General features: G+C 36.0%; 2 protein-coding genes and 1 pseudogene across 2 annotated transcripts; 1 reads left to right on the plus strand and 2 right to left on the minus strand.

Moving 5' to 3' along the window:
- Nucleotides 1-346: 346 nt before the first annotated feature.
- NCAPG (non-SMC condensin I complex subunit G) lies at nt 347-47392 on the minus strand. The gene is made up of 21 exons (XM_065877638.1): nt 47166-47392; nt 46024-46227; nt 45283-45511; nt 43376-43521; nt 35878-35962; nt 34694-34886; nt 34078-34227; nt 29919-30059; nt 29194-29317; nt 27906-27995; nt 27399-27578; nt 24410-24520; nt 21588-21707; nt 15329-15556; nt 7537-7718; nt 7090-7264; nt 4459-4620; nt 4100-4238; nt 3654-3737; nt 1360-1435; nt 347-446 (listed from the first exon to the last, which is right to left on the minus strand). The coding sequence occupies exons 1-21, from the start codon at nt 47274-47276 to the stop codon at nt 347-349; spliced, it is 3030 nt and encodes a 1009-aa protein (XP_065733710.1). The 5' UTR covers nt 47277-47392.
- Nucleotides 30538-30638, minus strand: LOC136124024 (U6 spliceosomal RNA; annotated as a pseudogene).
- A 9787-nt stretch (nt 47393-57179) lies between the features above and the next one.
- DCAF16 (DDB1 and CUL4 associated factor 16) lies at nt 57180-57989 on the plus strand. The gene has a single exon (XM_065878288.1). It carries the CDS (start codon nt 57339-57341, stop codon nt 57987-57989), a length of 651 nt encoding a protein of 216 aa, XP_065734360.1. The 5' UTR covers nt 57180-57338.
- The last annotated feature ends 13245 nt before the right edge of the window (nt 57990-71234 follow it).

Below are 71234 nucleotides of genomic sequence, written 5' to 3' on the forward strand. Positions count from 1 at the left end.
TTAAAAGTTGTCTATAATGCCATGATTTTAAATGTGAGAACTCATAAGCATCACCTGGAAGGCTGTTAAAAAGCAGGTTCCTGGGCCCACCTTAGATTCTGATTAAATCCATGACTGATGGAGATGGTCTGTGGAGCACACTGATGGACGCCGTCTCACTGCTTCAATACAGGCTAAAGTAATGTGAAATCACACAGCAGAAGGTTCTACAAGAATCAGACTTCTTCTAATTTTCATACAAGGGTAACTTTATTAAAGCAAAGAAATGAATATAATTTTAAAGGACATTTTTCAAATGACTCCACCTCCATCATATCTTCTCCTAATTTTTATCTTCACTGAGAAATTATGCAAGGTTAAGTTTACTTTTTTCTAGTGCTGCTGTCTTTGCTCGTCTTGGTAGTCTCATCTTCATTTCTGATTCTGGCTCTGGAACTTCATGATCACTAAACAGATGTTGAAATACACCAATTTAAATACAAGCTTTAAAACCAGTTTATTTATAAATAAAACTTTGTCATTCTATCCGTGTGTGATTGATATCCTGATTCCATTAAGCTTAAAACTGAAATCTCAAAACCAAAAAACACCGATTGGCTATCCAGCAAAGTGAACCATGGAAAACCTAATTTTTTTTTATATCTACACGGAACCTGGTTATTATACAGAAAAAAGCAAAAAACAAAAACCCAAACTTCTACAACGAAGCTTGTAATTAAACAGGAACCATAACAACTGCCCAAGAGTTTTTTTGGAAACTCAAGTAGTGAAAAAATAAGTTCTATTTATTTAGGCAATACATTCCTAAAACACTGTAAACAGCAAGTTTCCCCAAAAGATACTTTAATTAAAACTTGATCTAAAGTTATAAACTGAAAATATATACATTTTACCTATGAATGAATGAATGCAAGACAGCTGTAAACAGCTTCCAACAATGGCTTATTGGCAGAAACCAAAAATAAACTATATAACTAATATCATCCAAATTATAGGCAGAATTATTCTATCATTATAAATGTAGAAAACCCAAATCTGAATCTAAATAGTTTGCTAATTCAAGTTCAGAGAAGTCATACATACATGATCTTATAATTAGAGGAATACATGGAAATACAATTTGAAAGAACATAAAGATAACTACCTAGTACTAAAAGCCATGTCAACGAACAGGAAAAGCACACAAGCCAGAGGAAGTCAAATGCTCTTAGATACATAATCTAAAAAGCTGTAAATTTTCACGGATTATCTTGTTAAATAATCACAGTATAAACAAACTACAATTTTTTTTTTAACTTCTAGACATTTTTTTTAAATGACGATAAACCTCTTTACATATTCTACATGTGCATGGCATACCTTTCAGAGTCAGCCTCAGCCTCAACAGTCTGACGTCTCCTGTTCGTTCTAGCTGAAGCTATCACTTTTCTCCGTCCTTAAAGACAGTATATAAATCATTATCAAAATCTATTATCAATTGCTCATTTTTAACCTGTTTTCTGGGCTACCCAAATCCTTTATTTTTCCCTCTTCAACACCCTTTCCTCCTAGTTCCCAGCCACCTTGATACAAATGATCAACACCATGGAGAAAAGGAACCCCAGCAAGATCAAAATTTTACTAATTTCTTTTGTAAGCTCTTATAATAGGCAAGGGAAAAGATGGAAATTAAGTTATAGGTGGCAAATTTTGTTAAATTTATTTGGGGGAAAAGCATGTGAAAAATGTTATATAAAGTACCTCATAGCACAAGGTATATGGAGAACCTAATGAAAATTAAGGTTAAAAAGAGAGATTAAGCCCATAAAACAGATCCTATATAAATAGAACTTTAATCAGTAAGGTATAGTTTATTATAAAATATTCGAACATATACATGGTTAATTCAAATGTGTGTTCTAAAACATTTCCGTATAAAAATTAAAGCCCTTTATATGCTGGGGGGTTACAAAAATTCTAGCTAGAAATTCACAAGGTTAAGCAGTGAAGTGGCCTGTGATGCTCATTTATGATAATAAAACAGCATATATAAATGAAGTTTGAGCTATTAAAAAAAAAGAGGTGTAGTTCTTATACATGACTAAAACCAATCTGATCAAAAGCAGATTATTCAGTATGATCATTTGGTTGAAATTTATATACCCTACTTATTCAAGTGAGACTTTTTCTTTCTGTTTTCTTCCAACTGTACATATTTGCTTGTAAACTTCTAATGCAGTTATCCCCAAGAAAACATCCAACAATATGGGACTAATGTGAAACAATTAGCAGCAATTAGCATTTAAATAACTGATTGGCTACAAAACAATATTACTTTTTTCCATTTAGGAAAAAATTAAGTCTACACAGAAGAGGGCCTCAAAAATATATTTTTCAAGGATTAAAATAATGGTTGGTTCATAGGTGGAATTATTAGCATTCTTTTGATTAGTTTGCTTGGATGTGTTTTCTGATTCTTCTGTAATAAGCATGCATTGCTTTTGTAATAAGAAAATAATAAAAGATTAAAAAGACCTTGAATTTCACATTTTTTTTCTAAGTAATCCCCTAATAGTCAACATTTACTTTATTCCAGCAAATCCCCTATTGTTGGATATTCCTTTGAAAATAAATTATGTTGGGAAAATATGAAATAAAACGGAAAACAGAAGCCTAGAAAAATACTAGGAGGATAAAAGGGACAAAAATGCTTAACCATATAAAGGACAGACCACAAACAACTGATAATATAAATATAAAATCACTGTTCATCATTTGATAATAAAAATCTTAATTTAACCCAAATAGTCCTTTGCAGTATGATCTTTTGCATCATATTTCTTTCAATCAAAAGCACTTGAAGCAACACTGATGTCTTTTAGACACAAAGCAAAACCTAATATCAGCTAAAATAAATCAAAAAGAAAGTTAAGGATACTGAAGACAATGAATGATCTTTATACCTATTTAAGGAAACAAAGTATTTCACTGGATAACAAAACTGAAAAGTTTTATTATAAGGTTAGTCAATCCAGGTGACTTCCCTGGTGGCACAGGGGTTAAGAATCTGCCCACCAATGTGGGCGACATGGGTTCAAGCCCTGGTCCAGGAATATCCCACATGCCATGGAGCAACTAAGCCCGTGTGCCACAACTACTGAGCCTGTGCTCTAGAGCCTGCAAGCCACAACTACTGAAGCTCTCGCGCCTACAGCCCATGCTCCACAATGAGAAGACACCACAATGAGAACCCCGCACACCGCAATGAAAAGTAGCCCCCGCTCGACGCAACTAGAGAAAAGCCTGCACGCAGCAATGAAGACCCAATGTAGCCAAAAATAAAAAAAAATAAAAAAAAAAAGAATCCGCCTGCCAATGCAGGGAACACGGGTTCAATCCCTGGTCCGGGAAGATCCCACATGCCGCAGAGCAACTAAGCCCGGGCGCCACAACTACTGAGCCTGCACTCTAGAGCCTGCACACTGCAACTACTGAGCCCACACACAACTGCTGAAGCCCACGTGCCCAAGCCCGTGCTCCGCAACAAGGGAAGCCCCCACTCGCTGCAACTGGAGAAAGCCCATGTGCAGCAATGAAGAATCTAATGCAACCAAAACTAAATAAATAAATAAATAAATTTATTTTTTAAAAAAGCTAGTCAATCCATATATTACCTCTGTTGGTCTTTTGCTGAGTGGATTTCATTCGGGTTGCTTTTACATCCTTGACAGGAGTTATATATACTTCTTTGTTGTTTTCTATTAAAGGAAATAATACAATTATTAATGAACTAAAAGTAGCCTCATGAAATACTTTAAATGATCAAATCAATGACAACCAGTCCCAATAGCAGCTATTGAAAATTTATCATAAGTAAGTGTTCCAAAAAAATGTGAACACTGGAAAATAAGCAAGCAAAACTCTTAGGAACATAGTATGCATGGTCATATGGTGAGTGAACACTTCTCAGTAATACACTTTCCTAAGGGGATTTAATTAGAAAAACTTTTCTTCCATTTCTGACATACAATCACATATGTGTTAGAGGAGAAAAACAATGTATCTCAGTAAAGATGAAAAGGACAGAATCTTAAAAATACTCAGGTTAGTATGTCATTACCATCTTCACTTTGAAAAACAGTTGTAGTTGTGTTGTCATCCTGTGCCGCTACAACTTGGTCACCATGTTCTTTATTTCCTTTTTCTAACTGAACCTTGATTTTCTCCAAAGCTCTCACACACATTCTATCTTTTACTTGCTGTAACAGAAAACTGTTTTTAATGCAGCATTTTCTAATCTTTCAAAAACGCTATATACTGATAATACAACATTCTAAAAATTCTATTAAATTTATGAAGGAAATATTTACTTCAAATGAGCAAAGTATGCATACTAATGTATGCATAAATTAATAGAATCATGTAAATTCTACTTTGATAAAAATTTATACACATTAAGAGTAACTAGAAACTACTTACCTCCAGAATCTCATTCAGTAGAACCAGAAGATCTTTAGCAAGACTGCTAGTGAGTTCTAAAGAACTCAAGGCTTTCGTATAGACCCGAATTTCTGGTGAATATGGACATGTTAGGATCTCATTGCAAATTTTTATAGCCAGATTGTCATGAACTGTCAAGGCCTGGAAAATCAAGAGAAAAATCCTTGTCAATTGAAATGGTATGATTACAATACAGTCTGACACATCTATCATTTCCAACTAATTATCTTGACATAATCCAAAATGTCTAAAACAAAATTATCATAGTCCTCCCCATGTGAGCTCCCCTTCTTACAGAGTGGATGCTATGGTACAGGGCTCAGATCCATCTGCTTTACTACTGACCATTCATTCTCCAGGCTACCACGAGTTATGGAGGCTAAAAGTTCCCAGGTGTAGAACTGATCCAAGCTGAAGACAATGGGCTCTGCCTAAGGTCACACCTACCCCGCAAGGGTTAGTCCACATTCAATAACTGGTAGATGTACAGGTACAACAGCCTAGCCTTGTTTCAATTCTGGACAAAGCAAAGAACTATCCCAATTCTGGAACTTCTGTGAGATCAGCTGGGACCTTAAGACTGCATGACAAGGCTTCCCTGGTGGCGCAGTGGTTGAGAGTCAGCCTGCTGATGCAGGGGACACGGGTTCGTGCCCCAGTCCAGGAAGATCCCACATGCCACGGAGCGGCTAGATTCATGAGCCATGGCTACCGAGCCTGCGCGTCTGGAGCCTGTGCTCCGCAACGGGAGAGGCCACAACAGTGAGAGGCCCGCGTACCGCAAAAAAAAAAAAAAGTGCATGACAGTTCAACTTCTTCCTCTGCCCAATCTATTTCCCTCACTCCTCCAAGATGCTGATCATGAGAGTACACCCTAATGTCAACAGCTTCTTTGAAGTCTTCTGTCACCCACACTTAGGACCTCAGAGTTATCTTGGATTCCTCCATCTCCCTTGCCTCACACAAAGTTCGTTCTTCTAGGCTTTTCTACCCGTAATTTTTTTTCTGTCAATTTCTACTACTTTTTTCTGTCTACTTTCTACTACTACTTTATATTATTCTTTTTCTGTAAGCTTTTATCTCCTAATTATATCAACTTTTAACTGCCCTCTTTATTAATATTCTCTCCCTATTCCTCTTACCAATTCACCTCACCTAATGAAACTGACCACCAAATTAATCTTCCTAATAAGTAACTGTCATCCCATTAACCCTTTCATTATACCCTTTCATTACACGCCCTGCAAACAGAGTCAGCTCCAAATTCCCTATCCTAATGTTCTTCCCTAACAGACCTATTCAGGATCCTTAGCTGACAGATTTTTTCCACAGTTCCCCAACATGACTTGTACTACCAGCTACATTTAATCACCTTTACTAAAAGTCTTTCTCTCTATCCAAACCACTCCCCAAATCCCAACAAGGTCTAAGTGAATTTTACTCAGTGAGATTTAAAACTAGTAATGCTGTACTCATCACCCATACCACATGAAGCTCGCCATCTTCTAAAGTGCTAAAGCACTTAGTAGCTATATCACTGACCCTTACTATATTTTGCCTTAATATCCATTGTAATCTTCTTTCCAATAACATGTAACATAGTAACTCAAATGAAGTATACAGTCACTAAGTAACAAAACAGAAGACCAATATTTTCAACTTAATCAGCTGGCATCTGAAATAATTAACACATTAATTTTCAATATGGTGAATGTTTGATCAAATGATATTAAAGGGTTAAAAACCAGCTTACATGTAATTTGTAGGAGAGTATGCACTTACTATATCTTCTTTGAATTAAAAACAAAACTAAGCTTGAGGTGAGTTTCAATCTTTGAATTCTCCTTCCTTGTATCAGAAACAGAGCAGGTAAGCCAACAACTGAGGACTCAATGAGTCCTACATAACAGGTCATTATTCAGAATGATTAACAGCCAGAACTAGGTGGGGAGGGGGTAGTAAGGATGATGAATTTTCAGTAACTTCTCTTCAGTAGCAAAAATGTTAGCACTGATTACTTCTATTTTTATATGATTATCTCCCCATTTCCCAAAAGATTTTTTTTTAAATTATAGTTGATCTACAATATTATATTAGTTTCAGGTGCACAAGAGAGTGATTCAATATTTTTATAGATTATTCTCCATTTCAAGTTATGATAAAATAATGGCTACATTTCCCTGTGCTGTACAGTAATCCTTGTAGTTTATTTTATACATAGTAGTTTATGTCTCTTAATCCCCTATCTCTGTCTTGTCCCTCTCCCCTCCCCTTCCCTACTAGTAACCACTAGTTTGTTCTCTATAACTGTGTGTCTGTTTTGTTATATTCATTCGTTTTACTTTTTAGGGTCTGCATATAAGTGATAACAGAGTATTTATCTTTCTCTGACTTACTTCACAAAGCATAATACCCTCTAGGTCCACCCACATAGTTGCAAAAGATCTTTTTCTTTTTCTTGCTTTGTGTTATGTGCTACCATATAAACTAGAAATCTCAAGATCTATATGTAGCTTCTCACTATTTCAAAGAATCTATGAGAGGGGTTATTTTACCAAAGCATGCTAGTTACCATCCCTAGACCATCCACAGGCTAACATACTCACCTACCTGATAATCTTGGGAATTCTTGGCCTGAGGATTTAATCCACTTGGTCTTGTCAAATCTACAAGTAACTCAGCAACATTAGTGATGTCTATTTCAGCTAAAGGAGAAGATGCAGGGGCATTGGCCAGTATTTGTAGAGTTGGAAGAAAGGCTTCTTCAAAACATTCCTGGTTAGTCCTATTGAAAAACAATTTGAGGTATGTTGGCAAAGAAAAAACATGATTCTTTAAAAAGCAGCAACAACATTATATATTAAATGCACCCCACCAAGATAGAGTACATATTCATCTAGGAAAGAGCCAAATAATACAGGTAGATAGAATCTAAGTAAGTTCTTCACTTACCACTGAAGAAAAAGAACATTAACAACAAAATACTATAGATATGACTCATAGGGAGCCTGAATTTAACTTCAAGTTAGATTTTGATTTATCGATATGACTAAATACCTGCTTGCATAAGCAAACATTGGGAAGAACACGCCTAGGCAATGTCGAAGTCGAACATCCTCTTCAGTCACAGGATTGTACCATAATAAGACAAGACGAGAAAGAATCCTGCTGCTGACCAAAAGCCCAGAGAACATCAGCTTGGCTAGTCCTTCTGCAGCTCCTGTCCTGAGTTCAGACACCTATTAAAAATGACTTTCATTTAAAAGAAATTTTTATTTGTATTTCCTTTTTAAGCCTTACATTGTAGCCTAAAATAAGTATTTGTATATAAACTATCCAAAATCATTCCTGTTATTATGAATTATTTTAAAGGCACATAAAAAGATTTTGTTTTTTCCTTTTAGGTTAAGGCTATGTGACAAATTATTAGTCTAGCTATGAAAACTTCAATTCCTTTTAAACTCTTTAGAAAAACCAAAAGATCTTATAATATTGTGAAACCAGAAATCAAAACTATATGTATTAAACACTTATCATGGTGCTAAGATACAGAAAACCTTCAGTAATGGTCTCTGCCATCAGAGGTGCCTATAAATGGAAGCTCCAAAGGTGGGTGTGGCAATGTGTGTGAATAATAGGTAAAATGTGAATAGAAAGTGTACAAGTAGAAAAAGGCATTCCTAGAAAGAGAAACCAAAACAAACCTAGAGAAGAAAATGGAAAAGATGTAGTGGTATTCAAATGCAGGTACAGATATAAAAGAGTAGTAATTAAAAATATTGGTTATTGAACCTGAATTAAATTCAAGCCTCTGACACTTCCTAGCTGCATGATCTGATCCTGTGCATATTACTTAATTTCTTTGTGCCTCACTTTTTCCATATACAAAAAAGGGATAATAAAACTACTTATCAAAAAGCACAAAGAAATAATACATGTAAAGCTCTAAGGAGTGCTATCTACACAGTAAATCCTCAACAAATGTCAGTGATTATTATTATTGATGGAAAGTAAGTTTGCTCAGTGATCAGATTAGGGAGACCTCGAAAATTAGGTAAAGAAATATGGTTGAAGATTTTTGAAAGGGTAGGGAGATAAGATTTGAATGAGATTTCAGGAAAATTATCTAGACAGGCCATAATCTGGGAATGAAAGACAAGTCTAAACTAGAGGGGACAGGAGGAAAAACAGAGGAATGAGCAGATACAAGAACTATTTCAGAAATTTTTCAAAACTCAAAAATAAGAAGAAAAATGTAGAGGTTGATAAGATTAATAAGTGCCAGGGTACTGGCATGTGCTTTCCACATACAGACTCATTTAGGGCTCACAACAACCATGAGAGCAGAGACTTTGTTCCACTCAGCATTGTACTCTCTAGAGCATATAATGACTGGCACATAAATAGCTCTCAAATATTTGTTGACTAAATTAAAGAATTATCCCACTGAATAGGCATCATTATTCCCATTTTAAAGATAAGGAAACAGGACAGAGATAGTAAATACCTTATTGAAGATTCACAGACATTACCAGAACACAAATCTTTAAGTCTCCAACTCCAAAGGCTGCATGCCCTCTGTCTTTTTAAAAATTTCTAATATGGGAATTTTAATTGGGACAGGACTGCAAGTCTTTAAAGCATGTGAAAAACTATTATTTATGGCCCAGAGGACAGTCAAGGAAGTCAAGATGTTTTAGTGTTTATGACAAAAATAAAATCAAAGCCACAGAATCTAGTTTAGCCAAAAGAAGATTAATGTACCTGCACTATTTAAAAAAACAAAAACCATTCATCTACTGTCAAACAGTTTTCATGTGCAACAGTTTTCCATCTATGCAATGTCAGCAAGCCCACAGCACTAGACAACTGCCAATGAGAAGTTAGTCTATCACTTGGCTAATAACTCAAAATTTAAGAAAATACTGATACAATTATACTCCAATAAAGATAAAAGAAAAAAAAGAAAATACTGATAAGGAAGGACTTATTTCCACCATTCTGCAGTCCAAGTGTGAAGTAAAAAACTGTTACAATATACAAAAGACATTAAATATTGATTTAAAAAAGGTCAATTCATCAAAAAGATAATTATAAACATATACACAACAAACAACAGAGCCCCAAAATATATGAACATACACTGACAGAATTGCAGGGAGAAATAGACAGCTCTATAATAATAACTGAAGACTTCGATACTCCACTTTCTGTAATAGATAGAACAACTAGACAGACCAATAAGGAAATAGAGGACTTGAACACTACCATAAACGAACTAGAACTACCAAACATATAGAACACTCCACCCCAAAATAGCAGACTACATTCTTCAGGTGCACATGGAACATTCTCAAGAACAGAGGCTATACTAGGCCCAAAACAAGTCTTAATAAATTCATAAAGAATGACATTATACAAAATATCTTCTCCAACTACAATGGAATACACCTGAAAAGCAACAAGAGACGAAAACTGTAAAATTCACAAGTCTGTAAATTAAACAATACACTCTTCTTACACACCAAAGGTCAAAGAAGTCATCAAAATGGAAATTAGAAAATAATTAGATGGGGGCTTCCCTGGTGGTGCAATAGTTTAAGAATCCGCCTGTCAATGCTGGGGACATGGGTTCGAACCCTGGTCTGCGAAGATCCCACATGCCACAGAGCAACTAAGCCTGTGCGCCATAACTACTGAGCCTGCGCTCTAGAGCCCACAAGCCACAACTACTGAGCCTGCAAGCTACAACTACTGAAGCATGCGTGCCTAGAGCCCGAGCTTGCAACAAGAGAAGCCACCACAATGAGAAGCCCGTGTACCACAACGAAGAGTAGCCCCCGCTCGCTGCAGCTAGAGAAAACCTGAGCACAATAACAAAGACCCAAAGCAGCCAAAAAAAAAAAAAAAGAAAAGAAAAGAATTAGATGAATAAAAATGAAAATGCAACAAACAAAAACTTATGGTGTGCATCAAAAACAGTGTTCAGAGGGAAATTTATAGCAGTAGATGCCTACATTAAAAAAAAAAATCTCAAATCAATAACTTTACACTTTAAAGAACTAAAAAAGAGATAGAAAATTGGGGATGGGGCGGGGAGAATCAATGAAACCATAAGTTGGTTCTTTGAAAAGATGAACACAATTAAAAACCTTGAGTCAGACTAACAAAGAAAAAAAGAAGACGCAAATAACTAAAATCAGAAATAAAAGCAGGGACATTACAACTGACCTTACAGAAATAAAAAGGATTATAAACGAATAATAAGAACTGAATACCAACAAATTAAACAACCTAGATGAAATGAACCAGTTCCTAGAAACACACAAATTACAAAAATAGACTCAAGAAGAAATAGAAAATCTGAACAGACCTATAACAATAAACAGATTGAATAAGGAAATCAGAAACCTCTCCAAAAGAAAAGTCCAAGACCAGATGTGTTCACTAGTAAATTCTGCCAAATATTTAAAGAAGACTTGACACCAATCTTTCTCAAAGTCTTCCAAAGTAATAGAAGAGGAGAAAACAACTCCCATCTCAGTTTATGAGGTCAGTATTACACTGATGCCAAAGGCAGACAAAGACCAATACAAGGAAACTAGAGACCAATTTCCCTTATGAATACAGATATAAAAATCTTTAATAAATTACTAGCAAATGGAATCCAACAACATATTAAAAAGATTATACACCATAACCAAGTGGGATTTATCCAAGGAATGCAAGGGTGGTTCAACATAAGAAAATCAAGCAATGTAATGTACCATAGCAATTAAAAAAAAAAATCATGGGCTTCCCCTGGTGGCAGGGTGGTTGAGAGTCCGCCTGCCAATGCAGGGGACACGGGTTCGTGCCCCGGTCCAGGAAGATCCCACATGCCACGGAGCGGCTAGGCCCGTGAGCTATGGCCGCTGAGCCTGCACATCCGGAGCCTGTGCTCCGCAACGGGAGAGGCCACAACAGGGAGAGGCCACAACAGGGAGAGGCCCGCGTACCGCAAAAAAAAAAAAAAAAAAAAAATCACATAATCATTTCAATTGATGTAGAAAAACCATTTGACAAAATTAAACATGCTTTTATGACTGGGAAAAAAAAACAGAAGATAACTTCTTCAAAATAAAAAAGGGCATTTATGAAGAATCTACATCATACTCAATGGTAAAAGACTGAAAACTTTCTCCCTAAGATCAGAAACAAGACAAGGATGCCTGCTTTAACCACTGCTATTCAAGATTGTACAGCAAGTTCTAGCCAGAGAAATTAGGCAAGAAAAACAAATAAAAGACATTCAAATTGCAAAGGAAGAATTAAAACTGTCTCTTCACAGATGACTTGGTCTTATAGAAAAAATCCCAAAGAATACACACACACACAACACACACACACACACACACACACACACACACACGGAAACTATTGTACAAGAGCTAACAAATGAACGCAGCCAAGTTGCAGGATACGAAATCAAATCCACACACAAAACAGTTGAGTTTCTATACAACAAAAATGAACAATCCAAAAAAGGAAATTAAGAAAACAATTCAATTTACAATAGCAATCAAAATAAAATATATAGGAATAAATTTAATCAAGGAAGTAAAAAACATGTACCCTGAAAACTATATACCATTTCTGAAAGAAATTAAAAATGACCTAAATAAATGTAAAGATATTCGAGTTCATGGATTGGAAAATATAACATTAAGATGGCAATACTGCCCAATGCAATCTACGTATTCAATGCAATCCCTATCAAAATTCCAATACACATTTTTCCAGAAATGGAAAAGCCAATCCTCAAATTCATAAGGAACTGCAAGATACCCCAAATAGCCAAGACAATACTGAAAATAAAGAACCAAAGTTGGAAAACTCAACTTCCTGATTTCAAAACTTACTATGAAGTTACATGAATCAAAACAGTCAGGTAATGGCACAAGGGTGGACACAAACAATGGAAAAGAATTGAGAGTCTAGAAATAAACCCATATTCCTATGATCAATTGATTCTCTCCCCTTCCACAATGGTGCTAAAACAATTCAATAGGAAAAGAATAGTCTCTTCAACTAACGGTGCTCAAACAACTGGATGTCCACACGCAAACCAAGAAGCTGGACCTCTACCTCACACCATGTACAAATATTAGCTGAAAATGCACCAATCCACCTAAATTAAAAGCTAAAGGAGTAAAACTTTTAGAAGAAAACAGAGATAAATTTTCATGACTTTTGATTTGGCAATGTATTCTTAGATACAACACCAAAAGCACAAGCAGCAAAAGGAAAGATAAATTAGTCTTCATCAAAATTTAAAACTTTTTAAAAATCTAAGGATATTATTAACAAACTGAAAAGACAACCTATAGGAGAAAATATTTGCATATCAGTTATCTGATAAGGATCTACTACCCAGAATATATAAAGAATTCCGAAGGACACCCCAATTTTAAAATGAGCAAAGGATTTGAACACATATTTCTCCAAACAAGGTATACAAATAGCCAAAAAGCACATGTAGATACTCATCATTAGTTATTAGGTAAAGGCAATTCAAAACAAGATGGCTAAAAATTTTACTAACAATTTTTTCTTATTAATAAAACAAAATTATTTTAAAATAACAAGTGTTGATAAGGATGGAACCCTGTTCTTTGTTGGTGGGAATGTAAAATGGTTCAGCTGCTATGGAAAACAGTTTGGCAAGTCCTCAAAAAGTTAAAGAAATTACCACATGAAATCATGAAACGCCTACAAAAAACAGGATAGTAAGCTCCTTAACATAGGTAACAAAAGCAAAAATAAATACATGGGACTATATCAAACTGAAAACCTTCTGCACAGCAAAGGAAACTATCAACAAAATGAAAAAGCAACCTATGGAATGGGAGAAAATATTTGCAAATTACATATCTGATAAGGGATTAATATCCAAAATTATATATAAAGAATTCATATATACAATAGCAAAAAGCAAATAATTTGATTAAAAAATAGAGGAATTGATAAACATTTTTCCAAAGAAGACATACAAATGGCTGACAGATACATGAAAAGCTGCTCAACATCACTAATCATCAGGGAAACGCAAATCAATACTACAATGAGATATCACCTCACACTGTTAGAATGGCTTTATCAAAAAGACACGAGAAGTGTTGGTAAGGATGTGGAGAAAAGGGAATCTTAGTGCAGTGTTGGTGGGAATGTAAACTGGTACAGTCATTTTGGAAGGCAGAATGAAGTTCCTCAAAAAATTAAAAACACAATCCAATTTTGGGGTATATATCCAAAGGAAATGAAAATAGAATCTCAAAGAGATATCTGCATGCCCATGTTCATTGTAGCATTATTTACAAGAGCTAAGATATGGAAACAACCCACGTGTCCATCAATGAAAGAATAAAGAAGATGTGGGATACATAGTGCAATATTATTCAGCCATAAAAAGAAGGAAATCCTGCCATTTGCAACAACAGGGGTAGACCCTGAGAACATTATGCTAAGTGAAACAGCCTGACAAAGACAGACAAATACTGCATGATGTGACATATGCAGAATCTTTTTAAAAGTCAAACTCATAGAAACAGAGTAGAAAAAATGGTTGCCACAGACTGGTGGGTGGGTGAAATATGGAAAAGGGTATACTATCAGTTCTATTATATCTAAAAAAAAAAAAAAAGAAAGAAAAGAAAAAAATAAGTTCTAGACACCAAATGTAAAACATGGTGACTAGCTGATAACACTACTGTATTACTGAAATTTGCTGAGGGAACTTAAATGTTCTCACTCAAAAAAATATACATATATAAATATGTGAGGATGTATTAATTAACTAGTTGGGATAGGGATCAGGGGTAAAATCCTAAAAACAACAAAAAAGGATTAATATATGACCTAGTAACCCCACTTCTAGAAATATACCCCAAAGAATTGAAAATAGCTACTCAGACAAATACATCTTCATAGCAGCACTATTCACAATAGCCAAAAGGTGGAAACAGCCCAAATATCTTTCAATGGATGAATGGCTAAACAAATTCTGGTATATACATAAAATGGAATATTATTCTGCCATAAGAAGGCTTGTGATATAAGCCACAACAGTCTTGAAAACAAGCTAAGTGAAAGAAAGCAGACACAAAGCCACATATTTTCTGATTCCATTTATAGAAAATATCCAGAAGAGTTACATCCATAGAGACAAAATGCAAATTGGTAGTTGTTAGGGGCTGGTGGTAGGGGAAATAGGGAGTAACTGCTTAATGGGTAGTTTCCTTTTGGGATAATGAAAATGTTTTAAAAATCAGAGGCAGTGGTTACACTATATTTTTAATGTACTAAATGTCAATGAATTGTTCACTCTAAAATTGTTAATGTAATGTCAATTTCACCTCAACAAAAAAATATAAAAATTTTATAATTTAAATGTTTACATATGCTATAAAAATGTAGTTCATGAGTACCCTAAGGAAAGAGATCTAATCCCATATCATATCTTAGAACTTCCACCCACCCAATGTAAGATTATTTTAAATTATTTCTTAAGACCCTTGGGGGGGAAACTTGTAAGTCACAGATCACAAAGACAGAGAAAAAAGATGAAAAAATAACCCCCCAATAGTCATTTCATTTTTGTTTACACTTCAATTCTCTACACAATGTAATTTGATAGTGAGAAATTAGATATATTAGAAGTGAAAGTAGAATTTAATTATAATATTCAAAAGGCAAATTTTAAAAAAAATGTTAGCCAGGTTTAAACTTCAGCCTAAAAAATACAAAGAGGATAAACATATATATGCTGACAATTACATTTCACAATAGTAGGGCTATGATTATTCCTTACCTCGCTATCTAAAAAATCAGAAAGTAGTTTTAGAACATTCTTGGCTGTATCAGCCTCTTCTTCAGATTCTTTTGACTCTTGCTCTTCATTAGTGTTTACTTCTGCACCTTCATTTTGAATAGCTTTGATTTTTTTCGTTTTAAATGGATGAAATCCAAATGCCATCAGTTGGTCAAAGATTGCCTTTAAAGCACTTATTTTTATTGTCACATCATCAATTTGCAAAACCTAAATCGAAACATCCCCCACCAAAAGCAAATTAGGTATATTTTTATTGTTTATGCTACATAAAATTAACATAGATCTTATTACTAATCTAATTGCAACAACAGTGTCAAGTCTATATAAATATTTTTTAAAACTTAAAGTTTATTTTAGTTATTTTTTTTATTTATACCATGACACTTTTATATTTCCTTCAGAAAAATTCTGTCTTCAGTCAAAAAAAATCCCTGAACTAAAGTCAAGCTGAATTATATTATTTGTTCCTTTTATATACAAAAAAGTATATGTTTAACTATGATTTTATTATTTTTTTAAGATCTAGAAAAACTGTTCAATATATTGCAATTGTTTGGGGCCATCTATCAAGATAAAAACATTACATTCTAACCAATGAAAAGCATTCATTGGAACATCAGTACTCTTCTAGGTTATCAAGTTTCATTAAAGAAATTTTTCTCTTATTAGCTCAATAAATTCAGATTTCATTAATAGTGAATTCAGTTTTCATTGAACTAGACTTCTTTATAAAAGGAAGTGAACCATAAAACCCAGCAGTTTCTATGAGTCTATCCTGAATCCATAAAACCCAGCAGTTTCTATGAGTCTATCCTGAATCCATAAAACCCAGCGGCTTGTATGAATCTATCCTGACTTAAGAAAACCAAATTCTTACATACCAAATTTCAAAGCCATGAAAAAAATAGAGCTGAATATTTCTACTATGAAAAGATTTACTATATTTTTTAATACACTTAAATTTTGGTCACTAATAAGCTACTTGGCTATACAGCTTAGCCCACAGAATGAAGAAAAATCACCCACAAGTTGGTCAAATGAATGAATTGAGAAAAATGGCTCAAAATTACAAAACTTCGAAGGAAATTTCAAGACACATCTATTACATATTTTCTTATGGCAAGACTTGCAAATCTGCCAAAGCCAAATGCTTATTTATAAGAACGTACTGTCATGACTATTCTCTACAAATTCTAAACATGCTACTCTCAACAGCATCTTGGTTTTCCTTGTCCTTCTCAGTCCCTCACTGGCTAGCAATAGCTCTCAATATGGGATATTTATTTAAGAAAGATTTCTAAATGAAATAATTTCCCTCTCCTGCCTTTCTAACAAGTGTGGATATATTTATTAAGTCAATTTCTATTACTAAAACTTGATTAAAAAAAAAACTGATTTCTTACTCCCCCAAAATACTGCTCTTTTCCCTTTATCTAAAATCTTCCAATGATAGCTCTGAAAATACCTTTATAAAGATAAATAATTGAATCTACTCAGTGGTTAAATTCTTTTGATTGCGAACCCCTTTGAGGACCTAATAAGAGCCCACCTCAGAATAACATTCAAAATATAGGCAAAATTCCACACACAATTTATTTTACTGCATTTGTATCTGGTATCATTCACATTTTTTTTTTTTTTTGCGGTGTCCGGGCCTCTCACTGTTGTGGCCTCTCCTGTTGTGGAGCACAGACTCCAGACGCACAGGCTCAGCGGCCATGGCTCACGGGCCTAACCGCTTCGCAGCATGTGGGATCTTCCCGGACCGGGGCACGAACCCGTGTCCCCTGCATTGGCAGGCGGACTCTCAACCACTGCGCCACCAGGAAAGCCCCTAAACTTTCATTTTTAAAAATTTTAATTCTATGACAAGGCTGCTATTAACTGTTTTGATTTGAAATTAAGGTAAAATTATGGAATGGTCTTGATAAGAAACATTCATTTATTTTTCACATGAACTTGATTTTGACAATTCTTTTTCACTACAGAAAATTATACAGGAGTAAACAGTATCAAGGCTCCTATAGCTCCATCAAATGGGGTATGAGTTAGTATTAAATAACTTCCTAATGCTCCAGGACACTTGTAAGCATTAAATTCGTATTAATTTCTTTTGTCTGAAATGACCAAAACACTTATTATTGATGTTATGTCAGCAAAAATTAAAAGGATCAAAATCCACATTTCATCTTTAAAAGTCAAGTGAATTTATGTGTCTTTGGAAAGAGTTCTATGGTATTTCTTTTGCTGCAGTACTAGAAAATTTACATAGCTGTCTAACTCTAATCTCCTCTACTTGAAAACAACTTCTCAATACAATTTTTCATAAGTACTCATAATGGTATATAGGGCATCTTAATGAACATTTTACCTCATTTGTAGAGTAAAAAGTGCTATACTTAATAAGCTAGACATAAATGAACCCTTCACTATCAAATTTTCTAGTAAGATTTTTCTTCCACTTAAATAAAAAGTAATGACCAGGGGTCAATCTAGCATTTAATGACGCATCCTCTAGAAAACCAGGAAATTGAAATAGAGAACTTACTGGTTTAATTTCTTAGCAAAACCTCTTTGAAAATGTAGTATTTTATTTCCTGGGCACCTATAAAGCCAATAGATTTCACAATAGTAAACAAGACTCCCTTTAGAATTACTACCAGAATCACTCATGCCAGTACCTGCTGATATAAATAGTAATGACTTTGTATAACACAGGGAGATTCATTCATTCATCTTGGAGCAAAACCAGATGTATGGCCAAGCACTATAAATGATTCATCTGGACAAAGTACCAAGATTTTTCTTCCAGTTTCTTTGAAAAGAAACTGTACACCATTTTAAAGATAATACTTGACATTCTAACTTTCCAAAAGGATCTCACAATAATAGAAAATTTTCTCTGATAACAAGCATGGGATGATAAATATAAACAAAGCACTGTCAGGAACTTAATCCTTGCACATTAAATGAACTGATTAGATGTCAAGTACTCCAAAAAAGGAAATTACAACAAAATGAAATTTCTGAGGACTGCCTTTTGACAAAAGTATGGTTTTAATTTTCTTCCTTTGATACAAGTCACAAACAGTTTGACCATTTCCAGAACACATGACTTCCCCAATTTCTCCCTAATTGTATGTTTTCTTTTTCTTGGCAATGTCATATGCAACATTAAAGGATGCTTCAAGATAAGGATTTTATGTTGGGGGAAAATTCAACTACTGGTTGAGTTTTTTAATATAATCTTCATAAAAATGATAATCCGTGTTGTCATGTGTTATTTTCAAGTTGAACATGCAAAGCACTCCCATTCACCTGTTGCCAAACAATTTGCATTAAAATTCCTTGCAGCTTTTTTATCCCATTACGTTTGACAACACCAAGAGGCTACATGAATCACACTGTCTTTTTACATGGGGAGGTGGAGGGAAGTATATTTTCCAAATAAAGCTAGGCCCAAAAATGTTAAAACAGATGTCCAAAGGAGTTAAAAAGTCAAATGCATTCTACTGATACACTAGACTTAATCCCCTCTTGTCTACTCAGTACCACTCTAGCAACTGCCCTCTCTTCCCTATATTCAGTTTTTTTCCTTTCAAATGGGTCATTCTCATTAGGATTCAAACAGGCTGTAATTTTCTCCATCCTAAAATAATTCAAACCAAACCAAAAACTCTTTTTACCCCATATCCTCTCTTGCTACCACTCCATTTCTCCATTACTCCTAACAAAATAAAATCTTGAAAGAGTAGTATACACTGGCTGTCTCCAATTCCTCTCCCATAATTCTCTTTGGACCACTCCAATAGGCTTTGCCCTGTGCATAAACTAGGGCACATGAAAGTCACCAAACACTTCCTTACTTGCCAAAAGTGGTCAACAATGAATCCTTATCAACCTGTCACCAGCATTAGACAGGTCACCCTGGCCTCTCTAAAATACCATCTTCACTTGCCTTCTAGGACATCACACTCTCCCCTATCTACTTCACCTTGGTCTTTACTGGTTCCTCTTCATCTCTCTTACCTTAAATGTTACCTGAGGCCTAGGGAACTATAAAGTTGAGATCTCCTCTCCAACTATACTCATTTGTCAGGTAACATCCAGTTTCTAGGCATTGGATACTATTACAGAATAAAGACTTCCAGATTCCTCTCCCCAGCCTGGGCCTCTCTCCTATCTCCAAACCCACTTAAAAATGCCTATTCAATATATCCACTTGTACCTCAAACTTCAAACTTACCATGTCCAAAACTGAACTCCTTACCTCACCTATCTGCTGTAAAACCTGTTATTCTGTTTTCCCCATCACAGGAAAGGGCAATTCCATCTTTCCAGTTATTCTGGCCAAAATCCTGTTTTCTTCCACTTCTTTCTCTCACACACCACATCAAATTTATCAGCAAATTCTATAGACATTGTCTTCAAACTTAAATTACCATCACTTCTCATGACCCCAATAATCACAACACTGGTCCAGGTCATCATCACCTCTTTCCTGGATTATTGCAATAGCTTCCTTATGAGTATCCTTCCTTCCATACTGTATCCCTATAGTTACTATAAGGGATCTGCAAACTATGACTCATGGGCCAGTTTGTTGCCTGTTTTTATACAGCCTCCAAGTTAGGAATAATTGTACATTTTTCAATGGTTAAAAAATAATATCTCATTATTATATGCTAAAATTATAAGAAATTTAAGCATCAGTGTCCATAAATACAAGTTTAACTGATCTACAACTACGCTTATTCAATTATGTATCATCTTTGGATGTTTTCATACTACCACAGCAAAGCAGTAGTTGAGAGAGACCATATGGCCTGCAAAGTCTACAATATTTACTCTCTAGACCTTTAGAAAAAAGGTTTGCCAACCAACCCATGGTTTAACCAACACTATATCCAGTCACAGCATAAAAATCCCCTACTCAAAATCTTCCAATTCTGGGACTTCCCTGGTGGTCTAGTGGTTAAGAATCCACCTTCCAATGCAGGGGATGCAGGTTTGATCCCTGGTTGGGGAACTAAGATCCCACATGCCGCGGGGCAACTAAGCCCTTGTGTTCTAGAGCCCCCAGGCCACAATTAGAGAGCCCGTGTGCTCCAACGCCCTCACACCACAACTAGAGAGAAGGCTGCATGCTGCAATGAAGAGCCCACGCCACAACAAAAGATCCCACATGCCGCTACTAAGACCCGACACAACCAAATAAATAAATAGATAAATTTTTAAAAAACAAAGAAAATAAAAACTACCAATTCTTTCCCATCTCATTCACTGTGAAGGCTACATCTTTACAGACTAGAAATCCCTAGAAGACATGGATGACCAGCTGCCTGCAAATCATTTCTCCTACTATTCTCCTCTTTGCTCAATCTGGCCTAGCCATATGAGCTCCCGCTCCTTTAATATGTGAAGCAAAGTCCTACTGATGGACCCCTTCCCCTGCTCTTCCCTCTCTTTGGAAACCTCTTACCCAGATCTACAAGGTTCATTCTCACTTCCCTCTGGTAACAGCCCAAATTCTGACTTATTAGTGAGGTCTTTCTAAACCAAACTGCTCCCTTTCCCTATTTCCAGTCCTCATTCCCCTTCTCTGCTTTATTTTTTTCCGTCTGACATACTACATATTGTTTATTTTTCATTGTGTATTTCCTCTTCTAAAATGTAAGCTCCATTAGGACAGCAACTTTTATGTTTTTCATTACCTATCTTATTGTTTTCTAAAGTCTATAATAATGCTGGGCATATAATATACACTCAATAAATGTTTGCTATATGATTAATTTTTTAAATACCTTAAATAATTGACATTTCATCTTTCTTCTACAAAAAAGTTTTAATAGGGGCTTCCCTGGTGGCGCAGTGGTTGAGAGTCCACCTGCCGATGCAGGGGACACGGGTTCATGCCCTGGCCCGGGAAGATCCCACATGCCGCGCAGCGGCTGGGCCCGTGAGCCATGGCCTCTGAGCCTGCGCATCCGGAGCCTGTGCTCCGCAACGGGAGAGGCCACAACAGTGAGAAGCCCGCGTACCGTTAAAAAAAAAAAAAAAAAGTTTTAATAACAAAAAAATCAAAACATAAAAACTGAGCCCTTAAAAGTCATCCATAATCATCATCATCAACAAGCCCTGGAATCAATTAAACTTAATAATACTAGCAAAATCACCACAGATTGAGTATTTATCTCAAGAAGTATAATCAAGATTTTAATCACAAGATAAATCCTACCTGCAATAGTAATACAAAGTGTTTACTTGCAAAATCCTGATTCTGTAGTCCACAGCATCCCAAGCACAAAACAGCCAGATTTCTTACTGTAGGATGAACACTTATTATTCCAGGAAGAATCTAAAATGAATTAGAAATTAAAATAATTTTGACTAGGATAAGAAATTTACAATACTATATTTTAAAAAATGCAAATTTCTGTATGATTTCGCAGACCTACTTCATTTCCATGTAGTCTATTAACCCAAAAAAGTCAACTTTTGGTTTAAAAAAAGGTAAATATTAAATCAGTAAAACAGAAGAATACAGTCAGAGCAAAATATAGTCTGATCATGAGATACCTTCCCTCCACCTGCCAAAACTGACTCAATGGCTTCCCAATGCTCATAGAAAAGATAAAACCCCTTAACATAATATATGATACACCTCATTATGTAGTCTTTCCCAGTATCACCTTATACCATGCTATCTCTTGCTCTGTTTATTCAATTGAGCTGATTTCAATGCCTCCCATTCAGTGCTGTCCACTAGAAATATAATGCAAGCCAAGTATGTCATTTAAAATTTTTTTAGTAGCCACATTAAAGTGAAAAGAAAAAGATGAAACTAATTTTAATACATTTTATTTTACTCAACATAGACAAAATATTATCAATACATCATGTAATCAATGTTAAAAAATTGAGATTTGTTTTTTAGCTGTGGCTTTTTTCATGTTTATAAAAAATTGAGATAATCTCTGTTGTCTGTACTAAGTGTTTGAAACCCAATGTAGTTTTACATTTATAAATATGTATAAATATATATATATATTTGGACTAGATTTAATAGCCACAGGTTTTTAGTATCCACATGTGGCTGGTGGCTACCATACTGAAGAGAGTAGGTCTAGATCATTCTTCCCTCTTTGTCACATAGTTAACGTCTACTCAAACATCACCTCAAGGTCACCTTCCATAAACAGATGAAATCTCATTATCATAAATTCACATATGACCATAAAGCTCTTCTTCATAGAATTATCAATGGCATAAGCTTTCACTTGTTTATTTGATTGATGCCCCCCCTCACTTGACCGGAAGATCCAAAAAGGGCAGTCTATATGTGCTCTGTACACCATGTACACTGTATCCCCAGCACTGGGTGTATAGATGTTCAATAAATATTTGTTCACTTAATATATGATTTTTATTTAAAGCACAGTAATTTCATTAAAATATTATAACTCCTATATTTAAATACCTTGCTCATTTACATCCCTCTATAGTCTCTTTCAATCTTTAGACAGATTGTTTTTATATACTTAAAATCATTATGACCATTCAATTTTGTGTTCTTTCTTCCCTCAATAGTGTTTCCCCACATATATAAGTCTTCATATCTACTACTTCAATTGTGCAATTAATTATACCATCATTTATCATTCTCTTGCAATAGAACCAGACATAAAGTATACAAGCAGGGGCTTCCCTGGTGGCGCAGCGGTTGAGAGTCCGCCTGCCGATGCAGGGGATGCGGGTTCGTGCCCTGGTCCGGGAAGATCCCACATGCTGCGGAGCGGCTGGGCCCATGAGCCACGGCCGCTGAGCCTGCGCGTCCGGAGCCTGTGCTCCGCAGCGGGAGAGGCCACAACAGTGAGAGGCCCGCGTACCGCAAAAAAAAAAAAAAAAAAAAAAAAGTATACAAGCAGAACTTTAAAAGTATCACTTTTCACTAGACATCTGCTTTGTTAAAAATAAAACTAAATTCTAACGGTTTAACAGATCTAGTTTTAATCAGCTCTGGACTGTTATAAACAATAATTGGTTTTCTTTACTACATTTAGAAACTCATGACAATCCAAGGAACTAGATTTTAGATCACATTCATTGGCTGTTTTTCACTAATCCCAAGTAAAAACAATTTGGGGAGAATCCTGGAAGAGGTTGGATACATTCAAAATTTGCTTTGGATAAGTAGCACTATTAAAAAGAATACTCTAAAGCTGCATGTCTAATACTGTCGCCATTAACCACATGTGGCTACTGAACACTTGAAATATGACTAGTCCAGATTGAGATGTGCTTTAAGACTTAGTATGAAGAATAGAATGTAAAATATCGCAATAAAATATTGATTAAATGATGAAATTATAATATTTGGGGTATACTGGGTTAAATATATTAAAATATATTTAAATTAATGTATATTAGAATTAATTTCACATTTCTTTTTAATTTTTAAATGTGGCTACTAGAAATTTTAAAGTTACATGTGGTTTGCATTATATTTCTATCAGACAATGTGGTTCTAAAGGCTTGTGGTATTTCTATCCCTCTGGTCAGTAAAATGGAGATTACCTATGAAGGGTTACTTTAGTAAAGTCCTTAAATATATAATAATATATATAATATATATATTATATATATTATTATATATTTATAATATATATTATATTAATATAACTAATATAACATATTAATATATATATATTCTCAGTCTCTACACAGCGAAATTCTGGTACTTAAATATTCCTTATGTACCTCAGCATTTCCTTACTATTCAAAAAATGAAGATATTCTGCATCTCTTTCCAGCATAAAATAATTTTTTCAAACTTTCTAAAGGAATAATTATAACTTATATACTAGGTCATTTACATGCATTATCTTAATCTACTCCTCACAATATGAAGCAGCCACTGTATTATTTTTTCTTTTTTACCATTTATATTTATCAGATGTTTAAAATCATCTTTTCATTCTTTTGAACCCCAAGGAACATATCACTTATAAAATGATGAAGGTGCGAGCTAAAATAAAGCCTCAAAGTGCACCAACATACCAAAGATTCAATGATGCCATTCATGGTTGCACCTATACCTGTTGAAGTGCACATCTGTTTCAACAGTTCATAGCACAAAATAAGACACTTCTGTAGTGTTTCAGCATCATTCTAAAATGAAACACAAAATATTCAGCATTAGTAAAAATATATTCTGCCCATCCCTTAAATGTTTACTTTCTCGAGGCTTTTTGTCCAAGATATGTTGTCTCTATACACACTCCCTGCACCTTATCCAGTCACAAAACTTACCATTTATAAGCTGGTTCAACTATTTTCTAAGTTTCAGATTCATATATAAAACTGCCATAAGACATTTCCTCTTGTATGGTCCACAGGCTTCCCAAACTCAAAATGGCCAAAAGGGAACTAACCAATCATTACCCAAATTCCTCCTCCTGTGCTACCTCCATAAATTTCGCTGCCATCTACCCAGCTGTCCAAACCAAAAGACCTAGGATACATTCTTGACTCACTCCTCTCCTTGTTACTAATTCTTAAATACTTCTCAAATCCATCACTTCTTTCCATATCCACCATCATTATCTCGTTCAGACTGCACTCATCTCAATCCTACATTACTGTTAACAGTCTTCAAACTAGTATGCCTGCCTGCAATTCATTTCCTGAGTAACAGTGATCTTTATAAGACATAAATCTCATATTTAGTGGTTCACCATGATCTTTGGGTAAGGGACAATTTTTAAAATATTGTTTAGACAAGGCCTTACATGAATTGGCCCTTAATTTCTTCCCCCCAGATTTATCTCTTATCTCTCCGCCTCAATTCTTTAGTCATGTGGACCTGAAGTTTTTAAACACAACAGGCACTCTTTAACTTCTAGGCCTTCACACACGTCATTCCATCTGCCTATAACATTCCCTTAACAACTCACTGAGGAGAGAGATGACACAGAGTGCATTAAAAACACAATCAAAGCCACTTGCCTGGGTTTGAATCCTGCCTCTACCATTTACTATCCGTATAACTTCAGGCAAGTACTTGCCTTCTATAAAGTAAGGATAATTGTACCAATTCCGTTAGGTCATAATGAGAATCAAATGAATTTATACTTGTGAATACCACAAAAAAAGGATCCTGTAACTACTTGCTTATACTATTTTTATTCAAATCTCAAGCTGAAACATTCCTTTTGGGGAAGCCAATACTACCCTCTCCATAAAACCCCTATACTTACCTGAACATAGCATTTATTATACTATACTGTAATTATACTGTAATAGATTTATAACCCTTAAAGTAGGACAAATGAACAGATAAATGGTCAAAGCAAGTAAAGTTAAACAGATAATATTAATCATGATAGATCACCCTAGTTGAAATTTTCCTAATTCAGACCTGCAGTTTATATCATTTTTCAGTTTATATTTTCATTTTTCACTTTAAATTTGCTCCTCAAATTTAAGAGCCTATAATGATCCATTGACTTGGTCAAACAAAAGAAATAAGCTACTTAGCTATGAAAATAAAATTCAGGCATACCCATTGGGAAGCTAGGGTGTTAGAGCAGGGATATCTATGGCTGCAGAGCTCAAGGACATAACTTACAAAACTCTCCAGTATAGTAAACTCTTCCCTATCCAGCATTCTCTTTATAAGAATAATCAGCACTTCCCAAACCAAAACTACAGTAATAAATTATGTTTACTACAAAAGGCAAGATCCTAAAAGACCTCCTGAATTAAAGTGAATAGCAAATATTATAGTAATTGATACCATTTTACCTTACATTAAAATAATATTCATGTATCAAATACAACTAAGTTAATTAAAAAAGACTGCTGAAACGAAGCTTTAAATGTTATTAGATATATAAGTTTAGTATTTCTTTTTTAAAAAATTTTTATTGGAGTATAATTGATTTACAATGTTGTTAGTTTCAGGTGTACAGCAAAGTGAATCAGTTACATATACATATATCCACTCTTTTTTTTTTTTAAGATTCTTTTCCCATATAGGCCATTACAGAGTATTGAGTAGAGTTCCCTGTGCTTTACAGCAGGTTCTTATTAGTTATCTATTTTATACAGTATTTCATTTAAAATAACAGTTACTTAGCTTTTTCTAAAAACAAAAGAGTAATTAAACTTTAAAAAAATATGTGTATAATGGCACTGTTACTATAGAAATTCTTTTCCTAGCAGTGGAAAGGTCATGAGTCTTCCACAAATAAGAGAAAGATGCATTTTCCGTTTCTAAACCATTCAAGACAAACAAAACAGAACAAAACAAAGAGAAGGAAACCACTGGAAGGCAGGTTTCCTTGGCAAGGAAGAAAGACTTCAGATTCTAGGGATTAGCATGACAAGGGAGCAAATCAAATAAAGTCTTAGCTACAATAATTAAAGTTCATTAAAGCCTTTCGAAGTCCAAAATAGAAAGGAACAGGCAGAAAAATATTATTTTTGTATTAGTTCATGGTATTGTTAAAAATCCCTCCTAGGGGGCTTCCCTGGTGGCGCAGTTGTTGAGAGTCCGCCTGCCGATGCAGGGGACACGGGTTCATGCCCCGGTCCAGGAAGATCCCACATGCCGCGGAGCAGATGGGCCCATGAGCCATGGCCACTGAGCCTGTGCGTCCGGAGCCTGTGCTCCGCAATGGGAGAGGCCCCAACAGTGAGAGGCCCACATACTGCAAAAAAAAAAAAATCCCTCCTAGGGCTTCCCTGGTGGTGCAGCGGTTGAAAGTCCTGCCGATGCAGGGGACACGGGTTCGTGCCCCGGTCTGGGAAGATCCCACATGCCGCGGAGTGGCTGGGCCCGTGAGCCATGGCCGCTGAGCCTGCGCGTCTGGAGCCTGTGCTCCGCAACGGGAAAGGCCACAATGGTGAGAGGCCCGTGTACCGCAAAAAAAAAAAAAAAAAATCCCTCCTAAGTGAACATATTCCAGCAGCTGAGTTAAGAAAACAAGGTTTAGTTGAGATGATTAACAGTAGCTGAAATTTAATATGAAAAATGTATCTATACCTTCTCTATGTGGACTTCTTTAATTTCAAGTTGCTCTGTCTCTTTCAATAGGTTTATTTTGGCATCTTCTAATGCTTTTATTTCTTCTTTTAATTCTGATGCTTGATTAAAATCCTGTAAGTTAATGCAATTTTCCAAAGCTGCTTTTGCCTCAATAAGTTTAACTTTTATTTCAGCCATCTAAGAAAAGATATAAATTGTGTAAACACCAAACAAAAACTATTAATGTGAAATCTGTAGCAAACTGAAGAGTATTATTTAAAACCATTTCAACCATCTAGAAGTTAAGCAGTCAGGTACATACAGAAAAAGTGGTAGTCTTCCTGAAACAGAGATTGGCAAATCTTTCAGACTGACATAATCTGATAACATTTTAGATACTCTTATATAGTTTAATAGTTAACCAATAATTTGACTTTGTGCAATTTTGAAAATGTACAAGAAGAAATAAAAGACTTGCGCAACTACAGTATACTCAAGCATTTCTTTAATTTAGAAGACCATTACCTTGAGTTCCTTCTTTCTTGCATCAGCTGGATCATTATTAACACCAACAGTAACAATGGGTGCCCGAATCTCTGAGATAATTTCTGTAACCTGATAAGTTATAATTCAGAATACATGCTTTAATATATGTTATATATCAGAAAAAGACATCTAACTGTTATACAAAACTCCAAACTGTATCCACAATCTCTTGAAAAATAGAGCAAAATATACAAGCAAAAATGGCACACATTCTATTTGCTAGACAATTTTAGGAAAAAAATGACCAAACAATACATTTGACTAAAAACTCTTAAGATTATGGGAAGGTAAATAGGCACATAGACACTGAAGATAAATTCTCTTTCATATAGTGCTTTAAAACAGAAAAAATGAAAAGAGCATCTAATCTTAAGCACCATAAAACTAAAATTTTCTGCCTAAAATCCTCAACTCCCTCCCTTGTTCAGCTCCAATGGAAGTGGAATATAAAAAATTAGAATACTCTTTTATTCTTCCTTTGGGTATACAAGGCATAAATAATGACAGCAGATTAAACACTTTTCTTTGAGAGCCACTAGGCATTGGAGTTGGCCAATTCAGGAAAAAGCTGCATCCCAAAGGAAGGTACCTTAAGCAGGTGCTGGATAACCACTAACTGGGGATGTTGTAGAAAGAATTTATGTTATGTATATCTATATAAGGAAGGAGTGGAAAAGACAACCTTTGAATTAACTTGCAACTCTAAGGCTATACGATTTTATGAAAATCAACGATACAGGCCTCTCTTTTTGGGCTACCCCAGAGAAAATAACACTTGAATATAGTAAAATAACAGATAATATTTATTTCTGTATTTACCAAGCACTTTATGAACATTGCTTCATTGAACAATGAAAGATAAATTTCATTGTTATTCTTATTTTGCAGACAGGTAAAAATTCTAAATTAAATAACTCAGGCAAAGCCACAAATCCAGAAAGCGTCCACAGGGATTTGAACCCAGGTATGTATAAATTCAGTCGGCCCTCAAACCTTCTAGCAACCAATGCCTATATGTCACCTCTTCCCTAACCTGCTCCATTTCAAACTGATTCAACACAATGATAGGTACGGTAAAAGAAAGGAGATATTTTTTAAAATGTGTGTGTGAGAGAGATTTGGTTTTAAGAAGTTTAAAGACTTGATAAAGAGACAAAACTAAAACAAAAGCAATTAAAGCCAAAAGTACTGAAAAGAGAATAAGACAACCCTCAATGTTATTAACCAAAATCTTTTATTTCTATCAAGAATGAAGAAAATTACTTACAATCTGTGTTCTCTTATTATCATCTATAATCATGTGGAGCAGTCTCTCAACAAGAAAAGAAATTAGGGATATTGGGGTGGTGGGTAGAGTAAGAATCTCCTGTAAGATAGCCAGCAGTCGTTTCCTGCATTCAAAAAGAACTATTTTAATTTCAGTACAAGAGTAGAAACACACTATATCTCTAACATTTCACCTATTCTGCAGACTTAACTACAGACTTAATTTGTCTTCTTTTTTATATTTATCACTATAGGTACAAAAATATATGTACAGACTTTAGACCAAAATTCACGTTCTGAAAAAAAATTTATAAATGGCCCTATAATCTTTCATAAATCAACATGATGAAATGACAAAATACCATAAGTGAATCAAATCTTTTAGACTGTATTTATTAGAGAGGACTAGTAATACTAATAGAAATTTTTAAGCAAAAACCTGTAATTTTATTGATTTATTCTGAAGCAACTGAATTAGAAACTTATATTTCCATATATACATATATTCATATATAGAGAGAGAAATTAGGAGAAAGAAAGAGAGACAGTATATGAATATATTTCCTCTTACATACTCCATATATATTATATAAGAAGAAAGAGAACACTTCATATAACACTTTAGGGAGCTAGGTTAAATATATTTAATCATACTGTAACAAGACTATATTTCAACACATAAAATAAGAAGCGCAAATTAGAACAAGGGTTTACATTTAAATGTACCTTCCTCCTTCTTCATTGGTATCCAAAAACTTGATAATTAGAATCAATTGTTGACCTATAAACTCTTTTGTCATCAAATCGCCAATATAAGAAAAATCACCTCTCTGTTCTTCATTAACAACCGGAATGCTCTGAATATAACTAAAACAAGCACAATTAATAAGATGTAGAATCTGTTTAGAAACATCAAACATTAAACAGCTTCCCACTACGTCAGGTCATTTTCTGCTCATATCAGTCCAAATATATGGATATTTATACCATGTTATACTAATCCAGATCTACAGAGTAACTTCTGTGTTATTGTCATGAACTTCTGTGAACTTACTGGCTTGATTCAAAAGAATTTGGAAAATATATTTTCATAAAGATTCAAATTTCCTATGGGAAATTTTCAAAAGGTACATATTTGTATCTCTCAAAATAACTAATTATTTCAATGTCACTAGTATTCTCAATTATAAAGTTCTAAATCCCATCTCCAAAATCCAATTATTCAGAAAGAGCTAGTCTTCCCTCATCATCCTTAATTAACCATTATTTTGTTTAAAAGAATAGTAGTAGAAATAGTAATTACATAAGTAATGCATGAATACAATGACCTTTTTAAAAAAATCAGAAAAATATAGATAGCTTCATGAATTTGTAGTACCATTGCTTAGGGGCCCTACTAATTTCTATATTGTTCTTATTTTAGTGTAGGTGCTACTAAGCAAGCACCATCAACTACCCTTTTATTTTTACTATCACTGCCCAAATTAAAGCCTTTTACAGCCCTCACCTAGATGACATTCAAGAGTCTACCAGAAGGTCTCCTTTTTTGTGTGGAACAAAAAAAGCTACTTAAAAACAGAATTAAGAGTTTAAGTAGAATTAAGAGTTTAAACCTATACAACTAGGTGCCTTTAGGTTGGAAGTAATATATGAAATGATAATCCTGATGAAAAATGTCATTTTAAATTGTCAACAAAAATCAAGTTATAAACACTGCAGAATAATGATAAATGAACTGACTCATAAAATGACAGACAAGAGTAAATAAAAGCTCATAAATCTCTGGCAATGATATTAGGACCTTCAAGGGCATCAGCCACCCTTTGGATTCTAGCAGGAAACTAAACAAAAGCTACAAAACTGATAATTATCAAAATCAATAAATCAGTAGAGTTACTGATTTCTGACAAGCTAAGAAACCTTCACTCACCTTTGAATCCCTCCTACTTCTCCATCCCAGCTTTAGCACAATGCATAGTATCAAGACTTTGAATTTATTTTTAAAAATACCTAAAGAGTAGTTGTTCCATTAATAATTACAAATCCTGAACTGCATAAATACAACTTAAAATCGACCTACCAATTTTAATTACCATGAAATCGTCTCTTTCCAACCATTTTTAAAGGTAGTCATTATAATGAAGAGACCATCAAGAAAGTCTTTTTTTAAACTCTCTAAGAATTTAAGGTAGCTTTCTTAAAATTCTAGTAGTGTCCCTTTTTCTTACTCAAATTTGATAGGCCTCATTTAACATCCCCGATTTCTCTCTTTATGTGAACACCTCAATTAACAGGAAATCATTTTGTATCAGCATTCTGAGTCACTAACTCTTCCTGCTACAAAATGTCTGAGAATACAGTTGAGATTATCAAGAAACAATTTTTCCATTTAATTTTGTTTCTGTTCTTGAGAAAACGAATCCTATCTAGTGACACTGCTCCAAAAAGAAAATCATCCTATTTCTTAAGTATTCTTTCAATAATTAAATATGATCTTTAAAGTTTTCCTTTTTATATGTGAAAAAAACAAGTTGATCCAAGTAACTTATTTCAAAACTCAAAGATTAAGTGACAAAGGAAATATAAGAATCCCTGACCTCTTAAAGTTAGAAGAACCAAGCTCTTTACATGTCAATTTTCAGTAACTAAGAATTAATCAATCTGTGAACCAGTCTTTGAGATGCTCACCCTCTGTTATTTAAATATAATATTTAACATTTCCTCATATTTTCTTATATTTTTTCAATCTTCTATGAGCACTTATTACTTTTATATAAACATATATTATTAAGCATTGCCTCAAAATTCATTCCTTTTGGGTACATTTCAACATGGCCCAAACAGCATTATAATGAATACTCCAGTTAAATATTAAAGCCTGAAATAATTACCCTTAAAACTCTAAGTAGATTCCCACGTTTTTCATGTTACTATGAGCTCAAGCTATAAGTCTCCATATTGGCTCACATTTAAGATATTTATGGATTCAATGTTTTGCATACAAAATTCAAATACGTTCTTAGCTTTGCTCCCTAACTTATATGTGGGGCCATTATACACGAAAGCAGGACACTATATTTTACACCAAGAGAATTCAGGCCCATAATCCATATTATATGTAAAGCTTTTTAAAAAATGCATCAAAATCATGACGTTAAAAATCTACACACCAGGGGCTTCCCTGGTGGGGCAGTGTTTGAGAGTCCGCCTGCCGACGCAGGGGACGTGGGTTCGTGCCCCGGTCCGGGAAGATCCCACATGCCTCGGAGCGGCTGGGCCCGTGAGCCATGGCCGCTGGGCCTGCGCGTCCGGAGCCTGTGCTCCGCCACGGGAGAGGCCACAACAGTGAGAGGCCCGCGTACCGCAAAAAAAAAAAAAAAAAAAAATCTACACACCAATATCTATTGAAAAAATATATAACCTTTGGCCCAGCAATTCCACTTCTGGGAATCAACCCTACAAAATCCCAAACATACATAAAAATGTAAAGAAAGTTTAAAACACCTTCATCAGTGAAAACTGAAAACACCCTAAATGTCCATCAACAGAAAAGTAAATTAAACATTACCACTGCACTATGGAGTGATAGGCTGTTATTAAGATTGCGATAGATTTGTACTGATATGTACCAATATAATGATCTCAGATAGTAGTTGAAAAAAACCGAAAATATGTAGAGTGTGTTATATTTTTAAAAACCATGCACTTACTATATGTGTATGTGAATGTAGAGAAAGAGGGTTGAAAGTGTATACCCCAAATTGTTTAGATGTTAACTCTAAGGAGATTAATGGGATTGAGGAATTAGGAGTAAGAGGAAATACCACATTTTTATTCTGTATGCTTCTGTATTTGAATTTTGACAAAAATGCATTCATGTTTTACTTGTACAATTTTACTTGTATAATTTTGCGGTACGCGGGCCTCTCACTGTTGTGGCCTCTCCTGTTGCGGAGCACAGGCTACGGATGCGCAGGCTCAGCGGCCATGGCTCACAGGCCCAGCCGCTCCGCAGCATGTGGGATCTTCCCGGACCAGGGCATGAACCCACGTCCCCTGCATCGGCAGGCGGACTCTCAACCACTGCACCACCAGGGAAACCCTACTTGTATAATTTTAAAGTGAACTAGGTAGAAACTAGAGTAATTCAAATAATTTAAGAAAAAGATATTTTGAAAAAACTTTTTAAAAAACAAAAGCCAAACCGTAACAGTTTTAATTAATACTAAAACTGGCCAGAGGTCCACCCTGTCAGTTGGAAAACTATGGCCCATGCACCAGATAGAGCCTGCTGCTTGTTTTTGTACAGCCTGCAAGCTAAGATTTTTACATCTTTAAATGATATATATATATGTAAATATATGTGTAAAAATATATACATGTGAAAATTATATGAAATTCAAATCTTAGTGTCCATAAAAGTTGATGAAAGATTGATCAGAAAACAATCACATTTATTCATTACATATTTTCTGTGGCTGCTCTTGCAGCACCACAGCAGAACTGAGTCGTTGCGACAGACAGCATGGTCCACAGACTCTAAAATATTTACCGTCTGTCACTTAGAAAAAGTTTGCCAACCAGTTTCAAAGAGCAACACATCATCATCATCAACTTTATGAAGAAATGTTTATCATTACATCTTACCAGTTTTAAGGAAATGTCCCAAAACATATTGACTTTGGTCTTTCAGTATACTGACCAGCACAGGATATTCTTTAAAAAGACTCAATGTGTATACCTATTTATCCTTGCCTGTCCAAAAAAATGGTTTTCAACTTATTGTCAATCAAGCATTGCTTTGAGGGAGGGGGCTGGGAAGTTAATACATACAACAACACAAGTACAACACAAGTACATCCCAAACCAAAGAAAACAATTTTACCTCAGTAAATACTCAGCGTATACTACAGGCTCTGGCAAAATCTGCTCTAAAAATTCTTCACCTTCATCTCCTTTTGATCTCAAATATTCACAAAGGACACGCCAATACAAAGCAATTTCAGGAGTTAATGTATCTGCTGGAATCAATTTCCTTCATTTAAAAGGGAGACAAAATATATCTTAATATCCAATAAAAATTTGAACTGAGTAGAAAAGTGGGAATAAGCAGACTTGATTTATAACAACCATCCTTTTGACTGCAGAGTCATTAACTTATCCACACAAAAGAGAATGAAAATATTTAAACCAAAAGAGAAAAAAAAAAAAAATCAAATGAGCAAACACAATAGGGATCCACGCTGTTGGACTTTCCATGGTAAGCTAATGCAAAAATCAAAGTAACAAAACAAAACAAAAAACACAGCTAAAGTAGTCTATGATAAAGTAGTGAGTTCTAACACAAGGAGGAAAAAAAGGAAAAAAAGACATCCACCAGACTAAAGAAAAGACATGTAGATAAAAAGTACTGATACAACCTTAAGTAATGCGGAAGAGAACTAATTTTAATTACAGAGGTTCATCAGTATCATATTTCAAATAATGAATACTTTACATACCTGCCATCATTATTTTTACAGATTTCTGCGAGTTCATTAAGAGGAGTCACTGAAAATAAGGCATTGAGAACAGAGACTGCCACTTCAGAAGAATTTTCCACATCTAACCGATGAAGCAACTCTAATATACTTCCTTCAGTGAAACGTAACCAGCCTTGGAGAAGATGCTTCTGCACTGCTTGTTTCACAGCATCTGTTAAGTCATTTGAAACACAGGTGAACAAAGTCTCTCTCTAGCTTCCATTTCCTATATTTTGTCTGTTTTAATTAACTCTTATCAGATCAATGTTAACTAAGTCGACATTTACTAGAAAAATGGGACCAGACAGAGGCAAAACAATGCATACTAAAGAAAAACTTAAAAGTACAATGATATTGTAAAAAGTGAAAAGTCACTGTGATGCTCACTTTCATATGAAAACGTAATAGGTCAGAACCAAATATACAACCACTACCACAGCCTACAAAAATATTTTTGCATTCCTTCTCCCCCGAGTTCACTGGGCTTCAGGTACTAGTCTAGACTATATATAATACCTATTATTTTACTTGTTGCCTGACTTCATCCATTTATTACATGATTGATATGTGCAGTAGTGAATCATACAGGCATATGATTGAAAAACCTTATTCTTAGTTTTTAAAGTCATCCTAGTCATTAGTCCTTCAAACTCATGTTTTCTGGCTACAGCAAAATTAAGCCATTTTAACCTTCTCATGGGGTTTGGAAATTTAAAATATATCATTCTTCATATCATTGCTGTAAGTTGATTCTCCAGCTGTAACAAAGAGAAAAAGGGGGGGAAAAAAAACTAGAAAAATTATACTGGTCTGACCATTTCTAATTGTTTCAGATACACAGAACACATTCATAGGAGGATATACACAAAAGGGATAAGCGAAAGGGGTGAAAAAGAGATCCTGCCCACTTCTGATGTTATTTTTATAGCCTTAAGCTCTAGTTTCTCCATACATAAAACACAGAAAAATTAAAACAAACTGCTACTTCTAAGTACCAAGACCTTTAACCCTAGAAAATGTATTCTATACAATACACGTAGATAAACTTTGACAGGCTGTGGGAATGATAGGCTTACCTGACCTAATTTAGGACACTCTCCTAAACCTTTTAAATCTAACCTCAAAATCTACTAATGTTTTGTCTATAATGATATCTAACTTACCTGATCTGTCATTAAGACCTTGTTGAAGGAGCATTACTCTCTGAGCAATGGACATAGCTCTCATGTGAACCTTTTCAGCTAAAACCTTAAAGAGATGATAATAAAAAAATGGCCATTAAACTCAATATAATTTATTTATTTTATAACTAGTAATATCTCCTTCACCTAAGAAAATTATCCAGAATTTCCAAAAAAATTAGTATCTGGTAACACATTAATGCAATAAGATTCTACCTAGATTACCTACACTCTCCGTCCATAAAAATCTCAATTGAATTATTATGTGCCAAATATTTTTCAAAAGTATTTTAAGAGGGATTACGGAGGGGAAGATGGTGGAAGAGTAAGACGCAGAGATCACCTACTTCCCCACAGATACATCAGAAATACATCTACACGTGGAACAACTCCTACAGAACACCTACTGAACGCTGGCAGACGACCTCAGACCTCCCAAAAGGCAAAAAACTCCCCCACGTATCTGGGGAGAGCAAAAGAAAAAATAAACAGAGACAAAAGAATAGGGACGGGACCTGCATCAGTGGGAGGCAGCTGTGAAGGAGGAAAGGCTTCCACACACTAGGAAGCCCCTTTGCGGGCGGAGACGGCGGGTGGCGGAAGGGGGAAACTTCGGAGCCACGGAGGAGAGCACAACAACAGGGGTGCGGAGGGCAAAGCGGAGAGATTCCCACACAGAGGATCAGTGTTCACCGACACTCACTAGCCCAAGAGTCTTGTCTGCTCACCCGCTGGGGCCAGGGCTGGGAGCTGAGGCTCGGACTTCGGTCGGAGCGCAGGGAGAGGACTGGGGTTGGCGGCGTGAACGCAGCCTGCAGGGGTTAGTGCACCACGGCTAACTAGAAGGGAGTCCAGGGAAAAGTCTGGACCTGCCAAAGAGGCAAGAAACTTTTTCTTCCCTCTTTGCTTCCTGGTACGCGGGGAGAGGGGATTAAGAATGCTGCTTAAAGGAGCTCCAGAGATGGGCACGAAACGCGGCTAACAGCGCGGACCCCGGAGATGGGCATGAGACGCTAAGGCGGCTGCTGCTGTCGCCACCAAGAAGCCTGTGTGCAAGCACAGGTCACTATACAACCCTCCCTTCCCTTCTGGGGGAGCCTGTGCAGCCCGCCACTGCCAGGGTTCTGTGATCCAGGGACAACTCCCCCAGGAGAACGCACGGCACGCCTCAGGCTGGTGCAACGTCATGCCAGCCTCTGCCGCCGCAGGCACGCCCCACACTCCACACCGATCCCTCCCCCCGGCCTGGATAAGCCAGAGCCCCCGAATCAGCGGCTCCTTTACCCCCGTCCTGTCTGAGCGAAGAACAGACGCCCTCCAGCGACCTACACGGAGAGGCGGGGCCAAATCCACAGCTGAGCCCCGAGAGCTGTGCAAACAAAGAGAAAGGTAAATCTCTCCCAGCACCCTCAGGAGCAGCGGATTAAATCTCCACAATCAACTTGATGTACCCTGCATCTGTGGAATACATGAATAGACAACGAATCATCCCAAACTGAGGAGGTGGCCTTTGACACCAAGATTTATTATTTTTTCCCCTTTTCCTCTTTTTGTGAGTGTGTATGTGTATGCTTCTGTGTGACATTTTGTCTGTATAGCTTTGCTTTCACAATTTATCCTAGGGTTCTATCTGTCTGTTTTTGTTTTTCTTTTCCTTTTTAAAAAATATTTTTTCTTAATAATTATTTTTTATTTTAATAGTTTTATGTTATTTCATCTTACTTTATTTTATTTTCTTTTATCCTCTTTCTTTCTTTCTACTTTTTCTCCCTTTTATTCTGAGCTGTGTGGATGAAAGGCTCTTGGTGCTACAGCCAGGAGTCAGTGCTGTGCCTCTGAGGTGGGACAGCCAACTTCAGGACACTGGTCCACAAGAGACCTCCCAGCTCCACGTAATATCAAACGGCAAAAATCTCCCAGGGATCTCCATCTCAACACCAACACTCAGCTTCACTCAAAGACCAGCAAGCTACAGTGCTGGACACCCTATGCCAAACAACTAGCAAGACAGGAACACAACCCCACCCATTAGCAGAGAGGCTGCCTAAAATCATAATAAGTCCACAGACACCCCAAAACACACCACCAGACATGGACCTGCCCACCAGAAAGACAAGATTCAGCCTCATCCACGAGAACACAGGCACTAGTCCCCTCCACCAGGAAGCCTACACAACCCACTGAACCAACTTTAGCCACTGGGGACAGACACCAAAAACAACAGGAACTATGAACCTGCAGCCTGCAAAAAGGAGACCCCAAACACAGTAAGATAAGCAAAATGAGAAGACAGAAAACACACAGCAGATGAAGGAGCAAGATAAAAACCCACCAGACCTAACAAATGAAGAGGAAATAGGCAGTCTACCTGAAAAAGAATTCAGAATAATGATAGTAAAGATGATCCAAAATCTAGGAAATAGAATAGAGAAAATGCAAGAAACATTTAACAAGGACCTGGAAGAACTAAAGATGAAACAAGCAACGATGAACAACACAATAAATGAAAATAAAAGTACTCTAGAAGGGATCAATAGCAGAATAACTGAGGCAGAAGAACAGATAAGTGGCCAGGAAGATAAAATAGTGGAAATAACTACTGCAGAGCAGAATAAAGAAAAGAGAATGAAAAGAACTGAGGACAGTCTCAGAGACCTCTGGGACAACACTAAACGCACCAACATTCGAATTATAGGGGTTCCAGAAGAAGAAGAGAAAAAGAAAGGGACTGAGAAAATATTTGAGGGAGATTATAGTTGAAAACTTCCCTAATATGGGAAAGGAAATAGTCAAGTCCAGGAAGCACAGAGAGTCCCATACAGGGTAACTCCAAGGAGAAACACGCCAAGACACATATTAATCAAACTATCATAAATTAAATACAAAGAAAACATATTAAAAGCAGCAAGGGAAAAACAACAAATAACACACAAGGGAATCCCCATAAGGTTAACAGCTGATCTTACAGCAGAAATTCTGCAAGCCAGAGGGACTGACAAGACATATTTAAAGGGATGAAAGAGAAAAACCTACAACCAAGATTACTCTAACCAGCAAGGATCTCATTCAGATTTCATGGAGAAATTAAAACCTTTACAGACAAGCAAAAGCTGAGAGAGTTCAGCACCACCAAACCAGCTTTACAACAAATGCTAAAGGACCTTCTCTAGGCAAGAAACACAAGAGAAGGAAAAGACCTACAATAACAAACCCAAAACAATTAAGAAAATGAGAATAGGAACATACATATCAATAATTACCTCAAATGTAAATGGATTAAATGCTCCCACCAAAAGACACAGACTGGCTGAATGGATACAAAAACAAGACCCATATATATGCTGTCTACAAGAGACCCACTTCAGACATAGGGACACATACAGACTGAAGGTGAGGGGATGGAGAAAGGTACTCCATGCAAATGGTAATCAGAAGAAAGCTGGAGTAGCAACTCTCATATCAGACAAAATAGACTTTAAAATAAAGACTCTTACAAGAGACAAAGAAGGACACTACATAATGATCAAGGGATTGATCCAAGAAGAAAATATAACAATTGTAAATATTTATGCACCCAACATAGGGGCACCTCAATGCATAAGGCAAATACTAACAGCCATAAAAGGGGAAATTGACAGTAACACAATCATAGTAGGGGCCTTTAACACTCCACTTTCACCAATGGACAGATCATCCAAAATGAAAATAAATAAGGAAACACAAGCTTTAAATGATACATTAAACAAATGGACTTAATTGATAATTTATAGGACATTCCATCCAAAAACAACAGAATACACATTTTTCTCAAGTGCTCATGGAACATTCTCCAGGATAGATCATATCTTGGGTCACAAATAAAGCCTTGGTAAATTTAAGAAAACTGAAATTGTATCAAGTACCTTTTCCAACCACAATGCTATGAGACTAGATATCAATTACAGGAAAAGATCTGTAAAAAATACAAACACATGGAGGCTAAACAATACACTACTTAATAACGAAGTGATCACTGAAGAAATCAAAGAGGAAATCAAAAATTACCTAAAAACAAATGACAATGGAGACACGATGACCCAAAACCTATGGGATGCAGCAAAAGCAGTTCTAAGAGGGAAATTTAGAGCAATACAACCCTACCATAAGAAACAGGAAACATCTCGAATAAACAACCTAACTTTGCACCTAAAGCAACTAGAGAAAGAAGAACAAAAAAACCCCAAAGTTAGCAGAAGGAAAGAAATCATAAAGATCAGAGCAGAAATAAACGAAAAAGAAATGAAGGAAACGATAGCAAAGATCAATAAAACTAAAAGCTGGTTCTTTGGGAAAATAAACAAAATTGATAAACCATTAGCCAGACTCACCAAGAAAAACGGCGAGAAGACTCAAATCAATAGAATTAGAAATGAAAAAGGAGAAGTAACAACTGACACTGCAGAAATACAAAAGATCATGAGACATTACTACAAGCAACTCTATGCCAATAAAATGGACAACCTGGAAGAAATGGACAAATTCTTAGAAATGCACAACCTGCCAAAACTGAACCAGAAGAAATAGAAAATATGAACAGACCAATCACAGGAACTGAAATTGAAACTGTGATTAAAAATCTTCCAACAAACTAAAGTCCAGGACCAGATGGCTTCACAGGCGAATTCTATCAAACATTTAGAGAAGAGCTAACACCTATCCTTCTCAAACTCTTCCAAAATATAGCAGAGGGAGGAACACTCCCAAACTCATTCTACAAGGCCACCATCACCCTGATACCAAAACCAGACAAGGATGTCACAAAGAAAGAAAACTACAGGCCAATATCACTGATGAACACAGATGCAGAAATCCTCAACAAAATACTAGCAAACAGAATCCAACAGCACATTAAAAGGATCATACACCATGATCAAGTGGGGTTTATTCCAGGAATGCAAGGATTCTTCAATATACGCAGATCAATCAATGTGATACACCATATTAACAAACTGAAGGAGAAAAACCATAGGATCATCTCAATAGATGCAGAGAAAGCTTTCAACAAAATTCAACACCCATTTATGATAAAAACCCTGCAGAAAGTAGGCATAGAGGGAAGTTTCCTCAACATAATAAAGGCCATATATGACAAACCAACAGCCAACATTGTCTTCAATGGTGAAAAACTGAAAGCATTTCCACTAAGATCAGGAACAAGACAAGGTTGCGCACTCTCACCAGTCTTATTCAACATAGTTTTGGAAGTTCTAGCCACAGCAATCAGAGAAGAAAAGGAAATAAAAGGAATCCAAATCGGAAAAGAAGAAGTAAAGCTGTCACTGTTTGCAGATGACGTGATACTATACATAGAGAATCCTAAAGATGCTACCAGAAAACTACTAGAGCTATTCAATGAATTTGGTAAAGTAGCAGGATACAAAATTAATTCACAGAAATCTCTTGCATTCCTATACACTAATGATGAAAAATGTGAAAGTGAAATCAAGAAAACACCCCATTTACCATTGCAACAAAAAGAATATAATATCTAGGAAAAAACCTACCTAAGGAGACAAAAGACCTGTATGCAGAAAATTAAAAGACACTGTTGAAAGAAATTAAAGATGATACAAATAGATGGAGAGATATACCATGTTCCTGGATTGGAAGAACCAACTTTGTGAAAATGACTCTACTACCCAAAGCAATCTACAGATTCAATGCAATCCCTAACAAATTACCACTGGCATTTTTCACAGAACTAGAACAAAAAATTTCACAATTTGTATGGAAACACAAAAGACCCCGAATAGCCAAAGCAATCTTGAGAACGAGAAACGGAGCTGGAGGATTCAGGCTCCCTGACTTCAGACTATACTACAAAGCTACAGTAATCAAGACAGTATGGTAGTGGCACAGAAACAGAAACATAGATCAATGTAACATGACAGAAAGCCCAGAAATAAACCCACACACATATGGTCACCTTGTCTTTGATAAAGAAGGCAGGAATGTACAATGGAGAAAGGACAGCCTCTTCAATAAGTGGTGCTGGGAAAAATGGACAGGTACATGTAAAAGTATGAGATTAGAACACTCCCTAACACCATAGACAAAAATAAGCTCAAAATGGATTAAAGACCTAAATGTAAGGCCAGACACTATAAAACTCTTAGAGGAAAACATAGGCAGAACACTCTATGACATCAATCACAGCAAGATCCTTTTTGACCCACCTCCTAGGAAATGGAAATAAAAACAAAAATAAACAAATGGGACCTAATGAAACTTCAAAGCTTTTGCACAGCAAAGGAAACCGTAAACAAGATGAAAAGACAACCCTCAGAATGGGAGAAAATATTTGCAAATGAAGCAACTGACAAAGGATTAATCTCCAAAATTTACAAGCAGCTCATGCTGCTCAATAACAAAAAACAAACCCAATCCAAAAATGAGCAGAAAACCTAAATAGACATTTCTCCAAAGAAGATATACAGACTGCCAACAAACACATGAAAGAATGCTCAACATCATTAATCATTAGAGAAATGTAAATCAAAACTACAATGAGATATCATCTCACACCAGTCAGAATGGCCATCATCAAAAAATCTAGAAACAATAAATGCTGGAGAGGGTGTGGAGAAAAGGGAACACTCCTGCACTGCTGGTGGGAATATGAATTGGTAGAGCCACTGTGGAGAACAGTATGGAGGTTTCTTAAAAAACTACAAACAGAACTACCATATGACCCAGCAATCCCACTACTGGGCATATACCCTGAGAAAACCATAATTCAAAAAGAGTCATGTATCAAAATGTTCATTGCAGCTCTATTTACAATAGTCAGAAGATGGAAACAACCTAAGTGTCCATCATCAGATGAATGGATAAAGAAGATGTGGCACAGGTATACAATGGAATATTACTCAGCCATAAAAAGAAACGAAATTGAGGTATTTGTAGTGAGGTGGATGGACCTAGAGTCTGTCATACAGAGTGAAGTAAGTCAGAAAGAGAAAGACAAATACCATATGCTAACACATATATATGGAATCTAAGAAAAAATAAAAATGTCATGAAGAACCTAGGGGTAAGACAGGAATAAAGACACAGACCTACTACAGAATGGACTTGAGGATATGGGGAGGGGGAAGGGTAAGCTGTGACAAAGCGAGAGAGTGGCATGGACATATATACATTACCAAATGTAAAATAGATAGCTAGTGGGAAGCAGCCGCATAGCATAGGGAGATCAACTTGGTGCTTTGTGACCACCTAGAGAGGTGGGATAGGGAGGGTGGGAGGGAGGGAGACGCAAGAGGGAAGAGATATGGGAACATATATATATATATAACTGATTCACTTTGTTATAAAGCAGAAACTAACACACCATTGTAAAGCAATTATACTCCAATAAAGATGTTAAAAAAAAGTATTTTAAGAATACAACTTCTTGTCTTTTAAGAACGTGTCTATATAAGATATTGGACTTATTTACCTGATAAGCCAGCTTTCTGACAGCCTCTTTCACATCCTTGGTGCGCCCTACAATTTTTGGCAAAGTCTTTGCTGATGGCGCAATACATGATAACACTGCCCGCCTAACTTCTGGATTTGAATCATTTTCAATCAAAGTAGCATATGCTAAAAATAGAGCAATACATTTTAGTATGCTAACAACATATTATTTAGTTAGCCATAGTCATAGATAACCCACATTTTGATATTTAATCTTTAAAATGATAAAAATCATTTCTTAGTCTTACACATTTAATTTTAGCTGAAGATTTTTTTCTTCCAACATCCCTTAAAAAGGACAGAATTAGAAATTAGTCAATGGACTGGGCAGGAAGGCTAAAACTGAAAATAAATAACCCTAAAGATCATGGAAAATCCATCATTCAGATTATGTCTTTGCTACTCTTTAAGATTTAGAAACAAGTCTAGGATGGAAGCCAGTTTATTTTAAACTGATATGGCTTTATAAAGAACTCAGTATTTTGATTTTTAATGAATCCTAAAAAGAAATAACTTCTGATTTTACTCATTGAACAAAACTCATTTCCTGTATTTAAATATTTATTCACCTCTATTTCTCAGATTTTCCCATGCTTTATAATCAAGTATATGTTGACTACTAAACATATATGTTTTACATATTATTATGCCCCTCATTTAACACCAAAAAATAACAACTACCACCAGTTATCAAAATTATAAAGGTAGTAACAGGGACAAAGAGAAAAACAAACCAGAAGAGTTCCCAAAATAAACCTAGGCATATATGGAAAACTGGAATATGACTATCTTTATGAGCCCAGAGGTAGAGAAAGATTGCTTAAGTAAAAGAAAGTGCAAATCATACAGGAAGAGACTGGTAATTCTGACATGAGGAATTTCTGCCCAAAAAAAGACATAGTGAAGACAGTGAAATAATCCATCGAAAGCAGGAAGATCTAACAATTCATATAACCCAAGGATTTCCCTTCAGAATATATAAAGAACTCCAATTAATAAGACAAACCAATAGAAAAATGAGAACACGTTAATAGGCATTATACAGAAGAAACAAAATTGGCTGCTAAATATATGAAAAGATGCATAACAATGACATATGATACACACAACCTGATTAACAAAAATTTAAAAATCTGACAGTACCAATCACTAGAGAGGATATGGCTCAATGAACACGTTTATGCACTGTTATTGGAAATATAAATTGATAAATGTTTTGTAGAACACTTGTACCTCATCTAATAAAGCTGAATGCACATATCCCAACAAGTCCACCCTTAGATACATATCCTAGAAAAACTGTGCACCAGAAGCCATGTACTGTGTAAGAAAGTTCATAGCAACGACACTGTATTTTAAGAGGAAAATAACTGGAAACAACTAGAAGGTCCATCAATATTAGAAACAATAAAATTGTCTTACATTCATACAATAGAACAGTATATCAGTAATATATCAACATGGATGAATGTTACAATGAGAAATAATGTTGAGAGCACAGAAAAATATAGTATGATCCACAAAACATACAAAATGATACACAAAACTTAAACATTATTTAGAAGTATATACATGTGGTTAACTGTTTAAACAAACAAACAAAAGGGAACCCAAAATTCAAGATATTTGTTAATTCAGAGGGAGAGTGATATAACTAGAAAGGGACATAAGATAGGCTTCAGAGGTACTGATGATGCTCTATTTATTTTTAGGTTGGATGGTGGCTACTTGGGTATTTTTTTTTAATCATATATTTTTACATACATGTATGTGTGTGTGTATATATAAACTATGCTCTTCCATAATATTTCATAATAAGAAAATTCATCTGCTGAGAATTTAACAAAGTCAGTGAAACTGAAAAAGGATTTAAGGAGCTATACATACCATTAACCACCAGGCATTCATCATCTTTGGGATCCTGAAGGCGTGAAAGAGCAAGAACTGCCTGTATCCTTACATTTGGAATTTTATCTTTCAATCTAATAAGCATGGCTTCATTAATCTTATCAAACAAATCATCATCAATCTGGGCATTTTCTGGCATATTTCCCAAGAGCTTGTTTATGAGCTGGCATACTCTAAATCTAACTGCATTGCTGTTTGCTTCATGAGACTAAAACAGAAACAAAACAAAATTTATTCCAAGTCACATACCATTACTAAATAATGACATACCATTTGAATTCTATGTTTAGAATTCAAGAATTTATAGCAATAATTCATTCCTTGCAGAAAAACTATAATGCTACCTTGATCCATATATACATGCTAAATACACATTACACAACATAAACGTCTCAAAATACACAGTCTAAAGTATCTGCTAAATTACAAGAGCATATTCCTCTTCGGAGGAACTCTTTACTGCTGAACTAGAGAACCCATTTCAAACAAATGTATGTAAGAACTGGTTTAGAATGGTCATTAAAAATTTAATGCTGGAGTTTTTAAAAGTTCACTTTTTAATCTTAATGACAGTTCTAATATTTCCTATAAAAGGCAGATTCGTTCAGACATTTTCTCAATTACCAGATATTCATTCTCTAAGATATACAAACTCCCATGGCCCTTTTAAAATAGTAAAATTTTCTACAATATTCCCTCGAAATTCTAGTTTTTGTATACCTTTAATAGAAAAGTAAACAAATAATTTAAAATGCCACCATCTTCCTCTTCTTCATCATCTTCCATATCTGATTGGTGAAATGAAGTAACAAACTTTGCTGCAAATTCTATTATCCTCTCCACAGCTGGTTCTCTTTTATAGACCACCATAGCATATTTAAGGTAATTAACAAACTCCTCATAAAAACCTGTTCTGTCATCCACCTGAAAGAGAAAAGAAACCCTTCACAAACTGCAGGGATAAAATCCTTTTTTCTCAACATTACTCTAAGACACTGAAAACACCAGCCCTAACTCAAACAAACTAAAATCATTATTTAGTAAACTCTCAATTATCCAAACCATCAAAGGGGAAATAAATTTGCACAAATTTCTCTCCAGAGAAATTTATTTCTCCCAGGAAGAAAACAAACATGAATTTTGACAGTGAAAGGACTCCTCTGATTTTTTTTTTTTTTTTAACACCCTTGAATTCTCAATATGATGCCTTGGTACCAGTTTAGTAAAAATCTGCTTCTTCATGAACAACCCAAAATCAACCACAGCTTTTGCATTTTACCGTATTACCCTTAACATTACACAGCAATTTCCTTTTGATATAACTCACATCCTACCTCATACCCTCAAGCCCTATACTGACTTACAATTTTTCTCGGACCTCAAGATAATTTATTCCCCCGAAATTCATGGTCCTCTTTTTCTTGAGGCTTCATTTAAAAACGAAACAAACAGTATTTACATGACTAAGAAGAGCCAAGTCCTAACGATTAATTTGCTAATTGGTGATTTGATACAATTTAACAGTGGGGCTAGGTTTACGTAATTAAATGTGGGCGGTGATCTGAGGGACAACACCGCGTTCAGGATCCACGCTGCGGCCCTACACTAGATGCCCGGTCGCCACGGTACGCGCAAACTCTTCTCCAAGTTCACCGCCTGAGGATTAACGGTCCGCGCCGGAGGCCGCTGGGAAGAGGCGGGGGAGGGGAGAGGGTGTGCCTCTCCGAACCAGGTCGTGAAAGTTAAGAGGTTGGAGTCTTGGTGCGCGGAGTCGGGAAGGTCGCGGGAAGCCCCCGGGAGAGGCTAGGCCGAGCCGGGGAAGGGAGGGGCGGGGGCCCGGTGCCGCGGGCCGCATCGCTTACCGAGTGGTAGGTGCGGCTCAGCGCCACCACCAGCTTCGCCTGGTTCTGGTGCGGCTGCTGCGCCAGCTGGAAGGCCTCCTTAATCGGCAGCAGCCTCTTCTCCGCCCCCATGGCGCCGGGACCCTGTCGTGACGAAGCCTGTCAGCGCTCGGCTTCAGCTGGCCCGACTGACCACGGTCAAGGACTCCACAGGTACGCTTCAGTCTGCAGGCGGCCGACAGCCGAGGACGTGGTAACCGCCAGAACGTTCAAATAACTCCCGCGGGAGAAGGAAATACGCGAGACTATCGCGAGAGTTTAGAGCGGAGCGAATGGGAAGAGATGGGACCACCCCCTTCAACCCCACCGATGCGGCGCTTGCGCTTAGGGTCTTTTAAACCGTTTTGCGAGTGGGAAGTGGCGTTTCTAAGAGGAGGAGGAGTTGGCGCCCCCCGGAAGTGGTATCCACCTGACTGCGAGTCTTGCGGCGGAGTGACTGTTGGATCAGAGCTGGTGGCGCCAGACTTAGTCGTGTCTTGAGGCTGGGAGTGAGGCGAGGAAGAAGAACGGATCCTTCTTGGGTGAGAAAGGGAATCTGCTGAGGGGACGAATCCCCGCCCCCGCTGAAGGGGAGGAGGGGTTCGTTCGGAGATCCGTCCAGAAGGGAGAGCTAGGGCGTGCGGGAGTGCTGGGCGGCGGCCTGGTTTCTACTGGAAAGGAGGATGTTCCGAGGTCTCCAGATGGAGGCGGGCCGCAGTATTTTTAAGCCTTCGGTCCGCGTCTGGTGGAGAGTCTGCAAACGTGTAAGGCAGTATGGGAAGAGAGGCACGGGTTAATTTAGGTATAGCTTGTTTTAGATGTACCGGCTTTCGAGGCCTGTTTACAGAGGTGCATAACGGCAATGTTTTCAACACAGAATGGAAAAAGAGTTTAGGGTAATGGTAAGATAAAGAAATTTGGAGTGCCTTTCGGCAGGAACTAAGTCTTTAAACTGTTCTTTAATGGAATTATTTGAGACAATTATTAACATCTAAAGAAATAGATTACAAAGCAGGCTGTACGCCTTTTTTCCTGTTGAACTACCTTTCCTCCCCAGCAGCAATGGATTTTCTGAATTTACTGTTAATTTTTATGTATTAATGATATATGAATAAATCTCTGAATAAGCATCTTATATTGTTTTCATGTTCTAACATTATATGAATGATCCTATGTGCAACTTGGTTTTTTCACTCAGTATTATTTTTGAGGTTTATTCATATTGATATTTTCATAACCATAACAACACCTTTTGGACCCATTGTCGAGGAAAAATTAACCAATGGTTGATCTAGGAAAGAAATGGAGAATTTTATTCAAGCCAACCTGAGGGTTATAACCTGTGAGACAATCTTTCAGGAGGCTCAGGACTGTCCTGCCCTTTTGAGGTCTAAGCACAGTAATATATGTGGGGTTTTTTTGGGTTTTTTTGTTTTTGCGGTACGCGGGCCTCTCACTGTTGTGGCCTCTCCCGTTGCGGAGCACAGGCGCCGGACGCGCAGGCTCAGCGGCCATGGCTCACGGGCCCAACCGCTCCGCGGCATGTGGGATCTTCCCAGACCGGGGCACGAACCCGTGTCCCCTGCATCGGCAGGCGGACTCTCAACTACTGCGCCACCAGGGAAGCCCAGTAATATATGTTTTTGAGACAAAGGGTTATACGTCAAATGACGTATTATTGACAGTTTACACAATCCAGAGCTATAGTTACAAAGAGAGTAGTAGGTCATGGGTCATCTTGACTCCTTACAAGATTAAGAAGGAAGGTTATCTCCTAAGAAGGTTTGGTTAGTGCAGATACACAACACACACTAAAGGGGAGGGAGGAGGCCCAAACAGGCAGAGAAAATTTTTATGTTTAAATTTTTCTTGTCTTGCCATAAAATATGAATTTTATTTCATCACCTTATATGCCAAGACACTGTTCTAAGCACTTTACTTCATTTAATCCTTAGGCACAACCCTTGTAAATTCTTTCTGTCTTTTTAAGAAGAGGAAACTGAGGTACATATAGGTTGTTCTAGAATTCTGTTGTATGAGCATGCCATAATTTATTCATCTATTCTCTTCATAGTCCTAATTCCTGAAACATTGCAGGTATTCAGATGCTAGTTAAAATAGTAAATATGGTAGCAGTAATAGTAAATATTGGGTTGCCCATAATTTTAAAATTATCAAGATGTCTAATTTCTGAAAAGGCAAGAGGGGTGGGTATTTTAGGTTAATCAGCTAGAGGGAAAGCAGAGGTTTAAGAGTGCATGGAATATAGTCGATAACATTTATAATCTCACTATAGCTAAAATGTAGAATACCTAGACAGCTGTGGTGAAAGAAACCTAGAACGGGCATTAATTTTTTAACCAGCTGTATCCAAAGTATCATTTCAACATGTACTCAACATAAATTATATTGATGAGATAATTTACATTCTTTTTTTTTCCTATTAAGTCTTTGGAATTGGGAATTATTTTACACTAGCTACATTTCAAACTGCTCAATAAACATGGGGCTAGTGACTACAGTATTAGATAGTGTAGAACTCTTCTTACTTTGGGAACCACTGAATATACCATTTGTTTTTCATGTAAAATCAACTGGTGAACTAAAAGTCAGAACAAACTAATATTTGGAGAAATTTTTCTTATTTTGTGGCCTTTAATTGCTCAGCTCTCTTTATGCTTTGGGTGCCTGCTACCTTTGTTGCTTTGTTTAACTGTGAAATTTCTAACAATATTATTTCATTTACCATATTTTATTTGGTTACCCACAAATGAGAGGTGACTTCGTACCATTTTGTCATTACTGAGGGATGAGGCATCTGGCCACCAGAGGTCAGCCTAAGTATATTTTGACCAGCTTGGGCAGGGGGGATTAATATGTTTTTGTTCAGTATTTTTGGAACATTATCTGAAAAGTTAAAAAAAAAGATACTAGATTACAAAAATGGCAGCCTTTGGAATGGAAGAAAATATTTTCAAGCCATATATCCTGTAAGATGTTAATATCAAAAATATATAAGTACTCATATAATTCAGTAGCAAAAAAATTAATAATAACCTGCTTTAAAAATGAGCAAAGGACCTGAATAGACATTTTTCCAGAGAACACCTACAAATGGCCAACATGTATATGAAAAGGATCTCAACATCACTTATCATCAGGGAAATGCAAATCACAACCACAATAAGGTATCACTTCACACCTGTCAGGATGGCTGTTATCAAAAAGTCAGAAGATAACAAGTGTTGGTGAGGATTAGGACCCTTATACACGTTGGTGGGAAACAATATGGAGGTTCCTCAAAAAAGTAAGAATAGAGCTATCATATGATCCAGCAATCCCCCTTCTTGGTATATATTCAAAGGATAAAATTACTATCTCAAAGATATATCTACATTCCCATGTTTATTGCAGCATTATTCACAGTAACCAAGATATGGAAATAATCTAAGTGTCCATCAATGAATGAATGAATAAAGAAGATGTGACATTTATATACATACACAATTCAGTCTTTAAAAAGAAGGAAATCCTGCAACTTACAACAACATGGGTCAACCTGGAGGACATTCTGCCATGTGAAATAAACCAGACAGAGAAAGACAAATACTGTATGATCCCACTTATATGTGGAATCTTAAAAAGTTGAACTCATAGTAATAAAGAGTAGAATGGGAGTTATCGGTGGCTAGCGGGTGGAGGAAATAGATATCAAAGCATACAGCCTTTCTAGAGACCTAATGTACATCATAATGACTATAGTTGATCATGTATACTTGAAATTTGCTGAGAATAGATCTCAAGTGTTATCACATGCAAAAAAAAATATATAGTAACTGTGAGGTGATGGGTATGTTAATTAGCTTGATTGTGTAACCATTTCACAGTGAATACATATATCAAAGCATCACATTGTACATGTTAAATATATGTAATTTGTCAATTATACCTCGATAAAACTGGTAAAAAAAAAAAAAGATGCTATATTAAGCTTAAACTCACTGCCTTTAGGTTACCTGTGTCTTGACTTTTTCTCTAAATGCTATAGGGAAAAGAACACATTGTAGCAGCTAAACTAAGCAAACTAACTAATTCATATGGTAAGTCTGTTTAGTTCTGAAATCACAGAAAAATGGTTCTTTCAAAGTAAATTATACATGGGAGTGTACAGAGTAAGTGGTTAATTCACTTTTGATATGAGGGTATTATTACTCATGGAATGTAAATAGGTAACAGTGATGGGTTCACTCTAGAATTTACGTATGCCTTCAAAGAAACTTTGTTTTATTTTTGCTTAACAAAAAAAAGTAGGGTGAGCCTTTTAAAGAATGCTTTGAGCAACATAATTACTGAAGTATAGCCAATCAATAATCATGCAAATGGAATCTGGTTGAAATGAAAATAGTAAAAGTATAAGAGGACAGAAGAATTAAAAGCTAACCCCTGGGGACTTCCCTGGTGGTGCAGTGGTTAAGAATCCGCCTGCCGATGCAGGGGACACAGGTTCGAGCCCTGGTCCAGGAAGATCACACATGCCGCAGAGCAACTAGCCTGTGCGCCACAACTACTGAGCCTGTGCTCTAGAGCCCGGGAGCCACAACTGCTGACCCCGTGCTCCTCAACAAGAGAAGCCACCACAATGAGAAGCCCACACACCGCAACGAAGAGTAGCCCATGCTCGCCACACTAAAGAAAGCCCGGGCGCAGCAACAAAGACCCAACAGAGCCAAAAATAATTAATTAATTAATTAGTTTTTAAAAAAAGTTAACACCTGTCTCAATAAAATACTTATGGTATGTTTTAAATTTTCCTTTTTTTTCAGATTGAAGTAGATAATAATATTATAAACTTTTAAAAGTATTTGCACTCATGTTCTTAAAGATGAAGTTATAAGCAGTGACCTTTATATTGCTTTAGTAGCATTATCTTTGTTGATCTTGTTTAAAAAAATTATTTCATTTCTCTTTGTACAACATACTACCAAATCACCTGAATATAATTTAGGAATTTTTGTCTCCCTAGAATAAAAGTGAAACATGCTTGTATAGTTACTTACAGCAGGCCTTCATCATTCTCTCATTAATTTTTCCAAAAAATTTGCTAAGCCCCTAATACGTGCCAGGCACTGCAGAGAACTAAATTAGATAAAGAATGAGTAGAAGCCAGAGAAATGTTTTTTAGAGGAATAGTACTGACACGAAGCCAGACCATATCCACTTCAGTGTGTATTTGAAACTAGAGATGTTTACTAACTTTCATTTTGGAAATCATTCCTACATGATGGCGTGAGTGGGATCTTGATATTTTGGTTTTGCTTTTTTCGTTCGGACCTATGCCCTTAGTCCATCCATGTTGCTATGTATACTTCTAATGTGCTTTTAACACATGTTAATCTATCCACTCCTCCAGTGATGGAAGCCTGGAATGCTTCTATTTCTTTACCATCAAAGATGACTCCCCAGAGTACATGTTGGTCTTATGGAGAATTTCTCTGCTATATATACCCAAGAGTGGAATTCCTACATCATGAGTTGTGCAAATAGTTTGACTAAGTAGTGCTGACAGATTGCTCTTCAGAAAGGTTACCCCAGTCTGTAATCCCACCAGTAGTGCTGGTTTCTAAGGGAGTTCCTTTAGTCCCCTCACGAACACTTGGCATTTTCCAGCTTTCTAATTTTTACCAAAATAATAGAATAATGTGATATCTATTTACTCATCATATAGTTAATGGCCTGTGGATTTTCTCTTCTGTAAATTGGATATTTTTGTCCTTTGTCCATTTCTTTATTGAGACTGCTACCTTTTTGGTTGTTGTTGATTTGTAGTTAACTTTGTTCTTGATGTGTTTAGTTCAATCCAAAAATACTAATTTTGATGTGATTGAATTCATCGTATTTTGGTCTTGTGCGTTATGTTTTTTTAAGAAGTGCTTCTCTGGCCCTAAGTCACAAAGATATTCTCCTGCATTATATTTTATTAACTATATAGTTTTACAATTCTCATTTAGGTCTTTAACCTGTCATGAGTCCTCCTTTGTATGTGGCATTATATAGGTATACAGTTTTATTTTTCTTCATGTAATGAGCCAGTTTTTACCAATATTATTATATACTAAATGCATTCATTCCCCCTTGATTTATGTGCCAACTTTACTGTATACTACATTCTTAAGTCTTATGTGGCTCTATTTCTGAGCTTTGTTCCATTGGACTATTTGTTCTTATTCTAACCACCCTACTTTAATTTCTGTGGCTTCTGTAACATGTGTAATAGTATGTGTTAATATCCTGTAGGCCATGATATTTACTTTACTCTTCTGCTTAAATAGTTTGTTTAGCTATATGTGGAATTTTATTCTTAACATATTGGAATTGTATAAATTAATTTGGAAAAAAGTTCTTATAATATTCATTGTTCCATCCAAGAGCATGGAATGTCTGTCTATTTTAAATCATCTGTGTCCTTCATTAGAATTTTACAGTCTTCTTCATAGAGGTCTCGCATATCATTGATTAGTTCTTAAATCCTTTATAGGTTTTTTATTTTGCCCCTATTGTGCAAGTGATGTATGTAATACATTTCATGGTTAGTATTGCTGGTGTTAAGAGTGCCTGGGGTCAAATCCTGAGTCTATCACTTAGTAGATATATGACCCTGGACAGGTAGCTTAAGCCTCATGTATAAAATGGGGTCAATAAAAGTACCTATCTTATAGGATTGTTAGGAGAATTTTAAATGAGTTAACATTTGTGCAGTTCCTAGAATAGTACCTGGAAAATTTTAAGTGCTATATAAATAAATTAATGAATAGTCATAGGTTGATCTCAGATCCAGAAACTTTGTTGAACTCTTTTATTAGCTCTAATAGTTTATAAGTTAGGCTTTTTTTAATGTTAGATGACCATATCATCTGTAAATTAGTAGTTTTATATCTTTTTTCCAGTTCTCACACCTTTTTTAAAAAAAATATTGATTAGGACTTTGGTACCTTGTTACACTGGTACTTTGTTACACAATATCAGTCCTTATCATCCTTATCTAATTTCTTTTTTTTAATTAATTAATTTATTTATTTTTGGCTGCGTTGGGTCTTTGTTGCTGCGCTCAGGCTTTCTCTAGTTGTGGCGAACGGGGGCTATTCTTCCTTGTGGAGCACGGGCTCTAGGCGCATGGGCTCTAGAGCTCAGGCTCAGTTGTCGTGGTGCATGGGCTTAGTTGCTCCACGGCATGTGGGATCTTCCTGGACCACAGATAGAACCCTTGTCCCTTGCATTGAGAGGTGGATTCCTAACGACTGCGCCACCAGGAAATTCCCTAATTTCATTTTTAAAGGGAATATATCTGAAGTTTCTCATTTAGGATATTTGCTGAAAGTTTTTCATAGATAATTTTTACCTTGTTGAGAAAGTAACTTTCTCTTCCTAGTTTGGTAAGAGCATTTTGTTTTTTAAAACATAAATAGGTGTTGATCAAGAACCAAGAACAGTTAAATATCCATAGTTAATAAAATTATCTAATTTATTTTATTGCTGTAGTGACTTATATTTATAAATTTTATGAAGTTGAGATATTCTTGCTTTCCTATGATAAGCTCTATATGATTGTGACATTCTTTTTTTCTTTAATACACTATTACATTTTGTTAGGTAATATTTGAAATTTTTGCAAGTGAAATGAGCCTTATTTGCTTCATCTCTAGATTTGGAATTAATATTTTATTATCCTCATAAAAGGAGTTTTATGCTATTTTTCTTTTTTCTGGAACAATTTATATAAAATATGTATTAATTTCCTTGGAAGTTTAGTGGAACGCTCTTATAAAACCATTTGCACCTGGTGTTTTTAATAGGTTGTTACCTTTTGAGTTTCTTTAATACTGGTCTGTTTTATTCAAGTTATCTATTTCTTCCTGTACAAACTTTAGTATTTTATATTCTTCTAGAATTTAGCCATTTTATCTAGGTTTTCACATTTTAGCATATATTATGTTTTTAATTTTGGGGGGGTGTTTTAAAATCTCTTTCCTGATAACTCTCACCAGTTTTGTTTTTCTTATTCATATTTTCAGAAAACCGTCTTTCAGTTTTATCACTCTATTATTCTTTTATATACTATTTAATTTCTGCCTTTATTATTTCCTTTCTGCTTATTTTGCTGTTGCACTTTTCCATTGTCTTGAATTGAATGCTTAATTTGTGCGTATTTAAACTTCCTTGTTTCCTCAATCAGTGTATTTAAAGCTATAAATTTCTTCTAGGTACTGGTTTGGCCATACCCCACAAATTTTTGCTTGTGGGGTTATATTATTATTCAGTTTTATATCTAATATCTTTTATGATTTCCATTTTATTGATTCATGAGCTATTTAGTTTCCTAACAGGATTACTTTTAACTAACCTTTAATATCTACTTTTATTGCATTATGGTTAGAGAATTTAGTCTAAATGAAATTGACCCTTTGGAATCTAGTTATACTTTATAACCTAATGCATGAACTATTTGTGTGTGTGTGTGTGTGTGTGTGTGTGTGTGTGTGTGTGTGTACTTAATATCTGTTCTGTTTGGTATAGAGTTTTGTATACTTAAATAATATAATATCTAAAGTATATTAATATTTTAACTTTTTCAGAATGCTTGTATCCCTGCTTATATTCCCCTGTCAGTTCTATTAGTTGTTACTAGAGAAATTTTGAGGATGTGCTTTTAGGGTCATAGATGTTTATGATGAGTGTATCACTTTCATTGTTTTCCTTTTACTAGTATTATCATCAATCTTTGTCCCTTATATTTTTTTGCCTTGAAATATTTTTTGTTGGATATTAAGATTGCTGTCCCAGCTTTATTCTGGTCCACAGTTACCTGATATATATTTTTTCGTATTTTTAGCTTTGACCAAATTGGGTCTTTTTGCTTTAAAATATCTTTTGTTAGCAGCATATTGTTAAATCTTGTTTTGTTTTGTTGATCCAGTCTGAGTGTCTGCCTTTTAATTGTCAACTTAAGCTGTTTATATTCATTTTAACTCCTGCTATATTAAGATTTTTACCTGCCATCTTCCCTCATTATCTGTAGAGTATGGTCATAGGACCACAACCTCTGGGGTCCCAGCAAGAGTTCTAACGGATAGAACTCTACAACCAGCACAGGTCCCCTAAAACTAATCCCAACAAGCACCTCTAAAGATAAAAAAGATATCTTTTATAGCTCCCTATTTGGAGTTTGGAGCATAAGGGATCTGCTCTTGCAGAAGTAATTTCCTGGGCTAGAACTGCATGATAAAAAACAAACTAGCCCAGATATGTACCAACAAAAGATTAAAGTGGCCCCAGGCTCTTCTTCCCAATTTTGTCTTGGTAGGATCCATTCCCAGTAGGAAACTCTGCCTAAACCTATGTGCTAGAGATGGGAAAGCTGATAAGGTTTCTTGCTCAACACCATGTGCTTGGATAGTCTATAAAGTTAGATGGATAATAATGTTACCCAGTGCTTTCAGGCTTTAATATCATGTCTCTAGTCTTCTCATTCACAGGTTAAGGCTACCTTTCCAGATAGTCCAACAACTAAGTCACCAGTTTCCAAGGACATTTGCACCACCTATGGAAAACATCAGATCCGTGCACACCAGACAGATCCTTGACACCTCGTCCCACCATCCCTCTGTGCAAAAGTTGCTGCACCAGCGGACAAAGAAGGCGACCACTGAGTTTCTTTTCATTATGAAATAGATATAATATCTCTGCCAGCAAAAAAGAGTACACAAAGTGTCTCTTCATAATTTCACAACCAGTTGAGACCATGCTAAGAAAATCAGCTTGCCTAGATAAGGACCCCTTCTCTTCTTGGGTAGCCAGGATTTGAAGGAGAGACTCTGACCTGTGCCACTGGTAAGTGACTAAATTTTACACACTGAACTGGTCCTGAGAACTGAGCTGTCTTCTTTGTAAGTGAAGAATATACAACATAATCTTGAAGAACTGCACAGTGGTGCGAGCCAGAGGCATACTGTGTGTGTGTAACAGACTGAGAAACAGACAAATGAATCCTATTGAAAGGATTTCTCATCTTCTGCTTCTATTTGCCAGTGTTAGTGTTTTACTGGCTTAGATTGTTACCTTTTTCTGGTACCTTTTTTTCTATACTGTTGTTCTATTCTAATGGGTCCTAGAAATCCCTCTCCTGACCCCTTATCAGAATCAGAAAGTGAGGAAGAAGAAAATGCTAACTACCTAAATGAGAGTTCTGGGGAAGAGTGGGATTCCTCTGAAGAAGAGGACCCTGTGGTGCCCAACCTAACACCTCTTGAGAGTCTTGCCTGGCAGGTTAAGTGCCTTTTAAAATATTCTACAACTTGGAAATCTTTAAATCCTAATTCCTGGTTGTATCATGCTAAACTCTTGGATGCTAGCACACCAGTCCATATACTACGAGAGATAGGACTAAGACTCTCCCATTGCTCCCATTGTGTACCCAAACTGGAACCAATTCCTGAATGGCCTCCTTTAGCTTCTTGTGGAGTCCCACCTTTTCAAAAGCCCCTTATGAGTCCCAGCCGGCTTTCTAGAGATCATGCCACTCTAAATGGGGCACTGCAATTTGCCACCAAACAGTTAAGCCGAACATTGAGTAGAGCCACTCCCATACCTGAGTACCTAAAACAAATTCCTAATTCATGTGTTTCTGGTTGTTGCTGTGGTTGGTTAACTAAAACAGTTAAGGAAACAACCCGCACTGAACCCATCAACACTACTTACTCCTACACTGACTTCCAAAAGGCAGTTAACAAACTCCTAACTGCATCACTATAAAGATCCACCGTTCCTTCTCATATCTCTCATGTTGCCAGTTGAGAAAGGAATACCGTTACACAGCCCACAGTTGAGGAACTAACAAACATCTTCTCAACCAAACTGTCCTGGTATGCCAAAATACGATCAAGTACTGAATATAACACCCAAGAGTCCTATAACTCCAGTACAGAAGATGTGCATTGTGAGCATTCACTTTGAAAGACCCTGTGGTTAAAATGAGAACTTCAGTAGAGAATTAGTCAGAAGGGACCTTATTACAAGAGATAAGTTGACTATTCTCCACACTTAGTTCTCCCCGCAGTTTACTCTGCCTGTCTAATGGACTTAACTAGATACCTAATTATTAATGGGAAGGAAAAGGAGGCCACTACCCCATTTGTTACCCAACCTTCAGAATAGCCATTGTGGAAAGTGGTAAGTTAGCTACTCCCAGTAACACCTTTCTGAGCATACTTTTCTCTGATACTCATTTCTAGGGAGGTAGCTGAGTTAAATTGAATAACTAGATAAAAGAAAATGGTGGGAATTTGGATTTATCTCCCTCTTTTTATATTGGTAGACCTATATATGGCACCCTTTAGGAGTTCCTGTTTTGTGGGGAGGGAGTGCAGTAGTGTAGTAGTAGCCTACACTGCTCCAGACCTATTATGGAACCTGCAGTTACAGCATAAACATTTTATAGGCTCCCACCAGGCAGTCTCTAGCTAAAGTGGCTTGTAAGATCATACCTGGGGATTAAACAGACACCTGTTCCATAGGCAATATATTTCCTGCATCTTGGCATCCAGACCTTAGTCAAGAACAAATAAAACCCATTCCAAAGACCAATGGGAAAAAATTAAGAGAGCATTTATGTTAGTGGATTAAAGTATTTCATCTGTATGATGTTCCCTGGAGCAGTACTTCATGCACTTTCCATGTCCATTGCAAACTTTTCAGGAACTTTACTGCAGAAATTCTCAGCCTAATACAGTCTGAAGTTGAAGAGTTTTTTAGCATCATTGTTTTTCTACATCTAGCTTTAGATTTTTTTTTTCTGGCTGAATAGAAAGCATATGTACCCTTGTAAATGAATCTTGCTGTGTTTATTTAGATGAGTCAAAACGTAGAAATCAACATACATAAAATGCATGAGACCAGTAAGTCTTCACACACCTACAATAAAGAGTGAAACCTTTGTGTGATCCTGGTTGACTGGGCATCTAAAGGGAATCAGAAAACAGATTGTTAAAGATATATATCTCTCCTTATTTTAGTTTTGCTTTTTCCTATTCTCCATAATCAAGTTCTGTATACAGTGTGGCATCAAAAAATTGAAGCATTAATGGAATCACAAATTCTATAAATGTATAGCGACTTTAAGGAGAGAGGAGAATGTTTATAACCTAATGAGTAGTTTCTGCTGAACCTTAGTTGTCTCCTCTTAAGGAAAAAGGAGGGAATTATAGTAGGTAGAAGAAAATACTTGTTAATGGAAAATTTGTTACTGAACTGAAACCATATAATGTTAGTGTAACTGAATGTATCAGTAACTGTTCCTATGTAGATGTTCTATGAAGTTGGTTTTTAAATGTTACAAAAACCTGTTTCTTTCTTTGTTTCTTTTTCTTTTTTTTTTAGGGGAAGGTGGGAAGAGGTAGAGGGGTCTAAAAATTAAAATCTGTTGATGTTTATGTAACGATAATATGTTCCTCTGTGTGTGTGTGTGTGTGTGTGTGTGTGTGTGTAAAAGTGCCTTGTTCATGAACACATTTTTGCTGTTCATTCCCAAAGGAAGCCTTTCCCCAGCTTCCCAGCTGAATAAACCAACAGCTTTGTACATGCTGAACAGAGTATGGTCATTTATTCTTCACAAATGAAATAGATTCTGCTTTGCTTAAGGCATATTCAACATTCACCAAGTGCTGAATAGAGTCCATAGAGATACAGTGTATCTGATAGGAGGTGACTTGGCAACTCTAGAAAAGAAACATACTTGAAGAGGAAAGTGTCAGATATGCAGTCAAGACTCAGATTTGAACCCATTTGTTTGTATATAAGTAATTCCAGGTTGCACAAAATGATTGATAGGTGCCTAAATAAGCCTTAAGCCTTTACTTCTTTTTGTGCGCCATGGTGTGGGGTTGGGGTGAATTTACCACTTTCACACTCTCCCTCCATGGGCCTTTGGTTAAATGCAGTCCCCATAATTAGGATAAAGAAGGATGAGTTTATTCCCTATTTATAGAAATATTTATCAAAAGAGTAAGGAAACAATTTCTAAACAAACAGACATCAATGTTATTTAAAGGTATTCTGTCTTGGCGCAGATAGTCTCTTTTTGTTGAAGCAGTCCAGATACCTTGAGCCCAGAAGACCATAAACATGTTTTTTGTAAGCCCATCAGCTTCCTAACAGAAGAAATCTAGACATGGCAGGAGGAGGGCAGATGTTAAGTCACCTTTAGGGAATTATTTTGCTAACACTCCAATCACAACTATCCATCTAAAACATTTTCTCTATGCTGAAAGCAGTGTTTTGATATTAGAGTAGATTCTCAAAGCAATTAGGACTTTAGAAGTCACTTGGGTTGTTTTCTTACTGAAAACATATATTCTCTTACATAATAAATGATTTTCTACTTTTGGCTCCATTGTTAGAGAATTCAATATCTTTTGGAGCAGCCCATTAGTTTTAAATAGAAATTTAGTCATTTAATAACATTATGGAGTGCCTACTATAATCCAGACACTGGGAGTGCAAAATTAAATCAGATGATATACATAAGAAATCAGTTTTAAAATAAATTGAACCAATGTGAATTACCCCAAGGCTTTTGGCCATTGATGCTCATTTACTGTGAGCTAGGGTCACAGAATATAAGCTTACTCCTTACACTGGCCATTAAATATTTGAAAATGAGACAGTCATCGAAGTGTAGTGGGAATTCAGATGGACAGCACACTCCAACAATTAAACCCCACAAGAGGTAGTCAGCTAAGGGAATACATAAAATAAATAGGTATTTTATACACAAATTTAAATTGTATATACTAAATTCACAAGGCAGTGGCACACAAAGATCAGGACCAGAAGTGTTATGCTCATATGGCTGGGGTATGTATAAAAGCCCAGAAAGTCTGGATGACTACTCAGACTTCATGAGACAACTTTATACAAGCTGCTGGCACATAAGTTCTACTAATGAGTGGTATCCATTGGACTGAGGAAAATTGAAGGAGCTACACTAACTGACACCAACCACCAGGTATTTCTTCTGTGTCTACTTGCCGTCATCAAAAGGAAAATCTCTGTGGTGTATCTTTGCCAGTTTTGAACAAATTTTAGTTAATGGCTACATGTTTAAGTGTGATCCTTGTATATAATCTTCTAATCTCTATTGGTGGCAGCAGTGGGATTATATACTATACAATTTTTGGATATGAGACTAAGGAAAGGGAGAGGGTAAAGGTATCACAGTGATCTGATCTACCCAGCTCCTCTTAGCTGTAAGAGCTATGACCAGCCCTTCTCAATAAGGTATGGAAAAAGCATACTTGATTTTAAAATAATGATTTAAAATAACAATGTAGCAGGCAGACGGTACTAGAGTTGCTTCTAAACTGTGGAGTCAGTTTAAAATGTAGCCTCCAATGAAGAACCGTTATCAAATGTACTAGGAATATACACGTTTCATTTAAAATGTCAATCCTGAACTTAAATCACTTTTATTCCAGCCCACACGTGACATAAAATGTAATCCATTTCATTCCAAGAGAATTTTGTTAATTTCTAAAAAAAATATTCAAAAATAAACTTTCGTGGCACAGTGTAAAAATCCTTTCAACCCACATCTTCACTCGGGTAAAAAAAAAAAAATATTACGTGTAAATGCAAAAATAATATCTTACCCCATCTCAAGGACGACTTTCAGGGCTTGGGTTGAATCAGAGAACAAGCCTGTAAGCAACGAGCATTGAAACTGAGGCAGAAGCGGGGCATCGGTGAAAGCCAGTCCTCTACCTTCTTCTAAGACCTGAATACTGTGGCTTTTGCCTTTTTTTTCCCCCTACATATTGAGCATAGACCTTTGTGAGGAACCTCTCCCCTCATCCCCTGCAGCTGCTGCATGTGGTTGATCATTGCTTATTTCTCATTGACAGCAGCTCATTATAAACCTGGAAATGACCTTCCACAGCTGGGCAGTATTTACCAAAGTCATAACTAATGTTCATCTATTCTTTTTTAATCTTATAGCACCCGTTGAAATGACACTATGAAAGATACTTTAAGATAATTTCCAGAGGTGAGGAATCTGAAGATGAGAGAAATTAAGTGACTTGTCCAATTCAATACAAAGTATTTAAGTATTTGAATCTATTAATAACCCACTTAAGACATGATAATGTATATAACACTGTACAGTGAACAATAACCAATTGAAGCTCAAAAAAATGTTAGTGACAGCTTAGGGTTGGAGCATAAAACAGTAAGTAGTCTGGAATTTGGATAGTTTATCTGGGAAGAAATAGATGACCCTGAAACATGATATGAAAATTCCTGAAATCATTTGGAAAGTTAGGCTGTACTCCCTAGCGTAGGACATAACCAGTATTCACCTAGGAGACAGGATCCCAGCCAGCCTAACAAGATTATAACTGAGTTCCTAGTATACACAGAAACTGAGCTGGTATGGTATCAAACTAGATATCAACAGAAACCAGATGAAACAGTCTTAAAATATTGCAGCTTATAAATGAAGGAGCTAGTAATATTTTATTGGGGGGAAATTATTATATTTGGGTTAACTACTAAACCCATGCTTAATGCACCTCTTCAATCCATGGTGTCAGCTTATGAGACCTGACACTCCAATACATCAACTGATATCTTGCTGTGTGTGTATTATCTAGGTCTGGTTGGGGCAACTTTGTTTGGGAGGTGCACAAATAATTGGAACTGTCCAAGAGTATGGCCATCGTCCATCAAAAAAGACCCTAGAGGGCTTCCCTGGTGGCGCAGTGGTTGAGAGTCCGCCTGCCGATGCAGGGGACACGGGTTCGTGCCCCGGTGTGGGAGGATCCCACATGCCGCGGAGCTGCTGGGCCCGTGAGCCATGGCCGCTGAGCCTGCGCGTCCGGAGCCTGTTGCTCCGCAACGGGAGAGGCCACAACAGTGAGAGGCCCGCGTACCGCAAAAAAAAAAAAAAAAAAAAAGACCCTAGAGTGGCTTTATGATTGAACCCTGAGCAACCAAAATGGCTTGATAGAGTGGCACAGCTCTGGTGACAAAAGGGGCTGACCACACTACCTAGAGAATCCAAGTTCCTATAGTAATTGAAAGCATTAATTTTGGCCACAGCCAAGGCATTGTACATTGCAAAGTGGGTGCATATGGGTTTGCCCATGGCTACCTGCCTGGTAGTAATGTAGACTTGCCCGGTGGCTTGAATAGCTTTGGTCCAGATCCCAGTTTCCTTCTTTAAACCCAGTTTTTCTATGTTGGTCACTTTCTACTTACGATATACTGTTTAAGTAAATGTGTTGGATTGCCAGACTTGGCAAAAATACAGGATGCCCAAGTAATTTTGAATTTCAGATAAACAATGAAGTAGGGGCCATACTTATTCGAGGAAAAATAATTAATTATCTGAAATTCAAATTTATCTGGCATCCCATATTTTATCTGGCAACCCTATGAATGTGCGAGTAACACTGATTAAATTTGGATTGTAGTCTTGTAGTTGTTCCCAGGGAACACTCTGGTTCTTTCCATTATGTGTTGTATTTTTATCTGCGAATACTTGATGCAGGAAGAGAGAGGCTAACACATAGTTGACCCAAGGTTAGAACTGTTAAGAGATAAAAGAGGAAGGTCAATTGCAGATATGAGCGCTTTTATAGGAGACACATTGTCTTTGGCTAAAATTATCACATAGCCATTAAAACATTTCCAGACGTACAAATTTTCAAAATGATGTCTCAGTAATAGGTAGTTTGGGGGTTTGTTGTTTTTCGTTTGTGTGTATTTTAAAGTTACTTTCTCTTTCTCTTTTACCACGAAGGGAAAGATTAAGTGCACTACTTTTTTTTTTCTTAACATCATTTTTGTTTTGTTTTTGTTCTTTTTTGTTGTTTTTTTCTAACATCTTTATTGGAGTATAATTGCTTTACAATGTTGTGTTAGTTTCTGTTGTATAACAAAGTGAATCAGCTATATGTATACATATATCTCCATATCCCCTCCCTCGTGCACCTCCCTCCCACCCTCCCTATCCCACCCCTCTAGATGGACACAAAGCACTGAGCTGATCTCCCTGTGCTATGCAGCTGCTTCCCACTATTTTACATTTGGTAGCACTACTTTCTTTTTTTTTTTTAATACTTGATAGGTAGCACAGTTCTCACAGCCACTCTTCATTGCAGAAAAGGTCCACAAATTTGGAACACCTATCTTTTCCTTCCAGAACCCCCCAAAGAGTCAAGGATTTGGGGGCACAAGGTACCCTGGAAGGTGAAGTTGAGGAGCAAAGTTGAAAATAAGGGAATTATTTGAAAGTTTATTTTTGTTCTCCCTTTGTAGCCAGGCAGCTTTCCCTTTTTCTAGCAGAAGGCTAGCGGCTTATTCTCTGGAGAAATTGAACCAGATGGATCAGAACTGGGGCCTGGGGGGGAGAATGGCGGTGGTAGTGAGGTGCTATTCTGAAAACAGGATGATTGAGAGAAGGTCAGTATTCTGAACATTATAATCCTTCAGTGCCCTTTCACCACCTCACTACAGAATCTGGTAGCTGGGCTTATCCCCAGCCCTGACCAGCCCATCTAAAAAGATGGACAATTTAAAAAACAGTTTGCCACTTGATTATTTGTTACAGTGAAACCCAGAGTTCACAGCCCTGCTCATTCATACGTGGCTTTCAGTCCCTTGAAGTCATGATAAGCTGATAGCCAAGGATCACTAGACATTTGAAGATACCTTCAACAATGAAAGATGAAGACCAAAACAATTAAAAGTACCTAAAACAAAAAAAACTGAAAATGAGGCAGAAAACATAAAGCTCTCAAAGATGCTATGATATTTTCAGAAACATAGAATATATTACACCCATGAAAATTAAGAATAGGGTGCTATAAAAGATGAACAATCAGTAAATAATAAGAATATTGGAAAAATAGGAGAGCCAAAATTCAATATGAAATAGATGTGTTGGGAGATAAGCTGAAGAAATTTCAGAAATTAGAACAAAAAAGCAGAGGTGAAAAATAGCAAAGAAAAAAGAAAGAAGATCAGAATGGGATGCAACATCTGATTAATAAGATCTCCAACATGAGAGAACAGAGAAAGGAGGTGAGGATAAAAAATTAAAGAACATCTCCCAAAAATGTAAGACATCTGGCTCCTAAATTAAAAGGATCCACTGAGTGCACGGTACAATGAATTAAAACACACACACACACACACGCACGCACACGCACACACACAAAGGCATATGATGATATTTTAGGATGCCAGGGTTAAAGATCCTAAAAGTTTCCACAGGGGGAAAACAAGGGTTACATAAAAGGATGTTTTCAAAATGGCATTTTGACTCCTTGGTAGCAACACTAGAAGATGGTAGAAAACTATGAAAGCAAGGTCTTCAAATCTAAGAGGAAAAATGATTTCCAATCTAGTATTCTCTCTAGAATATAGACAGTCCAATCAAGTATGGGGCTAAAATAAAGGTTAGGCTAGCACAGTCTCAAAATTTTATCCTACCATGTACCCTTTTTTAGGAGGCTACTGGAGGATGTGCTTCACCAAAACAAAGGAGTAATCTAAGTAAGAAGACATGAGATCCTGAAAATATACGATCTGACAAAGGAATGCCATGAAAGAAAGTCCCACGATGACTGCCGTGTCAAGTAAGTAGAGTGGGGATTTCAGGAAGCAGGTCTCTAGGAAACTTAGGACAAAGTGTGTGAGTGCATGGAACGTGTAAAAAATGCAACAGATGTTGGGACAAGGGAAAAAAATTTAAAGATAAGTACAAGGGTAACTAGAATAATGGTAAAATGAAGCAATTCGAAGTACACCAAATACAAATTTTTGGATGAGTGTCTCTGTGTCACAAAAATATATCTGAAATTTTATTTTTTAAAATGTACTCATTCTATTACAATTTCAGTAGTCAGATTTTAGAAGTTTGACATTAAAAATATAGGAAAGCTAGTATTGTCAGCGATTAGATTGCTCCTTCAGGCATCATACACCACAATTGCAATAGGTGCTCACATTCAATAAGATGTGCACTGCGGAAGATTTTTCAGAAAAACTTGTGTTCAATGACTTGTTTTGTAAAAGGAACTATGCCCCTTGCTTAAGCAAATCTCAAATTTTTTTAAAGAAATGATGCATAATACATAGCAATCATTTCAACCAGCTTTTTTTTTTAATTTTAGCCTCTGTAGACTCAAAAGCATAAGGAGTTATTTACTTCTTTACAAATAATATTCTGAAATTTCATATTTTCATCTTCTGTACTGTTTTTGCTATCAGGATATAGTTATTCCCATATAATGCTTTAGATTTTTTTTCTATGTATTATGATTGAGGTTTTTTTCCCTATACTTAGTTTATATTAATATTATATAACTTAATAAATTTTGATCTAACTGCAAATAATTATGTGTGGTCATGTGGTTTTTTTCTCTGTCATCCAATCTATTGAGTAACCTTGCCAGGACAATTTGTCCATGTGCCTTTTTCTTTTCTTTTTCTTTTTTTAAGTAAGGGATAATCATACCTACACTAAAATACATAAAGTGCAATAATCATTAAGTGTACTTGATTTTTCACATAATGCATTCTCTCATATTAAGATGTATACACTCAGATTAAAGTATAAAAAATTTCTGATTCCCTAGTGCCCTTTTCCCTGTTTATACCTCCCCCAGAAATAACCACTCATCTCTTCTAAAGATTGATTAATTTTGCTTGTTCTCAACTTTATGTGAATGAACTCATCCAGTATGTATTGTTTTACACTTGGCTTCTTTCATCAACATAATATCTGCAATTCATCCAGGAATTTGCACGTATCCATGATTCAGTTTTTTAAATTGCTGTAGACTATCCCATTGTATGAATATGCCATAATTCTTTTATTCATTTACCTGTTAGATGGCATTTGAGTTCTTTACAATTTGCGGCTATTACAAATAAAGCTGCAATTAAACATTCTTCTGTGTTTTTTGTGGCTGTAGGCACTCATTCCTTTAGGGAATGAGCCAGACTGCTGTGTCATAGAGTAAAACTGCCAAACACTTTCCAAAGTGATTGTATCATTTTACATTCTCACTAGCAATGTATGAAAGTTCCAGTTGCTTCACATCCTTACAAACACTTGTTATTGTCAGTCCCTAATTTTACCGATTCTGTTATTGTATAGTAGTATCTCATCGTGGCTTTAATTTACGTTTCCATGATTTGCAATATTGAGTACCTTTTCATATGCTTATTGTCCTTTCAGATACCTCTTTTGAAAGTACTTTTTCAAGTCTTTTGCCCACTTGTAAATTATGCTTTTTCTTAATGATATGTTCTTTACATATTTAGTATACAAGGTTGTTTGTCAGATGTATGTACGTGTGTTACAAGTATCTTCTACCAGTCTATGCCTTTTATTTTTACTTTCTTAATGGTATGTTATGAGTGGAAGTTTTAAATTTTTATAAAATCCAGTTTATCAGGTTGTTTTTCTGTTATTGTTAGTGCTCTAACAAATCTTTGCCAACCTGAATGTTACGAAGATCTTCTATGTTGTGTTTTTTTTGAAGCCTTATAGTTTTAGCTTCACATTTAAGTCTGTGATCCATCTCAAGTTAATTTTGTATATGATATGAGGTAGAAGAGGAATTGTCTTTATTAAAATATTCTTATTACAACTGACATTTTGAAATTTAATGACTGAAAACAATACTTTAGGTATCTCATTTTTCTCTATTACTATCTTCTTTTTATTTTTTGGTAAACTTTACATTTATTTTATCCAGGTTAAAGGTCATTTATCATAGATGTGGTTTATATATCTTTGGAGTTTGTCATTCTCATGAAACTTGAGGTAGGAGAGTTGACATTCCATTTTTCAGTTATCCTCGAAAGACTGAAGAATTCCCAAATTGGACTTTTTCTTGAAAATTAATTATCTAAATGGTATAAATTAACTAAAATCTAATACTATTTCTTTGTTTAAAATTTTGAATTTTAGTATACCAATTCTACAGCTATTGGAATTATAAACAATTGAATCTATTATTCTGCCATGTACTGTTATTTAAATGTTTTTATACATTTTATACATTTAAGGTATTCTTCTAGATGTTATCTAGTCTAATATTCGTGTTCATCTGTTTCCCTGTTATTCAGCTACCAGAATGTTCTCAATATCTGTTTCTGTACATAAAATTAACAGTTTTCAAATCAATTATTTGCAGCACTTTACTTTTGCAATACATACACATAATATTTGACCTGATTAATAGAATTTCAGTGCATAAAATACATTCATTCAGTTGGTCATTCAGCAAATATTTACTGAACACCTACAGAGTGCCAAGTACTATTCTAAGCCCTAGGACTTTAGCAGTCAACAAAACAGACAAAAATTTCTGCCTTCATGGAGCTTACATTTCAGTGTGATTTTCCCCTTCAATTTATATCCCAAATGTTTACCTGTACTAGAAATATATATATTCAGATATTAACAGTAAGTCTGAATTATTTGTAATAGATAATTCTATGTCCATCATATTGTGTGCTCCCCTTTTCAGAGTGTAGAGTTCTTATGAGAAATTGCTACCCAGCCAGGAATTATATTTCCAGACCCCCTTATATCTTAGTCAGTTCTCGCCTATAATCAGTTTTTACCAATGATTACAGAGTTGGTATGTCAAGTCCAGGCCCCAAGGTATTTTAGAAGTGGATATACCTTCTCTATATTCTTTCTGCCTTTTACTGGCTGGATGCAGATGACTATGTGGTCCTGGAGGATCTCGGAGCACAGATAGAAATAGCCAACTGCTGATTCACTTTAGATAGGAAGGGGGTCCAAAGACAAGTAACTCAGACTTCCATGTGAGCAAAATAATAAACTCTACTGTGTTAAGCTACTGAAATATAGGGTTTGTTTATTTTAGCAATTAACATTACCGTAACTAATATACTTGCCTTGTTAATAATACAGGTGTTGTTAATCTGAGTAGGTATGATGTTCATCTGGAAAAAAGAACCATTATCATTGATCTGGTACAATTTCAGAGTTGCCAGAAATGATAGTGAAAGAGGTAGTCAGCTCTTCAGCCTCCCAAAGGGCAAGGCCAAAGCCTAAGAGCAGGTTTTTGCTGAATACTGAAACCAACACACACTTAAATCTATCCCTAGCAGTTAGCGAATTAAAAAAGAAGACAAAGAAGGATTGTGTAAGAAAGTAGGAGTAATTTTGAGCACACTTTGGCCCATGAACCATATTTACATTGTTATCATATTAAGTGATTACTATTGGAATTCTGATAAAATAAGACTGAGGAATGTGGAAGGGATATGGTGTAGGAAAAACACATCCTTCCTCATTCAGTATGGTAGTAAGTGTAAAATGTGTCAGAAAATTAAATATATACATGCTTTTTATGCTCATGTAGGAATAGAATTTGTTGCTCCTGCAGGAGTGGAACCAGTAACTAGAAACAGAGGTGGAATGAAGTCATTTCATTTTTTCACTCTTGAATATTGTACCATATGAATAATTACCTATTTAAAAATACATATAGAAATGCAACATTTTATGATTAGCTTGTGAGAATTGATTGGTATCAGGGAAGATATAAGTTTACTGAATTTCAACAAAATTTCAGCAAAATCCTTTATGGAAATTGGCGTATGGGATTGCAAAATTGATAACCATAATTTAGTAAGTACCTTTAATGATATCCATCCCTTGAACCTGTGAAGTTTCATATGTTTTCAGTTATAGCAGCTATTAAAATCAATGTTGAAATAAACTGAACTTAAAATTAGACCTCTGAATCCCAATATCCTAAAATGATAAATCAAGATTTTTTTAAATGTTGAAGCATATTCAATTAAATTGCTTCATCTAAAATACTATAATATATCACAATATATTAATAATATATACCAAAATTTTTGTCAAATTAACAATAATTTGTCATATTTTCTTTAATTCATCTGTTAACTTTCTCTTTTGGGTATATTTTACAGTGGGTATAAAATATTAGTACAGAACAATCATAGGTTAAGAAGTACATTATTGGAATGCATGCTCAAAAAGTTTCTTCTGATCAGTTGCTGAATCAAAGTTTAGAGACGTCTGCTGTATACTAAGTGCCATGAGAGCTCAGGGAGAGCATCTCTGACTGGAGTAGTCAGGTCAGGGCTCCCTCAGAGTGCTACCTGAGCTGAGACTGAAGGCTGATAGGATGTGAATAGGAGAAAGGATGAGGAGGACGTAATAAAGCAGGACGACATAGAGGGAACTGTTAAGGCTTGTTTGGGACATTAAAGCAATTCTCAAACTGGGGTCTGGTACCATCCACAACAGCATCACTGAAGTGATTGTTTAAAATGCCTTACTCAGACCTGAATCAAAATTTCTGATGTAAGGAGTCAGAATTATTCATTTTTATCAAGCTCATGATAATTTTTATGTTTACCAAAATTTGAGAAATTCTAAATCCATGTACATATTCTAGGTGATACTTGGATTTGTATTGCAGAGACACCAGATGACCTTTTTTAAAAAACAAAAACAAAACAAAACAAACAAAAACAGTGGTCAATTCCGGAAAGGGAAATTGAAAAACGACTTGGCTAGGTTGAAAAATTGAACCATAGGTCATTCTATTACCAATACTTAATTCAGTTAAAAAACTTTTTCGTTTCCATTAAGTAGAGAGCACTCTACTGCTGTGTAATAAAGAGAATTTAAAAGCATCAGTTCCGTTCCTTTTTCGAGTGTTGGAGAGTTCTATTGTTTAGTTACCTTTGAACTCTAGAAAAAGACCAGAAAGGCAGCAGTATTGAGTGGCCAGATTCACTTTCTGCCTGTTTAAGGTGAAGTCAAATGTACTTTGCAAACTGGCTATTAAATGTTTCAGGTATTGGAAAGACTACTTGTGTGATTAACTGCTCTTAGCCCATGTACTCAACTCTTCTTTTATCCCTGTGCTTCACACCTCTGTTACCACTAGCAGGATTTTCAGGTAT

This window comes from Phocoena phocoena, chromosome 5, assembly GCF_963924675.1.
Source record: "Phocoena phocoena chromosome 5, mPhoPho1.1, whole genome shotgun sequence".
NCBI classification, from domain to species: Eukaryota; Metazoa; Chordata; class Mammalia; order Artiodactyla; family Phocoenidae; genus Phocoena; species Phocoena phocoena.

Coding starts and splice junctions, on each gene's coding strand:
- NCAPG (XM_065877638.1), bottom strand. CDS start 47,276: ATGGGGGCGGAGAAGAGGCTGCTGCCGATTAAGGAGGCCTTCCAGCTG. Junction 46,228..47,165: donor TGAGCCGCACCTACCACTCG/GTAAGCGATGCG, acceptor TTTCTCTTTCAG/GTGGATGACAGAACAGGTTT. Junction 30,060..34,077: donor TACGCTGAGTATTTACTGAG/GTAAAATTGTTT, acceptor TGCTTGTTTTAG/TTATATTCAGAGCATTCCGG.
- DCAF16 (XM_065878288.1), top strand. CDS start 57,339: ATGGGTCCTAGAAATCCCTCTCCTGACCCCTTATCAGAATCAGAAAGT.